Genomic DNA, 72089 nt, shown 5'->3' with positions numbered 1-72089 from the left:
ATTTTATACTGTACACCAAATAAAGTCCACATTATCCATATAGTTGATAAACACAGCATTTGAAACAAGTCATCAACTAAAAATCCAGAATCCATCCATGTAATTAACGAGACAAAGTTCACTAATTCGTCAAGTTAAATTCCAGCATCCATCCAGGTAATTGACAGAAAATATATATTTAATTCTTCAATTAATTCCAAGCCAACATCCAATTAGATTGATAACTAGGTTCTGTCAATCTAATGCCAAACCTTAATCCAAGTAATTTCAGTGTAATGCTTAATATTACAACAATTAAAATTCCAAGCTTAAATCCATGCATTGCAGAAAGGAATTTAGCATTTCAACCAACAATATCTGTAATACCCCAAAATTCAAAAGGATAGGTTTGGTACTTAATTAACTGTTTATTTTGCATTTTTAAATTGATTAAGTGTGTATTTGCATTAATTGTTAAATTATTTGATTTAAATGTGTTAGTTGGGTGTTTAAATTTCATTTATTTGCTTATTTGATTTATTTTATTTTAATTCAATTAATTGTGTATTTGTTTTTCTTTAATTGATTGTCTAAAGTTATTTTCTTGCATTAACTATTAAATTGTATTTCTCTTGTACATGCACGTATAAATTTAAAAACGTTAACCGACTTTGGTAGTGGATGGATTCTAGGGTTTTATGTTTGAACGTAGCCGACTTAGGGTTGGTGTAGGATTTAAATTATGGTTTCAATTAAAACCTATAAATATATAAGTATAGGTCTGCCAAGGGTTTTGGTTAACCCTATTCACGTAACAGAGTCCTACAGAGAGTTGTGAGAACAGAGAGAGAACAGAGAAATAAAGGTTAGGGTTGGCTTAGAGTCAAGGGCTGAACCAAGGAGGAGGTGTTGATGCACGCTCGTGGATTGAATTAGGAGCAATGAAGGTCAGTAAAAACAACTAAGGTCGCCGGAGTTGCTAGAGACGGAGGTTTAAAGGTTTCTGAACTGAAATCAGAGGCAAGTCTTGTTCTAGCTCTTTCCCTTTAACTCGTGTTCTGTGCATGCCTAGGTAGACTCCAGGGCTTTAATGGATGCTAAAACAAGTCTTTATTGCATGTTTGAAATATTTTTAATTCCATTGAATTAAATTGATATGCGAATTTCTGTAATCTCTGTTAACTGGTTCATACCGTTGTTGTGTTTAAAGTATGTTTAATTGAGAACCTTGATGCATATTGATGTCTTAAAAATTAGTCTGGGACATTGATTGAATAATAGAACACGTAGTAAAAGATTTACAGAGGCCTGGGTAAACTGAAATAGCTTTGTTGGAATTAAACTGTATTATAAGTTCTTTCAATTCGGTTAATTGATGCATGCTTCGTTTAAATTTAAACTTTGTTTAATTGATGTCTTTGATGCATGTCAATGCTTTATAACTGTTGTAGGACACTAATTAAACCTTAGAGCAAGTATTAAAACAAATACAGAGGTCGTGGAACACGCCGGAGTCGAGGAAAACGAAGCAGAGACGGGGAGACGGCTCTTAGGGGTGAGAGAAACGGCTCCAAAGGAGGGAGCCGCCTCCCACAATGCAAGAGCCGGCTCCCACATGTAGAGAGCCGGCTCCCAAGGCCTTAGAGCCGGCTCCCAAGGGTGGGGAGCCGGCTCCCATATTTTGGAGAAGGCTCTAAATTTTTCTGAGCCTTCTCTTCCTCTGAAACACACAGTTATGTATTTTTAGGGTCTGTTTGGTCGGTGCAGGGTATTTCTACTTGGTTTAAACTATTTTAAATCATGTGTAAGAATGTTGTAAACCTATAAAAACAATAGTGAAACATCAATTCATAATTTGATTAAGGAATGGAGTGGGGTGAACTTGGGGAAAAACCTGTAGATTGTGTACTGTTATGGTTAAGAAATTTATTACTGTAAATTGGAGATTGTTTTTATTTATGATTTAAAGTTGTGAATCATATTTAGATGGAGTTATAAGTATAGTGATTTACCTGAAATTACCTATGCTTTGTTTGGATTAAAAATTGATATATGTTTGCTATTTAACTGCATCAATTTATGGACAAGTTGGAGAATGTAAATGCTTAGATTATTTTAGCAGTTTACATTATTGGAATGTTATTTTTAGGCCCTATATTTAATGCCTAATACTGATATATATGTATTAATTTATATTGATGCATAGTGTGGAGTATAATTGATGAATTGCTTAATACTGTTTAATCAATTTTATTATGTGGAGGTATGTATATGCACCGGTATGGGACAGTGGCATATTAGGGATGGATTAGTTCAAACACTAAGTCCTACCTATTTTGAAATAAGATGGATTAACTGTAAAATGTTAAGTCCTACTTATATGTATGTATATGCACCGGTATGGGACGGTGGTATATTGGGGATGGATTAGTTCAAACACTAAGTCCTACCTATTTTGAAATAAGATGGATTAACTGTAAAATGTTAAGTCCTACTTATATGTATGTATATGCACCGGTATGGGACGGTGGTATATTAGGGATGGATTAGTTCAAACACTAAATCCTACCTATTTTGAAATAAGATGGATTAACTGTAAAATGTTAAGTCCTACTTATAAGTTGGTGTCAGGTCAATAAACCTTTTGAATGACACACCTTGAACGGACTTTATATATTTATGTTATGGTGCCATGGTATGAGCTTGAGTCTCAGGATCATGGTTAGGGTGCGTATATCGCCTAGGATGGATAACTGGACGGTGGTTTCTGTTCCCTGGTAGGTCTAGATACACATGACCACAGTATGTGCGATTTGCATGGTATCTCTACTCAGGCTGAGACGTACCACTTGGACTAGTGAGCGTCCTATAGTGTGTAATTATATATATATGGACTACTCTAGATATTGTTGAGCTATCTAGGATGTATCTGCGTATCGGGTTTCTGATTGGATCGTAGTAGAATAGGACTTGCATGTGGGCCTGACCCACTCCTTTATTTTTTTCAGGTGTTGTCAGTTCCAGGGCTAGGGCTTGGACGTGCAGAGCAGATACAGACACTCACTCCTCCGATAATGTAGGATTTCATTTTATATTCTAGATTAGGATTTTGTCTTCAGCTGATTATTTCAGTTTGGATTTTAGGGGTCCACTAGATGGATTCCCGAGTTGTATCTATTTTGGAGATTTGGATTTTTATTAATCTTTATCATTTGAAGGATTTTAAATTTAGTATTATTTCCAGCTTTAATATTTATTTCGCAAATCTATTTTGTAATCTGTGTTCGTTTATGTATTAATTGTTTGGTATCCCTCGGATCTGTGCTCGGACTTGATCACTCGTGGCTCTAGAATCGAGGGGTATCACAATATCCAATTATGTACAGACCAAAATTATTAATTAAATAATCCTAGTGTACAACCAAAACAAGATTTAAAAATATAAACATATTCTGTTAAATTGCTAAAATTAAATTAGGCAATTGAACTCCTTCCATCCATTAACCACCTGTACCGTGGTACACTTTCCTACGGTTAAATCCATGAGTACTAAGACCTTAATTTATTAAAAGTGGCTCTAATACATCATGATATAATGTTTGGAATCCATGTTCCAACCCTTTTTGGTTGCTAGACACAGTTTGCACAATTACATCCTTTCGGCCCGTTAAGTTCGTAACCTGCCTCCGGCTTGCTTTAGATTTTCCTATGGTTTACAACATTAGTATATAGATAGATTAATGCATCCTAGGCCCTTAATACTCCATGAATTAAGGTTTAAAACCATCACAGTAACCCAAACACAATTGAAAACAACCCAGTTTGAACCAACAGTGCGTAATTAAACTTCTGTAATGCACAAAACCATAGAGCCTTCTTTAAAAAAAATTAGAGAAGGCTCTAAGCTACCTAGAGATGTCTCCAACTAAGGGAGAGCCTTCTCTAAGTTTTCAAGAGCCTTCTCTAAGTGGATTGAGCCTTCTCTAAGTTTTCAAGAGCCTTCTCTAAGTTTTTTAAGCTTCTGTAACACACGCTGTAACACCACAGAGCCTGCTCTAAAATCCTAGACCAGGCTCAAATTAGCCTAGAGGAGCCGGCTCTCTCCATGGGAGAGCCGGCTCTCTCTCTTTTGAGAGCCTCGGTTTGTTTCTTCGTCGTTTCCGACGATCTGCTCCATCTCCGACCCTTTCCTACCCCTCTGTTGCTTCTTAAACCTGGTCTTAAGAGTCCTAGAAACATCCAATAACATCCCTATGACTTGTTCACAATAGTTTAATTCAATTACAGTGATTAAAGTCGTTACCGATTTAACATGCTTTTAACGCAGACTAAAACATAGAGATACAAGAACTATAACAGAACAATTCCATGCGTACAGATATTTGAATTGGCATATAACAAGCATGTAAACTTTAATTAGTGATCCATTAAAACCCTAGAGACAGTCTAAGGATGCACAAAACACAGGCAACGGGAGAAAGAAATGAAAGAACTTGCCTTAACCATCTCTGAATTTTCCGATGAACTCTCCGACGACTGTTCCACCTCTGTTGCTCTTGGTTTTATCCACGAGCCAACCACTGCTCCTCCTCCTCCTTGGTTCAACCCTAGCCTAAGGCAAAACCCTAGACTTCCTCCCTTTATCTCTCTCTGTAATTCTCCCGATAACTCTCTGTTTTCTCTCTGTACGTGTATAGGTTCTTAACCCTTTTTGAAGACATACTACAGTATATATATAGGCACTAATCAAAACCCTAATCCACCATGGAAAACCTAATTGAGGCCCAGTTTAGTCGGCTTGAGGTAGTAAAAGACTAAACCAGAAATAACATTACAATTTAAATGCACTAATAATTTAAACCTAACTAACTTATTTTACTAAACTCACAAAACATTTAAACAATTACAAATGTATTTAATTCAATTACAGAAAAATAAATAAACACATAAATCATTTAAAATCACTTAACAAATAAATTTAATTCATAAACATTTAAATTCACCCAACACTTAATTTAATGCACAAAAACACCTAGCCACGTAAATACCAAAAACAAATAAAATAAAAAATGAAAACAATAAAATAAATATTAAAATTCCAATTATAACCCTTTTAAAACTAGGGGTATTACAGTGAAAGCACTTCTCTCAAGCCATCCAGGTATAAAAATGATTCATTTTACATCTTTATAGTTCATTTTACAATTAGTTGTCATTTTACATCTTTCTTGTTCATTTTACAATTAGTTGTCATTGGCTTGAGATTTTATTTATTAGTCAAATAAGATCAAAAGAACGTATATACTTAATTATCTACAATTGTAGATTATTCATTAATTTTAGATGGACAAACAACAAAATGAGATACTACATTTTTTTTTTTTTGGTTATTAATATATCATTTTGCATTTTACAATATTAGATAGACAAACAACAAAATGAGATACTGCATTTCCATTTTATGTGGGTACAAAGACGACGTCAAATTGCAACTCTAGTCATTCTCCTTGCCGTGTATTGGTTTATGCGTCGAAAACGTAGAAACTATATAGATAAACCTATTACATAATCAGGGATTGAAAGACAAATAACACAGTATAAACTAATGAACGAGCTTAGGGTAAGTGAGAAATGTCGTAACATTACTCGTATGGGACCAGAAGTTTTCAAAATTTCTGTGAGATACTTATAAGAGATGGTGGTCTTCGACCCACAAAACGTGCAAGTGTTGAAAAACAAGTTGCCAAATTTCTTCACATTATATTACACAATGTGAGGAATCGGACAATGTCATTTTTCTTTTGTCACTCTGGTGAAACCATAAGCCGTCATTTTCATAGTGTGTTAAAGGCAGTAATCTCATTGGAAGGACAGTTCCTCAAGCAACCTAGTGGATTGGACGTCCCCTAGAAATACTCAATAATGATAGGTTTTATCCATATTTCAATGTAAGCGTGATTAGTACTTAACTCAATACTTCAATTTTTCTTTTTTCATAAACTATTAAATGAAATTTTTTATATAATGATTTTATCTCAGAATTGCATTGGGGCAATTGATGGAACACACATTCGTGTGAAAGTATCCAACGAAGATACCCAGATATCATGGTAGGAAGAATTATCCAACAGTAAATGTGTTAACAGCTTGTTCATTTGACATGAAATTTACCTATGTTTTACCTGGATGGGAGGGTACCGCTTCAGATTCAAGAGTTATGACTAGTGCACTAAAAAGAAAAGGAGATAAATTAATACTTGTTGAAGGTAATTTTTGTTAACATTAACTAAAATATTTAAGATTTTTTATTTTTATTTTTTTATATATGAAGCCAATATTAATTACTATTATTCTTAATAGGAAAATTTTATCTTGCTGACGCCGGGTACCCATTAAAGGCTGGACTTATCACGCTTTATAGAGGTGTGCGCTACCATTTAAAAGATTATGCCTCACGTCGACCAGAGAATCCTAGAGAGTTATTCAACCTTCGACATGCATCACTACGCAATGTTATTAAGAGAATTTTTGGTGTGTTGAGGAAACGATTTCCTATCATAGGAAGCAGTACTGAACCAACATATGATGGTAAAACTCAAGTTGATATCATTTTAGCTTGTTGCATCATACACAACTATTTAATGGGCATGGATCTGGATGAAAGCTTTATTAATGAAGTAGATCAAGAGCTATTAAATGAAACTCCAAATGAAAAGCGTGGTTAAATGGAGAGAAGTGAAGATCATAGTTTGGGGGAATACTTGAGAGATTCAATAGCTTCCCATATGTGGCATGACTATGTAGCTAATCATGTGTGATACTTGAAATGTTTACTTGGTTACAATAACTTAAAACTTATTTGCTTTTGTTTGATTTTTCTGTAACTTCTTTTATGTTAGAGTGCTTGATTTGGAGATGTAGAATGCTAATTATAGTTTGTTATAAACTCCTACCTTGCATACAGTTTTTGTTTACCTTTAATTAAATGATTTATCATTTTGTTCATTTCTTTGTATTGTACTTGTTTTTATGTAGATATAAGAATGAGTAATCAATCAAACATAAGTGGTGGGTCGAAGAGAGATAGATGTGTCTGGACTGCACAAATGGATGATATTTTTGTTTATGCTTTGCATAATCAATTTGTGAAGGGGAATATGATTGATGGCACATTTACAACAAAGCTTATAGTGAGATTGTTCACGAATTGAAAGAAAGACTAAGTATCAATATCAATAAAGATAAAGTAAAGAATCGATTGAAAACAATCAAGAAAATATTTATGAGTGTTTTGACTTATTCAAAATTGGTTTGAGTGGGTTTGCTCGGAGTGAAGCAACAAAAATGTGGTATGCTGCACTTGAAGTTTGGGCTTCTTTAATTGAGGTTAGTTTTTTAATTGAGATTATTTATTTAATTATTTTTTCTTTTAAGAGATACATTTATTATGCCTTTGTTTCAGCTTAAAATAATGATAATGTATTTTTTTTATGTTTCGCCAACAGTTAAATCCAACAGCTAAGAAATGGAAGACTACTCCAATTTCCAACTATGATAAGTTGCTGGATTTATTTGGTAAGGATAGGGCAACTGGGTCTAATGCAGCAACTGCTAAGTAGAGGATTAATGATTGGGCAACAAAAGGAAAAGAGAAGAGTAATGAAAAGGAGTCAAGTCCTAATGATGATCTGAGGGAGACCATTGATGGTATTGATCACATGGTGTCACGGAATAAAGTAAGTTTGGATAATACATTTTTTATGGATCATGAGTTTGAAAATATGAATATGATGTCTCTTGAAACATCTTCAAGTGCACCTTCCCATTCCACTTCTTCAAAAGGAAAAAGAAAAAGGAATTATTCGACTTTTGATGGAGATAATGAAATAATTGAAACTGTGAGAGGTGTGGTTGAAGCTCTTAAAGAGGGAAATGATCTTCATAAAATATTCAACAATCTTTATGAGAAGTTTAACCATATTTATGAGAAGTGCAACCAAAAGGGAAAATATGAAGAAGAAATCTTTAAGATTTTGGCGGAAATTGGACTAGAGGGGCATGCAATTGTTAAGGCCTTCATTTTTCTGACTAAGCATGACAATCCTGATAGAATGACACAATTTTTTGGTTGCCCACCTGTGCTTCTCAAGACACTCCTAGAGGAACTGATGTCCAATGATTCTTGACGTTGATATTTTGACAATGTCTTTTAAGTTGGTAATATTTTGGAACAATTAGTAGAACTTTGTATTATGTCTAAGTTTAGTTACGTATTTATTTATTTAATTTTGTTATGGAGCTTTTGGTATTTAAACTCTATGATTTAACCAATGGTTGATGTTGTTAGTGTTTGTTGTAGGTGTGTTGCTTGTTGTTAGCTTCTTCTTTTTTTTCTTTTTTTTTGGTTATGGAGCTTGTAAGATGGTAGACCACAATATTCTTGACATTAAATTTGATGATGTTTCAACAGTGTTATTTCTTAATGTATTTGACTGTGGCATATCAATATGACATAAGGTTGATTTACTGGATGCTATGCTTAGAAGTGTATATGTAATGTGTTAACTAAGCAGGAGCTGTGTTTGTTTGTATTACAATACATATTGGCATTTGGTTCCATTAGATATCTTTATTTGCACTAGTTAGATTAGCAAATAAAATACAGAAGTCCAAGAGGAAATCACTTGCTCATGGGGGGCTTTCACGAGGGCTCCATGAAGGTGCTAAGGTGATTGAAAAGCATGCCGCACAGCTTTGTGTGTTAGCTGAGGACTACAACCAACCAGATTATGTTAAACTTGTCATAACACTTTCTGCTGATCATAATGTCAGCTTGATATCCGTACCTAATTCTAAAACTCTTGGCGAGTGGGCTGGTTTGTGTAAGATTGATTCTGAAGGGAAAACAAGGAAGGTGGTTGGTTGTTCCTATGTTGTTGTTGAGGATTACAGGGCAGAAACTAGGGGTCTTCACATAGATCATGAGTATGTGAAATCCCATTAAGCTTACAGCTGAGAATGAGGATCTTTTTCATTGAGGGGTTTTTTCTTTAGTTAGTTTTGAGCAGTTTTTATCTCATTTTCTTGAGATATTATACAAAGGTGTATGGGAACACTTTTTATTTATCATCATGTCTTCTTATTTGAATCATGAGGAGTATTTGTCTTATCAATAATAATAATAATAATAATAATACAGAAGTCTAAGAGAAACAAAATTTGGAGAAAAAGAGAGAGAGAACGTGTTGCAGAAATGCTTGCATAGGTGGTGCTTACATTTTCAACTTGTCTTTATTTTGAATCTTTTGTTTGTGGATATAGATTTGGGCCCCTTAATCTAAATTAAACCCACTATTTAATGAAACTTTAGGATCTAGAATTAGATTATTAGAATGTTAGTGACATTCTTGACCAATTTACAAAAGAATAATACAATAATTTGATTATTATCCCTTTTTTTTTTCTTTTGTTTTACCCAAACAAAATTTATTTGTTTATTTTTATCTCTCCTATCCGTCCAAACCTGAATATAAATTATAATTATCATTTTTTTTTCTTCATTTTCTTTTCTTTTCTCTTCTAATCCTTTATTTTATTTTATTTTTTTTTTTCTGTCCTTTGTTTCCAAACGAAGCCGTAGTGTTTATTGAAATTTGAACTCAGCATTCTTCCCTTTCTCTCACTAACTTGGTTCTCTGATTCTATTTTCTGTACAATTCTTTACGTTTTTGGTCTTTATGTATTTGAAATCGTTCGACTCTCTATCTTCGAGTAAATTCGCAGTGGTTTATATTGAACTCAGTACTCTTCCCATTCTCTCACTATCTTGGTTATTTTCTGTTCAAGTCGTGACGTTCTTGGTCTTCGTGTATTTGCAATCGTTCGACTCGTGATCTTCGATCAGGTAAATTTGGATATTTCTCTCTCATTGTTTTTTTTTTTATTTCTATGATTTTCAACATTCAAAACTCTCTGTCTACCGTTATACGGACTTAATATATGTAATTTCATGCTAGTCTCTCTCTCTAACTGTTCAGATTCGATTGTGAATTAATGATTTGTGTAAACTATGAATTAATACGTGTGATGAGTCGAATTAATGATTTCCTTACTCATTCTTATTCGACTTCATATAATATAGGGCATTCTGATTTGTATGCTGAATGATGATATATATATATATATATATCCATTTCTATATATATTTTTTCTGTTCATTTTTAGGTTAAAGATTCTCAGATTAGCAAATATGATCTAACTCACTACTCTTCCCTTTCTCTCACTAACTTGGTTCTCTGATTCTATTTTCTGTTCAACTCTTGACGTTCTTGGTCTTTGAGTATTTGCAATCGTTCAACTCTCGATCTTCGAACAGGTAAATTTCAATGTTTCTCTCTCTAATTGTTTTTTTTTTTTTTTTTTGCTAAGTGTTTGTCTACCAAACAATGTGATTTCTATGATTTTCAACATTCAAAACTCTGTGTCTACCGATATACGGATTAATATATGTAATTTCATGCTAGTCTCTCTCTCTAACCGTTCAGATTCGATTCTGATGATTGTTTAAACTATGATTCGATTCTGAATTAATGATTTGTTTAAACTATGAATTAATATGTGTGATGAGTCGAATTAATGATTTCTTGAAACTATGTGATTTCCTTACTCGTTCTTATTTGCCTTCATATAATATAGGGCATTCTGATGTGTATGCTGAATGATTATATATATATAACAATATCCATTTCTATATATTTTTTTCTATTCATTTTTAGGTTAAAGATTCTCAGATTACGACTTATTTGATTTTGGTTAAAAAATTCATATAATGCAGGACCATCCTAATGTATTTTTGTGTACAGAATTAACATTGCACACTATATCATGGCTAGTTATCTTTGATCTTTTTTATTATTTTTTAATATATATATATATTTTGTTTCCAGCTTTCCAATGTCTCTCTCTCTAATAACATAAAAATGAATAATTTTTCTTTCTTCTCTTTCCAACTCTTCTGCACTCTCTGCAATTTATCCTAAAAAGATAAAACATTATAATTCTTCAATTAATCTATTTTTTATGAGTCAATAATTTTTATTTTTCTGTTTTTATTGAATTAGTCATTTCACACTATAATTTGACTATAATGCATTGCTAGTGATGGAGTGTTATGTCTTGGATCTTTTTTATTATTTTTTAATATATATATTTTGTTTTCAGCTTTTCTTTTGTAGGAATATGAATACTTTTCCTGTGAAGGTCCATGTTCCATTGTCTGGAGTACATATTGTTAGTATTGGATCAGCGGACACAGTATTGGATCTGAGAAACAGAGTTCAAGAGCTAACATGGGTAGGCCTTCAAAATGAGAGTGTTTTTCGAAGGTTTGTTACTTGAAAACCATCAGTATGCCATGTACTACAGTTTATATCCATATAGCCGGGTTGATATCGGCAACCAACAACCACCTGCACCTCTCCCAGTTCATATCGGCAACCAACAACCACCTGCACCTCTCCCAGTTCATATCGCCAACCAACAACCACCTGCACCTCTCCCAGTTCATATCGCCAACCAACAACCACCTGCACCTCTCCCAGTTCATAACGCCAACCAACAACCACCTGCACCTCTCCCAGTTCATATCGCCAACCAACAACCACCACCCGCAGCTCTCTCAGTAGTATCTCAGATAGAACATCCAGTACCTGAAGATTTCCTAGAGGAGTTTTTGTTTCACTCTCCTGCTCATGACTTTCTTGAGCATGTCATGGAACATAATTCCCAGCCTCTCCCAACGCCTTCCTCCATCCCTCCTAATTCATATTTACCTCTTAACCTGCCAAGGATCAGCAGTTCCTCAGGATTTGGGAGTGGCGAGACAATGATCAGCAGTTCCTCAGTTTTTTGGAGTGGCCAGACAATGATCAGCATTTCCTCAGGATTTGGGAGTGGCCAGTCAATGATCAGCAGTTCCTCAATTTTTGGGAGTAGCCAGACAATGATCAGCAGTTCCTCAGTTAAGATCAGCAGTTCCTCGGGATTGGTCGGTGTGGGGAACTTTAATACGCAGTCTTCCCTCCCTCAAATTATCACAACAGAATGGGGGGGTGCCAATATTTCTCTTTACCAGCCTTCACGGATATCACAATTGAGGGATTTTGGGATGCCGCAACCAAACATTGTGTAAGATATTATATTTCTTGATGGTATAAGCTTTCAAGGCTTATGGAATATATTTTTGAATTACCTAAAAAAAGTATCCATATTTTGCAGGAACAGTCGTCCTCCGGATTGGAGGGGTGTTGAAAACTTTAATGTGCAGGCTTCCCTCCCACATGAAGCTCTCAATGCATCTCATTGCCGGACTTCACGGATGCCAACGGGGGATGTTGTGATGCCGCAGCCAAACATTATGTAAGATATTATATTTCTAGATGGTATAAGTTTTCAAGGCTTATGAGATATATTTTTGAATTATCTAAAAAAAATTATCCATGGGAACAATCATCCTCCAGATTGGAGGGTGTTGGCAACTTCAATGTGCAGGCTTCCCTCCCATGGGAAGCTTTCAATGCGTCTCATTCCCGGCCTTCACGGACACCACAGCCAGCGGGGGATTTTGGGATGCCGCAGCCATACTTTATTTAAGATATTATATTTCTAGATGGTATAAGCTTTCATGGCTTATGAGATATTTTTTTGAATTATCTAAAAAAATTATCCGAATATGCAGGCACAATCATCCTCTGAATTGGAGGGGTGTTGGTAACTTTAATGTGCAGGCTTCCCTCCCACGGGAAGCTTCCAATGTGTCTCATTACCGGCCTTCAAGGACACCAGAGCCAACGGGGGATCTTGGGATGCCACAGCCAAACTTTGTGTAAGATTTTGTTTTTTCTAGATGTTATATGTGACAACCCGAAATTTTAGTTAGCCTTTAATCATGATTGATTGGCTTCATTTGAGAGATACGGGGTGCATTCATAATTTTGTAGAGATGCGGTGCACAATATATATATATATATATATATATATATTAAGGTGATAATTGTACAAGAAATAAACTAAGGGACATATATTGTGCATTGCCCAGCAGATATATTAAATAGATTGCCTTGTGCCCACACGACACCTAAATATTTGGTCTCCAAAATGAGTTAGATGTGCAATATAAATATATATTTTATAGGGTGAAGTGCAATAAACTCCCTTCAACTATGGTCTTATGAGCAAATAACCTACTTGAAGTACTAAAGTAGTAGTTTACCCCCTGAACTTATGGATTTGGTGGCAATTTACCCAGTCCGGCCACCGGCATATCATTTTTGACCGTTAAATTACACATGCCTGTCATGTTATACTATATTTTAATTAAACTAAGGAATGAACTAATGAACATATAGTGTGCATTTCCCAGCAGATATATTAAATAGATTACCTTGTGTCCACACAACACCTAAATATTTGGTCTCCAAAATGAGTTAGATGTGAAATATAAATATATATCTTATATTTAGAACTTTAGATAGGTGGGGGTTTGTGTACAGCAAATATGCTATGTGTGGGTGTCTAAAGCTACACGTGTGTGAGAGCCAAACAATGGGATCAGGCTGGTTGATGAAGCAGCCCATGAACCGCCTAAAGAGGGTATGTAGAGCAGGGGAAGAAAAAGAAGAAAATAGAGGGCTTCAAGGGAAACCAGAGGAAGAGAAGAGTTGTACCCTTGAGTCTAGAGAGAGAAAGAGGAAGGAAAACAAAAAAAAAAAAAAAAAAAAAAAAGTAAAACCATGGAAGGGCTGAGGGCATGTCTTCACAACCACTTCTTCAATTGATTGTTTGGAAGGGAGTTGCTGATATTTACATTTGAAGACTACCTTAATTTTGTAGATAAAGTGTTTGATGAATTGTTCCTTACAATTTCCTTGCTATTTATTTATTTATTTATTTTTTATGTAATTAAGAATTAAGTTGTATCAATTATATATTTAATCATGTTTATTCAGCATTTTGGTGATTTTGTTAACAGTGTTCAAAGAATAGATGATTTATTTGCACCCCCAGAATGGGTTGTTACAGAATGGTATCAGAGCATAGGAATTAGATCCTTTGGGAGGTGTATTGGCGATATGATATGAAGTATATTCAAGAAGAAACTAGATGACTTCCTTAAGTAGAACAAATTCTATACTCGTAGGATTACATAAGGAAATTGAAAATTATTTTTGAAGTTAGGAATGCAATAGAAATTGCACGTTTAAACTTTCTGTTGGATTGGGGTGTTGGAAAGAGTTGCATGATTAATTGATTTGAGGAATCTTAGGCATGTTAAATTGAAATAAATTCTCAAAGAACAAAAGTTAGAACTTATAGATTGTGTGTGGTATTGTTTAGGACTCTGATCAATAAAGAAAACAAGTGCCATTGGATTTTAGATCAGACGCTATAAAATAAATTAGCATTATGTCTATTATTTTGCATCTCCAAAATTTTAAAGTGGAATTAAAGGTTTGAATGTTGAATCAGTTCACTGCATATGTTTCTATTTTAGATGAAATGTCAGTAAAGAAGTCATGATTGGTTCATTAGAGTGATTTGGATAGTGCTCTTTTTGTTTCTGTGGGTTGTTTCAATTTGTAATTGGAGCTTAGGAATAAAGAAATGTGGGATCTCTATGCATATGTAGTTATTGGATTAAAACTGTGTACAAAAGAAAAGATTCTTCAACTACATGAAGGACTTCTAGAGATTGAAGTGGGATGCTATCTTGGCTTTTTGCAGACCAGCTGGCATTAATTATGCTATTAATGTTGATATTTTTGCCCCACTATAGGTATTAGAGAGATGAATTCTTTGGGGATTTCTTAATTGCACAGTAAATGGGAATTGTTAATGTGACCAGAGCTAGTGGCTCTCAAATCATTTGGCTTGTCTGGTTGAGATGAATTATGGATTTGTCATCCAATTTAAGCATGGATATCAGTTGGGTTTCCTGATTAGCAAATTAAGAGGCTGACTTCTTAGCTAAAGAGGTGTGATAACTTCTTGTGAGGTTATTTATTTATATAGTTTTACCTGCCTTGAGTGTGATAAATATAAGCCATGGTGGTTTCTTTCTATATATTAATATGCGGTAAGTGGAAATTGTTTGTATTGCATAATGTTGTTTTGATTTTCATTAGTGTGGCAAGAAAAATTTAAATAATTAAATGTTGAAATTGAGGTTATCCTGTCATGTTCTAAACTCACCATTTCTCATGCTTAATTGGCTTCAAGAAAAATTTAAATAATTAAATGCTGAAATTGAGGTTATTCTGTCATGTTCTAAACTCACCATTTCTCATGCTTAATTGGCTTCAAGAAAAATTTAAATAATTAAATGCTGAAATTGAGGTTATTCTGTCATGTTCTAAAGTCACCATTTCTCATGCTTAATTGGCTTCATTTGAGAGATACGGGGTGCTTCATAATTTGTAGAGATGTGATGCACAATATATATATTATGGCCCAGCAGATATATTAAATAGATTACCTTGTGTCCGCACAACACCTAAATATTTGGTCTAAAAAATGAGTTAGATGTGCAATTTATAAATATATATTTTGTATTTGGAACTTTAGATAGGTGGGGGTTTGTGTACGGCAAATATGCTATGTGTGGGTGTCTAAAGCTAGACACATGTGTGAGAGCCAAACAATAGGATCAGGCTGGCTGATGAAGCAGCCCATGAACTGCCTAAAGAGGGTATGTAGCAGGGTAGAAAAAGAAGAAAAGAGAGGGCTTCAAGGGAAACCAGAGGAAGAGAGGAGTTGTACCCTTGAGTCTAGAGAGACAGAGAGGAAGGAAAACAAGAAAAAAGATAAAACCATGGAAGGGCTGAGGGCATGTCTTCACCACCACTTCTTCAATTGATTGTTTGGCAGGGAGTTGCTGATATTTACATTTGAAGACTACCTTAATTTTGTAGATAAATTGTTTGATGAATCGTTCCTTACAATTTCCTTGCTATTTTTTTATGTAATTAGGAATTAAGTTGTATCAATTATATATTTAATCATGTTTATTGAGCATTTTGGTGATTTTGTTAACAGTGTTCAAAGAATATGATTTATTTGCACCCCGGTATAAGCTTCCAAGGCTTATGAGATATAGTTTTGAATTATCTGAAAAAAGTATCCTTATTTGCAGGAACAACGACATTTTTTCTGAAACCAACGAGGTGTTTCACATCATCGTTTCTTATAGAAATGGCTTCATATTGAATGGTGGACCATTCAGGTCGTTGGTTTTTCCTAGAAATCGTGCATTTATGGAGGTATTGTTCTTTGTTGAAAAGACAGATATAAAAGAAATTTGATAGATTCAAAATTTAACAGATTGAAATTTTATTTTGCAGAGCATCAATTCTAATGCAACTCCAAGAGAGCTGAAGCGTAATCCCAGGAGTATAATTCATACAAGGCACTACCCAAATGACTGGGAATTCATTGTGAGTTTGATTACATCAAAGGGGGAAGCCTATACATACTTGAACTCAATGATACATGAAACTTATATTTTCTTACTTGTGTTTCAGGAGGAACCTGCTAGTAGCATTGTACCAGTCCAACCAATCCAAGGAGTTGAGAGTCTACCATTCCAACCAGTCCAAGGAGTCGGGAGTGTACCATTCCAAGGAGTTGGGAGGACAGCCGGCTGGAAGAGGGAGAGAACCACTGAGGATGCTTTGTCAGAAGCCAATGTCAATCGTATTGCTCCAGAAGCTCCAATAGTTTGTCTTAATGACGGACCACCTGCCGCCTTACTTCGAATCAGATTGGATGATGGAAGGTCTTTGATTGGACGGTTCAACCAACTGCACACCATTGCTGATATCCGAAGTTTCATTGACGGTGCTACTACTGGCGAATCCACGCATTATCATCTAGAGACAGGCTTTCCGAGGCGGCAGCTAGACAATTTAGAAGAAACCATTGAGGATGCTGGTCTGGCAAACTCTATACTTTTTCAGACCTTCCGTAATCAAACCTCTTAGCTTAGATTACTATTTTCCAAAAATTTACTTTGGTATATGGTATATGCGGCAATGCTTTTGTATTTTTCTTTAATCAAAACTTCTTGTAGTGAATTTTTATTTTTTCATGTTAAAGAAGAAGAAAAAAAAAGAGTCACTTTTTAGCACCGCTGCTATCTAGGGAAAGAGGTACTACTTGTATGTGGCTGATATTATTCCCATGGTAGTTCTTTTTCTGTATTGAAGTGTATTATAGTTATAGACTTGTGTGTCTGTAGCATGGTTCAAGATTGTATGGAAGTCAATTGCCTTACCTAGACACAAACTGATCCTGTGGATTGCAATCCATTCTAAGCTTGCCACACTTGATAGCAACCAGGACTCTCCTAGGATTGTGATGTGCCGTCTGGCTCTTGCATCTTGTGTATACGAGATATGGCAAGAAAGAAATAGTAGGATTTTTAGGAACTCACCTGCCTCGCCAATGAGGGTCTTGAAATCAATTGTTTGACAGCTTCAAGGAATCCTCAAGTTAAGAATCTTGCTGATGAATGGTCCTCAGTTTCAATTGCTCGTCGCCCACCACTGATGCCTCCGGACTGAAATCCAGGTGTGGAGGGGAGGGCCATGTCTACAAGTCTGCTCTCTCCTTCACCCTCGCTGTGGATTCTAGGCGGACAACCACCTCTACGCTATCACTGCCGTTATAAATGGTAATCCGTTGTGTTCTTGGGATGGGCTGGGTTAGGGCCTTTATTTTTGGTAATCTTGCTGATGAATGGTCCTCAGTTGAAGATTACTAACTTATGTTTTATGCTTTTCGTTGAGGTTAATTGCAAACTCAGCAAGAATTGCTGCTTAATTAATTAATTGGCCAACACTACTACAACGTAATTAGCCAAACTCTAAAATTATCAAGAATAATCAATGATCATAATTTTTTTTTTTTTTTTTCCCGGTAAATATCAATGAACATAAAATTGATAGTTAAAAGAAATAATTTTAATTTTTTTTTAAATGAACTTTTTAATAGGAATTTAATTATTGTAGTATTTTTAAAGTCCTAAATCGGTCTCAAAATCAAGACTATCTTTTCTGTTATAAATTTGTATTTTTAAAGTCCTAAATCGTGTGATTTTAATGTAAATTTTGTACTCATATGAATTTTCTGTTCACGTGAAACCTTATGTATGAAGGGTCTTGCATTTAAAAATTCGATTAAAGGTTGTCAAAATTTTAGAAATCTCAGGATTGACCTGCATGTTTAATTATTTAAATATAAGATGGAACTGAAATTAGATAGAAACTTGGTATTTTTAATTATAGTATAGATATATATAGATAGAACCTAGTTGATATAGAATTGTTTGAAAAATTGTTAGGAGTCCAATACAACTAAAATGATTTGAAGCACGTTTTGAAAAAGAGAAGTGATAGATCTTCCGATTTCAATTGCCGACTATATAGATTATCGGAAATTTTTTAATACAATTAAATTATTTGAAACACTATATAGATTTAATAATATAAGTATAGATAGAAAAGAAGTTAAAAAAATACAGTAACTTCGTGTACGTATATGAAGTTGAGAAATACAGTAGGGCTATGTTTGGTTTAAAATTGGATTGGTGTGATTCATTTCGTGGTATTACAATCCTTGATTCATATGTTATGTCATGCTTTAAGCATGATTCGGACTCGATTGAGAACAAAAGGGAAAGAAAGTGAAGGAAGAGAGAGGGAAGGGTTTAATTTGAAGAGGAGTGAGAGTGAGGCTGCGGGCAGAAGAAGAGAGAGAAAGTTATGCACAGAGGAGAGGAAAGAGAGAGAGAGAGAGTAGTGCAGAACAAGTACGTCGGATTTTTTTGGGATAAAACTATTCGACCATTTTATCATTTTCTCTGTATTATTATTCATGCCCAAAGGATTCAAACTATCAAATTGTAACAATAGAAAGAGCTTGGAAAGAGAAATCAACCAAATTTTCACCTTCCTCTTTTTTTCTTTTTCTTTTTTTTTTTTCACAATGTTTTCTTTGTCTTTCCTCTTTTCATTTATTCTCCCTTTAAATGCTAGAACTAATAGGAAAAAATTGGAATGAAAGTTAATTTTTCTTGGAAAGTTATGATTATTATTATTATTATTATTTTATGGGAAGGAAATAAATAAATTGAATAAAATGATCATTTTACATAACTTCTATTTATACTTATTAATTTATTCTACTGAAATGGGGTTATTATCGTCATTTTAAATCTCTAGAAGATTATTTGCACCAAATCAAAATAGTATATGGATGTTTTACAATTATTTTGTACTATATTCATAGTAGAAGGAATTTTTTTTTTTTTTTTTATTGGCAGTTTACCCTATATATATTTGTTCAGTTCGATTTCAAAAGGTACTAGGTTTTTTTTGAGATAAAATAAAAAAACTCAGATTTCAAAGCAAGCCATATCATGTGTTGAGTGAGTTTTATTTTTGATATTTTTCACAATAATCATAATCTTATACGCTATTTTGTATTTTGTTTTAACACTTGAAGAAGAAGAAAAAAAAAAAAAACAAAAGTTTTATTTCATAGTAGAGATTTTAGGGTGACAAAGATTTACGATCCTTGTTACAAAGACTTACGATCCGATATGAAAGTGATGTTAAATGGACACAAAAAATAAGGGAAATGATATTCTCTTGAAGTATAAAAATAAGTCAAATTAAATTCTTTACACACATTTAATTAGATGTCTTAAAATTAGAATTGAAAAAAGTTTTTTCAAATTGTTTCGATTCCAATTTTAAGATAACTAATTCCATATTTGATATTGGATTCAAATTTTAACATACTAATTCCATACCCGATCACATCATCAACCGCAACTACATCCAAGTCCATAACAAAGTTTTTATTGGTTCACACTTTCACACCCAATTCCATTGCAGGCCTGTTAGAACCTAAAGTTTAGAGTGGTCCACAATTCAACGAATCATTGACAAAGAATAACGACAAAAGATACCATTCATAACCTTCGCCATTATATAACACTACATATATATGGGTCAAGTACAGAAAATAAATTTACATTGTCCACACGTATATACGTACAAGACTCTTAGAAAACCATAATGGTGGTGTTATATATATATATGATTCAAAAGTCACGTTCAATTTTTCTTAAAGTCTCAGTAGTGTCATATGGCATGATCATAGATCATTACTTCCAATTACTCTCTTTATTCAAGAAATGATCATAGCATCAAAGACAAAGAGAGAGCCCATTGTTCTATTGGCGGGCCGATACTCGGGTCAATGTTCCATTTTCATGTGAGTGCTTGAATGGCGATTCCCTAGGCCATACCTTCAAGTACATAACCCAGGTTGGTGACACATATGAGAAGGTTGCTATGGTGAAAGCGTATTTGGTAATATTTGTTGCAATTTCAAACCGTTTTTCAAAAAAGAGGCCAAAATATGAAACAAAAAATTCGTACTTCTGGCAAAATCACCGTTCAAAAACAAAAAAAAAAAAACACTAAAATATCGTTACTTCTACTTCGTGTGGTTGCCGCACGAACCCTACATCTATGGATATAATTAAGGCACTTAAATAATGGGATCTTTATATAAAGTTTTTTCAACTGAAAATTCCAAACCTCATCTCAAAACATTTTGAACAAATAATAATGCCAAGTCCATGTTTCAGCACGGGACATATCAATGCTTCTCATGATGTCCGATGCTATGTCGAGGTAATCTGCTGCTTATAAAATAGCGAATGGTTGGTATCCTAATATGACTTCAATCTTTAATCTCTCTATTAACACCTTTTCTTATCGTATCCACTGCCCCTGATCGAGTTTGCTCGGGCTTGCAGCCATTAAATTAAGGAAGATGAAGTGACATCAGATCAGGAGGTAAAAGGAGAATAATGCTGTATAATGGTTTTTCATGAGATTGTACAGGTAAAATGGGTTTGAATCAAGTAAATTTCAACCTAAACTGTTGTCCCAAGTTCACTTGGAAGCAGCCTGAAAGAGTGAACTCTAATAGCAGCTTGAAAATAGGAATTATTTCTCTGCTTTTATGTAGGGACGTTTCAAGGGGCACATTGTACGCTAAATACATATAAATTAGTGTTTATAGAGTGTATATATATAGAGATTGATACTTTTGGAATGAGCTAAATTAATAAATTACATATATATAATATAATGAAACAATTAAAAAAAAAAAAAAAGGAAATATATATATATATATATATATATATATATATATATATATATATATATATACAAGGAAAGGAGAAATTTTCAAGGGATATTTTTACACATTTTCAAAAAATATATACATATTATAGGAAAAAATATATATAAAATAAGGGAAGGAAAAAAATCCAGGATGCCCCCCGTCCCTATACTAGCTCCATCCCTGTCCATATGCTATTATACGGTGGGTTGGCTTTGTTTTAATGCAATGGTAATTTGATCGAAGTACAGTTACATACTATGCCACAGCTTTCGGTAATATATATATATATATATATATATATATATATGAATAATTTCAGGTTGGGGATCAGGTTCTACTTAAAGTGTCTCCTATGAAAGGTGTAATGCGTTTTGGGAAGAAAGGGAAGTTATCACCACGGTTTGTGGGTCCATTTATGATTACCGATCGCGTTGGAGCTGTAGCTTATCGGTTGGCACTTCCAGATCATTTGGATCGAGTGCACAATGTGTTTCATGTTTCCATGTTGCGAAAATTTCTGCGAGATGTAGATCGGTATCAACATATCGATGTGGGAGAGATTGAGTTGCAGCCGGATGCAACATATGTGGAGCCACCGTATCACATTATTGACCGTAAGGATCATGTTCTTCGCAATAAAGTCATATCGTTAGTACGTGTCCAGTGGAATCACCATAATGAGGCTGAGTCTACTTGGGAACAAGAGGATGTTATTCGCTCACAGTTTCCAGATATAGTGGAAGAAGGTAAGGGCGAATTTCGAGGACGGAATTCCTTTTATTAGGGGGAAAGAATGTAATACCCCTAATTTAAAAAGGATAGTCTCGGTATTATTTTAATAGGTTTAATTGCATTTAATTATTTAGTTGTTTTCTTGGCTAATTGTTTACTTGTTTAATTGATTTAATTATTTGTTCAAATTGAATTGAATGTGATTTAATTGTTTTATTTTTATTTTTATTTTATTTATATATTTTTAAGGAATTGGATATGGATAGTAGTAATTGACCAATCAATTGGGCTCCATGAACTACTTGGATAAGGGGTTTAATGGGTACGGATGATTACCCATGTATATGTATATTTAATAAATAAATAAATATATATATATATGTAAGGAAAGTCCCTTTAATAATAATCTGATATATATTTATATATTATATATAAAAGGGGTACACATAGATTATACGTAACATATATTTAGTTACCTTTTTAGTATTTAAATTTTATTTTATTTTATTTTTATTTCATTTTAGTTTGTCTTGGAATGGGAAAAGGATTAGGGTTATTTTAGTTGCCTATAAATATATAACTATAGAGTTGTGAAAGAGGTTAGAAAATATATGACGTACTATATTTTAGCGAGAGAGAGAAGGAAGAGGAAGGAAGAGAAAAAGGAAGAAGGAGGCTAGGGTTTTTTTATCAAATCCCTAAAGGCAAGTTCTAATTCTTCTTTTCTCCTTTGGTTCGTACTCTATACATGCTAGATTAATTATAGGTTCTTTAAATAAGTTAATTGAATCAAATTTCATTGATTAATTTGACAATTTAAATTCATATTTTAATAATGGAATTTAATTCTTCTCTTTCACCGAATTTAACACTGTTGATGGCCTTGTGTTTTAATTTAATTTATTTACTAGCATGAATCAATCTGGATACATTGATTTATTGTCTGCAAAAGTGCGCTGAATGAGGCCAATATTTTGCATGAATCAGTTGGTACACTATAAGCATTTGAAATCAAATTGTGAATTTGTTACCTTTATGAATGCACGCCAAACGAGGCGAATGCTTGCGTAACCAGTTTGTATACTATAAGTATATGAAATCAAATTTTAATTTGTTTATTGCATATACACGCTGACCGAGGAAGACAAAAAAAAAAAAAAAAAATACACAAACAAACAATGGCTTAAGGACAATCAGTATAAGTAGAATTGGTTTTCTTTTTGTTCATATAGTATGCACGTCCAACGAGGAAGTAGAAAATCAATGGATTTAATGGGACTAAATTGATTATTTAGATTGTTCTTTAAATTATTTTATATACAGTGTTGTTCTGTTTTGATTTCATAGTATTATCTGATAGTATTATTTTGTTCATTAAATATTTTTGATATTAATCTATTTAATGTTAGAATAAAGAAAAATTATTAATTAATATTTGTTAGTTTTGATTGATCGATTTGAATTAAATTTTTATTCAATTTAATTAGATTCATTAAGAATTGGAATGCATGATTTAAGTTTACATGCTAAGTATGGAATTTAATTAATGTTAAAAGGATAAATTAATTAAATATTGTTGGATTAAATTATTTTGATCAATTGTTTAGATTTAAATTAATTTAATCAGAACATGGAGATGTACAATTTAGTTGATATGCATGTTAATTTCTTGTGTTGTAAATTAAATTATACTATTTGGAATTGATATTTTTACTCAAGTAAATGCAAAGAATGTGTTTATGATTTATATCATATTTTTTGGATTATTAGATGTAAATATTATTTACATTATTCTTGGATTGGAAACTTTTATTTAGCTATTTTATGGATTAATGAACCATTATGGGATGGGGGCATATTAGGGACGGATTAACTTACTAGTTAAGTCCTACCTATTTTTAATAAGGGAACGGATTAACCACAGTGTTAAGTCCTACTTATTCGTGTCAGGTCAACGGAATAGTTGGATGACATAGTATTGAAATAATAATTGGATAGTTTATTTTTGATGGTTGGATAGGACGGATTTTAGATATATAATTATACACCATGATATGAGCTTGAGTCTCAGGATCAGTGGTTAGGGTGCGTATATTGCCAGGGATGTGTAGTTAGATATAATGTAGTTGTGTACCCTGGTAGGTCTAGGTACTCATACCCACTATATGTGCGTTTTGCATGTTACCTACTATTCAGGTTGAGATAGCTCTATAGTCTAGTGAGGTTCTTTTAGTGTGTATATATCTACATATGGACTATTTAGTTATTGTTGAATTAATTAGGATGTGTACGTGTATCGGGTCTCTGTTTGGGATGTAATAGATTAAAACTTGTTCGTGGGCCTGACCCACCATTATTTTTCAGGTGTTCGTCAGTTCCAGTCTTAGAGATTTTTCGTGCCGAGTAGAGACAGTCATTCACTCTTCCAACTCTACGTAGGACTCGTTTTTATTAGTTACCTATTATTTTTATTTCGGTTCAGTTATTTCAGTTAGGATATTATTAGGGGTCCACAGGATGGATTCCCGAGTTGTAGTTTAATTAATTACTAGTATCCGAAGATTGGAGGATTTTATTATTGGATTTTTAATTATTATTTATTTGAGGATTTTAAAATAGGGATTTATTATTTAGTTTCCTTCAGCTTATTATTTATTTATTATTTATTATTCTTTTTGTATTCAAATGCTTGTTTAAATATTAATTGTTTGATATCCCTTGTATTCTGTAATCGGACTTGATCACCAGTGGCTCTAGAATTGAGGGGTATCACAGTTGGTATCAGAGCTCTCCAGGTTCAAGTGTCTCTAGGGATCTATCGTTTTAAGACTTCCGCGTAGCGTATTTTTTTATTTAGAGCCTAAGATTAGGATTCGTTGTATTCTTTGCGGTTCGGTTAAATCGTACTAATGTCTGTTTTTCTATGTTAACAGAATGGTTAACGCTAGAAGAAGACAGGACAATCAGAGAAACAGGCAACGAAGGGAGGCGGCCCGTAGGCAGCGTTAGGAGGATGAGGGTCAGTTCTATGAGGAGCATGAGGAAGTTCAGCAGACTCGAGATCAAGGAGGAGATCCAGAATTTCCTTCTCATATCAATGACCTTATTGCTCGGGCTATAGAAGCAAGGGTAAACGCTGCACTTCAGAATCAGCCTCAAGTACAGTCGGCACCGTTACCAGCACCGGTGGTTCAGACTGATACTTGGGAGAAGGCCAGGAGTTCTTTCACAAAGGGGAGTCCACCTGAGTTCACAGGCTCCACCGATGCGAGAGCAGCTCATCAGTGGAAACAGGACATCGAGCGACATCTTCGTTTGGTTCATTGCACGGAGATTCAGAAGCAGATGCTTGCTACCTTCAAGCTAGTTGGGGATGCACTACAGTGGTGGGAGTCAGTTACCACCATAGAGGAGAGGATGGCTTTGACTTATAATGAGTTCAGTGCACGTTTTGATGAAAAGTATTTCCCTTATGCAATCAGGGCAGCCATGAAGACTGAGTTTCTTAATCTGCAGCAGGGGAACATGACAGTAGCGGAGTATGAGCAGCAGTTCACACGCTTGTCTCTCTTTGCACCGGAGGAGGTGGATACAGAGGAGAAGAAGCGCAACAGTTTCGTCAAGGGACTGATATGGTCTATCAAGAGAGCTATTACGGGTAGTCCAGCCTATACTACCTATGCTTAGGTGGTAGACGCCGCTCTACAGCAGTATCAGTTGACCATGGATTTCAGACAGGCTAAGGGTGAGAAGCGGGGTGATAGAGACTCTGCTAATCAGTCAGCTGATAAAGGGAATGGGAACGGACACCGATAGAATGACAAGGGCAAGTTCCAAGGACAGCAGCCTTGGAAAAAGCACAAGGGTGGTTCAGATGCTCCCAGGGATGTGGCACCTGTTCAGCGACAGCAGAATGGGGGACCACAGGTAGGACAGGGTCAGCCACAGGCTAACCGATAAAGGAGGCCATTTAGTACTTTCCAGGGTAGTTGTTATACTTGTGGAGAGTATGGTCACCCTTCCAGGCAGTGTCCTACAGTAAGACAGGGACAGAGACAGGGACAACATGTGTAGCAGGGGCAGATGGCACCAGTGCCTTTACCAGCTCCACAGGTTCCACGGATTTAGGGACAGACATATCCGGCTTTACCAGCACCACCGCAGCCTCAGGGACAGACACCGCAGCAGTTGCACTATGGCAGGGTGTACAACCCCATGCCACAGGATGTTCGGGCACCTCAGGCTGTTGAGGGTAAGTTTCCTATTCATGGTTTACTTGGATGTGTTTTATTTGATACGGGTGCTACACACTCATTTGTAGCTAGGTCATTTGTTGCTTTGTCTGGGATGATGACTGGGGTATGCAGTAGACCACATGGAATTTCTACACCGTTAGGCAATACAACCATTCTTCATGAGAGTGATGGGCCTGTGACACTAGATATTGGTAGACTCAGATTTCTAGCCAATCTTTTGGCTTTGGACATGCACACTTATGATGTGATACTTGATACTTGGGATGGATTGGTTATCGCATTACCATGCCCAAGTTGATTATTATGATAGGTCAGTTGTTTTCACCATACCTGGGTAGGACATGTACGTCGTCGCTATGCCGCGTTCTAAGGGGGTCACTAACACCTATTTGTTTCATATGGAAGAGGAAATGGAGGAGGGGACTACTGTATTATTGGATAACATACCAATTGTACAAGATTACCCGGATGTATTTCAGGAGATTCCAGGGTTGCCGCCTAGTCGCGAGATCGACTTTGTGATAGACTTAGCTCCAGGCACTACGCCTATTGCTAGGGCACCATATAGGATGGCACCAGTGGAGATGCGCGAGCTGAGGGATCAGATTCAGCAGCTACTCAGCCAGGGTTTCATTCGCAGGAGTACTTCACCCTAGGGAGCACCGGTTTTATTTGTGAAAAAGAATGATGGTTCATTCCGCTTGTGTATAGATTATAGGGAGCTGAGCAAGGTTACTATTTGTAACAAGTATCCTTTGCCCAGGATTGATGACTTGTTTGATCAGTTGAAGGGAGCTACTTATTTCTCTAAGATTGATCTACAGTCTGGATATCATCAACTTCGGGTTCGGGAGCAGGATGTCCCGAGGACAGCGTTTCTCACTAGATATGGATCTTATGAGTTTCGGGTGATGCCATTCGGGTTGACTAATACACCAGCGGTTTTCATGGATTTAATGAACAGAGTCTTCAGAGCTTACTTGGATCAATTTGTCATTATCTTCATAGATGACATTTTGATTTACTCGAGGTCAGAGGACGATCATGCTAGACATCTTCGGATAGTCTTACAGACATTTCGTGAGCATCAGTTATATGCCAAGTTTGAGAAATGTGAATTTTGGCAGCGGGAAGTGAAATTTCTGGGTCACTTGGTGTTAGAAAGGGGAATAGCGGTGGATCCAGCCAATGTTTCAGCGGTGGTTGAGTGGGGACAGCCTACATCACCTACCGAGATTTGGAGTTTTCTCGGTTTAGCAGGATGTTACAGGAGGTTCATCCAGGGGTTTTCAAAAATAGCGGGACCACTCAATCATTTAACTAAAAAGGGTGTACAGTTCGTGTGGGATGAACATTGTCAGAAAGCTTTTGATGAGCTGAAGACTAAGTTGACTTCTGCACCAGTTTTGTCTACCCCACAGAGCGGGATAGAGTATCTTGTGTATACAGATGCTTCGTTGAAGGGTCTTGGATGTGTTTTGATGCAGGAGGAGCGACTGATTTCGTATGGATCTCGGAAGCTTAAGCCTCACGAGCTTAATTATCCAACGCATGATTTGGAGTTAGCAGCTGTGGTTTTTGCCTTACGTATTTGGAGGCATTATCTGTTCGGTGAGTCCTTTAGATTATTCAGCGATCACAAGAGTCTGCAGTATTTATTCACTCAACGGGAGCTGAATATGAGACAGCGCAGGTGGTTAGAGTTTGTGAAAAACTATCATTTTTCTATACAGTATCATCCAGGGAAAGCGAATGTGGTGGCGGATGTACTCAGTCGTCGACCTGTTGGTAGTCTTTCAGCTCTATTCACTACTGAGTGGAATGCGTTGAAGAGGGTGGATGAATTGTCGGATGTTTTTCTGGCTTGCATGGTAGTTACACCTTCTATCATTCACAAAGTTTTGAAGGCACAACTCACGGATCAGCAGTGAATTGATAAAGTTGCAGAGATAGCTTCCGGAGAGGTTCCATTCTACTATGTTGGGACTGATGGAGGTTTGAGGTATAAGGGACGGTTAGTGGTACCTTTTGCTGATGAGTTGAGGAAGGATGTGATGACTGCGACTCACCACTCTGAGTTTTCGGTTCATCTAGGAGGTGACAAAATGTATCAGGATATGAAGCGGCAGTTTTGGTGGGCAGGTATGAAGAGGGACATTGCTCTATTTGTCTCACGATGTAGTACTTGTCAGATGGTCAAGATTGATCATCGGAGGCCGCCAGGAGCTCTACAACCACTGCCAATACCGGAGTGGAAATGGGAGAGCATTTCTATGGATTTTGTGGAGGGATTACCTAATTCGTTCAAGAATCACAATTCCATTTGGGTCTTCGTTGATATGTTGACCAAATCAGCTCATTTCTTACCTATTCGCATTGATTACACTTCGGAACAGTTAGCGAGACTTTACATTACAGAGATTGTGAAGTTGTATGGCATTCTGTTATCTATTATATCGGATAGGGATTCAAGCTTTGTATCAAGGTTTTGGAAGAGTTTTCAGTAGGCTTTGGGTACAGAGTTGTATCTTAGCACTGTTTATCATCCTCAGACTGATGGACAGACCGAGAGGGTTAATCAGATAATGGAGGATATGCTTCGTTCTTGTGTCCTTGACTTTAAGGGCCATTGGGAGGAGTATTTGCCACTTGTGGAGTTCGCATATAACAATAGTTTTCAGAAGACTATTGGTATGGCACCGTTTGAGGCATTATATGGACGACCATGTAGATCTCCTGTTTGTTGGATGGAGGTTGGCGAGAGCCGATTTTTGGGTCCTGAGTTCATTAAGGATACTTCTGAGAAGATTGCTCTTATTAGGGATTGCATGCGCACTGCCTAGAATAGGCAGAAGAGTTATGCGGATCGTCGTACTCGTGCTTTGGAGTTTCAGGTTGGGGATCAGGTTCTACTCAAAGTGTCTCCTATGAAAGGTGTAATGCGCTTTGGGAAGAAAAGGAAGTTATCACCACGGTTTGTGGGTCCATTTATGATTACCGATCGCGTTGGAGTTGTAGCTTATCGGTTGGCACTTCCAGATCATTTGGATCGAGTGCACAATATGTTTCATGTTTCCATGTTGCGAAAATTTCTGCGAGATGTAGATCGGTATCAGCATATCGATGTTGGAGAGATTGAGTTGCAGCCGGATGCAACATATGTGGAGCCACCGTGTCACATTATTGACCGTAAGGATCATGTTCTTCGCAATAAAGTCATATCGTTAGTACGTGTCCAGTGGAATCACCATAATGAGGTTGAGTCTACTTGGGAACAAGAGGATGTTATTCGCTCACAGTTTCCAGATATAGTGGAAGAAGGTAAGGGCAAATTCCGAGGACGGAATTCCTTTTATTAGGGGGGAAGAATGTAATACCCCTAATTTAAAAAGGATAGTCTCGGTATTATTTTAATAGGTTTAATTGCATTTAATTATTTAGTTGTTTTCTTGGCTAATTGTTTACTTGTTTAATTGATTTAATTATTTGTTCAAATTGAATTGAATGTGATTTAATTGTTTTATTTTTATTTTTATTTTATTTATATATAAGGAATTGGATATGGATAGTAGTAATTGACCAATCAATTGGGCTCCATGGACTACTTGGATAAGGGGTTTAATGGGTACGGATGATTACCCATGTATATGTATATTTAATATATATATATATATATATATATATATATATATATATATATATATATGTAAGAAAAGTCCCTTTAATAATAATCTGATATATATTTATATATTATATATAAAAGGGGTACACATAGATTATACGTAACATATATTTAGTTACCTTTTTAGTATTTAAATTTTATTTTATTTTATTTTTATTTCATTTTAGTTTGTCTTGGAATGGGAAAAGGATTAGGGTTATTTTAGTTGCCTATAAATATATAACTATAGAGTTGTGAAAGAGGTTAGAAAATATATCACGTACTATATTTTAGAGAGAGAGAGAAGGAAGAGGAAGGAAGAGAAAAAGGAAGAAGGAGGCTAGGGTTTTTTATCAAATCCCTAAAGGCAAGTTCTAATTCTTCTCTTCTCCTTTGGTTCGTACTCTATACATGCTAGATTAATTATAGGTTCTTTAAATAAGTTAATTGAATCAAATTTCATTGATTAATTTGACAATTTAAATTCATATTTTTATAATGGAATTTAATTCTTCTCTTTCACCGAATTTAACACTGTTGATGGCCTTGTGTTTTAATTTAATTTATTTACTAGCATGAATCAATCTGGATACATTGATTTATTGTCTGCAAAAGTGCGCAGAACGAGGCCAATATTTTGCATGAATCAGTTGGTACACTATAAGCATTTGAAATCAAATTGTGAATTTGTTACCTTTATGAATGCACGCCAAACGAGGCGAATGCTTGCGTAACCAGTTTGTATACTATAAGTATATGAAATCAAATTTTAATTTGTTTCTTGCATATACACGCTGACCGAGGAAGACAAAAAAAAAATACACAAACAAACAATGGCTTAAGGACAATCAGTATAATTAGAATTAGTTTTCTTTTTGTTCATATAGTATGCACGTCCAACGAGGAAGTAGATAATCAATGGATTTAATGGGACTAAATTGATTAGTTAGATTGTTCTTTAAATTGTTTTATATACAGTGTTGTTCTGTTTTGATTTTATAGTATTATTTGATAGTATTATTTTGTTCATTAAATATTTTTGATATTAATCTATTTGTTAGAATAAAAAAAAAATTTATTAATTAATATTTGTTAGTTTTGATTGATCGATTTGAATTAAATTTTTATTCAATTTAATTAGATTCATTAAGAATTGGAATGCATGATTTAAGTTTACATGCTAAGTATGGAATTTAATTAATGTTAAAAGGATAAATTAATTAAATATTGTTGGATTAAATTATTTTGATCAATTGTTTAGATTTAAATTAATTTAATCAGAACATGGAGATGTACAATTTAGTTGATATGCATGTTAATTTCTTGTGTTATAAATTAAATTATACTATTTGGAATTGATATTTTTACTCAAGTAAATGCAAAGAATGTGTTTATGATTTATATCATATTTTTTGGATTATTAGATGTAAATATTATTTACATTATTCTTGGATTGGAAACTTTTATTTGGCTATTTTATGGATTAATGCACCATTATGGGATGGGGGCATATTAGGGACGGATTAACTTACTAGTTAAGTCCTACCTATTTTTAATAAGGGAACGGATTAACTACAGTGTTAAGTCCTATTTATTCGTGTCAGGTCAACGGAATAGTTGGATGACATAGTATTGAAATAATAATTGGATAGTTTATTTTTGATGGTTGGATAGGACGGATTTTAAATATATAATTATACAATATGATATGAGCTTGAGTCTCAGGATCAGTGGTTAGGGTGCGTATATTGCCAGGGATGTGTAGCTAGATATAGCGTAGTTGTGTACCCTGGTAGGTCTAGGTACTCATGCCCACTATATGTGCGTTTTGCATGTTGCCTACTATTCAGGTTAAGACAACTCTATAGTCTAGTGAGGTTCCTTTAGTGTGTATATATCTACATATGGACTATTTAGTTATTGTTGAATTAATTAGGATGTGTACGTGTATCGGGTCTCTGTTTGGGATGTAGTAGATTAGAACTTGTTCGTGGGCCTGACCCACCATTATTTTTCAGGTGTTCGTCAGTTCCAGTATTAGAGATTTTTCGTGCCGAGCAGAAACAGTCATTCATTCTTCCGACTCTACGTAGGACTCGTCTTTATTAGTTACTTATTATTTTTTATTTCGGTTCAGTTATTTCAGTTAGGGGTCCACAGGATGGATTCTCGAGTTGTAGTTTAATTAATTACTAGTATCTGAAGATTGGAGGATTTTATTATTGGATTTTTAATTATTATTTATTTGAGGATTTTAAAATAGGAATTTATTATTTAGTTTCCTTCAGCTTATTATTTATTTATTCTTTATTATTCTTTTTGTATTCAAATGGTTGTTTAAATATTAATTGTTTGATATCCCTCGTATTCTGTGCTCGGACTTGATCACCCGTGGCTCTAGAACTGAGGGGTATCACACTCACCTTCAATCCAGTTCTCTGCGCCTCCTGCTGGGTAATGAAGTTGTGTGTGGCGTTCATGTCCACCAGCGCTTGCACGGTCTTGCCACCAACCTATGCATCCACGTAGTGCACCTTAGCTACCTTTTTTCCTTGCCTTTCTTTTTGGTGTCATGTGCCATGTTACTCAACATCTGCATGCCCCCATGCACCTATCCTTGTCGCTGTTTGATGACGAGTCGTCCTCCTTGCCCTTACCTTTGCCTTCATTAGAAGGACACTCATAGTTTTCTTATTGGGGTAGTCTATAATACCCCGTAATTTTATGGATTAGTTAAATGGGATTACTATGTTTTTAAATTTGGTTAAGGTTAATTAGTTATGTGTTGACTTGTGTGAATTTTGTGTTAATTATGTATTATTTATTTTTTGGGTTTTTAATATTTGGGTTGGATTGCATGCTGTCGGTCCATGGGGTTTCATGGGTAAGCTGAGATTTCGAATTGGGCTTTGATGAGCTTATTTTAGTAAGCCTTAGTATTACGTTATATTTTGTTAGCCTTAGTACTACGATTAAATTATAATCAGACTATACGTATAGAGAGAGATAGAGAACGAGACAGAACAGTGACAGAAACCCTAGGTTTTATACGTTCTGGTTTGTGGAGGTGGTTCGTGGAGGAGAAACCAGCTAGAGGCTTGAGGATTTGTGGTGCTGCCTAATCTCATAAGGCAAGTACCTTATCTTCCCTTCCAATTTGGATTTATAAGTGTTTCACCTCTGAAACGATATGTATGTACACACACACACTCACACTCACACTCACACGATTATGTACTGTTCAAACTAGGATTTGATTCTGAAAATTATATATTAAACCTTGAAATCCTTGTTAATCTGAATTGCATGAACCAATATTAATTAGGTTACCATTCTTCTGGTTTGAATATTCTGCTTGAAACTGGTTTATGTGCTTGTATTGTTGGTTCGCATGCGTTATATTGTTATGCAAATTTGAGATGAAATTTCCAGTTTCTTATTCGTAATGATTAAATAGTTTCTTTTTCAGTTTCTGGAATTTCGTATTATATACGTGGATGGTTTAAACCTCGTTGCATTAAACGACCACTGTAATTAGAGATAAATTTCGGTACTCTAAATCCGACTATTTTCCCGAAAAGTTGAGTTTTGGCATAGCGATTTTAGGGTGTTTTCTGGTCTTTGGGGGGCCGCCCCCCAGGACCCCAGGCTCGACATGCATAATTCTACACCAAAATTAATAATGGGAAAGGGTCATTAATTCCATATTATATGTGCTAAATGATAATTATTATATTGTGAATGTGGAATGTGTTATGGAAACACTGTGGGCTGACTATTAATGCAGTCTCACAAGTAATTATTGGCATGGTTGATTAACTAAGGCGTGGTTGAGTTACCTATTTTCGTATGCGTATAATTGCTGAGCACATATTTTTGGGTATTGGGTCAGGGATTGTATTTGTTATTGTATTCGTTTTATTTCATATGATAGGTTTATCGGTACTCTGTTGGGCTATAGTAAAGAAGATTTGTTCGTGGAATTAACCCATTTTTTGTTGATATTTCAGGTCCTAGACAGTTCGGGTTGACTAGTTGAGGACTCAACACTCCATAGCTTGTTGTGGTCATCCATTCTTTTCAGTTATTTCAGTGTAGGGTTTTTTTAGTACCCTTTCTAGACTTTTATGATTTATGGATAGTATTTTATGGTTTTGGATTTATGAGTCATTGTTTTACGTGATTCCAAATGTGATTTATAGATTTAAGAATATATTTATTGATAGTTATTACTTCCGCCATTAATATTTCTTTCTTTATAGCATATTGTATTATGTGCTTGCTTATTATAAGGTGTGGATGTCTCATATTTTTTGTGTATAAGCCGGACCAACTTATATATGCAAATTAGGGAGTGTCACGCAGTCCCACATGCGCTACCCGTCGCACAAGTAGCACTTCAACTCTCTGTTACCCTTGTCGGGAGTATTTTAGTAAAAGTAACCCCTTTGATTAGTTGAGGAGAATTTCTAACCAAAAAAAAATTTAAGAAATGATTTATTGCAAAATGTTACAAGTCAAAGGGGATTGCATGCTACACTTATGTAGAGTATACATATCTTAAATATTCTTGTTACCCTTTGATGGGTGACGTGTGTATAGATCTTAGTCATTTATTGTAAGACTTTTTGCTTTGGCGTAAGCTCGCATGGTTTTGTTATTGGATTTTACTATAAAAAGCCTCATACCATTTAGAGATAGCACTAGTACATATAAGCATTTCATCTATACTTTACCCAAGCGATATGAGATTGTACAACTTATAGCTCGCTCAATGTGGTAACTCGCAAAATGTCTCTCTCGCACCCACCCACATAGGTCGCTTCATGGAGCCTTGAGAGTATTGCAATAGTAGGTGTGATCTAACTCTTAACATTATGATCTTGACTAGGAATTGTCTATGCTATATATAATCCCAACCTAATGGAGGTACTTCCAAGAATAATGGACTATTTTGAGTGAGAGCATGTTTGTGACATCTCAGGGAGAGGTTTGTTGAGATTTATATGCGTTGACGTTTTGGGCAAAATTGTAAACGCTGAATATTTACACGGATTGAGGCGGATCTAAAAATCAGTGTAGGGCATGTGGAGATGGATCCTCTGTCACCAAATTTGCAATAAATCAATGAACCCCTTTATTTCTAGATGTAGGACTTGAGTCCACACTCATTCATCAATGAAGTAGAGGGGACCCTATATCAGCATTCTTGTGTTTCTGAAAACAATAACTTTTTTTAGTGCATTTCTGTTAAGAGTTGCAATATAAGCACCAGAACAAATTTCTTGTAAACTAGAGAGTTCATTTAAGAAGTATTTGAATAATGAACTTTGGTTGCTATTAGAAGGATGTTAGTGCAGAAACATAGAAATCAATTATCGAAATTCAATAAGAAGTCGTTCTTGGTGGGATTTGCTGCTTTGCTTCCTTCATGTTCTTTTCTACAACTCAATTGGTAAACTTTCTAATCAAGCATATTAAAACAAGTAAATGAACTTCAATATAAATGTCATACTACAACCGAAAATATGAAATAGAGATGATCATTTCATACATATTTCGAAATATATATATATATATATATATATATATATATATATATATATATATATATTAGCAGACGTTTGTGATGCGGCAATAAAATAAGATCAATTTTGCTGCTCCTACTCCCAAACAAACTCAATCAATTCCATTATTTATTTAATGTTTAAACTAAATAAAGTATAATAATCTTGTTTCTAACTGCATGACACAATGTGGTGCGACAATATCAAGTAAATGCAAAATAAAATCAATATTACTACTAATCCTCCCAATCAATTCCAAAAATATCCGTCTAATCAAATTCCAAAAGGGGCCATCCCAACCAATTACGCCACCTAGGGGCAATGCATGGACACAGACACGGTAAACGGGTACGGTAAAAAAAATAAGACATGGACACGGCAAAGATACGACAATAAAATAATAATATAATTTTTATTATATATAAAAAATATTCACTTTTACTTAATTTCTTATATATATTAATAAATATAATTCATTTAAATTAGGCCAATCATTTTTTTTTTTTCAAAAACATAAAGTCAATAGCACATATTCTATTAAAAAAAAAAAAAAAAAACAAATATATATGATACCATGTTACACTGGTTTGGCTTCCTTCTCAACTTCTTCCTGTTTGGCTCTCTTCATCTTCTTCCTTCACTACTTTAGGCAAAAGAGGCACAGTGAAACAACTCAGTCTCAAGATGAGAATGTCATACCTCGATATATGGGAATCAGATCAGTGCATGTTCGATTAGTGTTCGGCCGTGTCCAATCAGTGTCTGGTAGCATCGAATATATTAAAAAATGCAAGATACGGTTAGAGCATGTAAAACACGTGCCCAAGCCTAGGACACACGTGTCCGACACTGGTACATAGACCCTTAGAGCCATGTCGGTATTTCATAGATGATGACATTTTAGTAGTGAAGAATTGTTTGAATCTTCCAAAGTGATGTGGATTGTTGTGATCCGACGATTTTAGAATGGTGAAAAGATTGCAGTTATTTGTAGAGACAAATAATATATTATTTGTAACCAACAAAGTATAGGAATGAGAGCCTTACAAACTAACAAGACAAGGTTATGAATAATCTCTTACAACAATATAAAAAAGTTGTAATTGTCACTACCAATCAGATAGTCAAATAAAAACTTGTTTACACAGAACATTAGATAAAATAAATAATAACAAACTACCCAATAAATTAGAAGCTACCACCAAGAAGATTTGGTTGAACTGCATTGGATGTAAAAGTAGCACTCAATAATAGAAATTAAACAAGATTTGGTTGAACTGCATTGGATGTGAAAGGAGCACTCAAAAATAGAAATTTGGCAAATAATTGTGAGATACGAGATTTAATAAATTATGTTGAACTTTCAAACCCAGTTATACAACTTATCTTTAAGTAGGCACACATACAAGTTAAGCATGAACAGAATAGGTAAATAATCACTAAAATTATTACTCTGGGATTATTTATTTATTTAATTAACTAAAGAACCACTAATTCAACGGTTTCAGGTAATATTGTTTTTAGCTGCGTGGCACACTCTCTAGCCTCTTCTATCTTCCTGGCTCTTTTCGGTGGATCTTTATAATCTAACACAGGACGAGGATCAATAATTATCTTCTCTAGTGATGCGGCAACCTCAAGTATGTGCAAAACAAGATCAACTTCGCCGCTGCTACTCCCATCATAACCAACCAATTCCACCACCTTAAGGCATTGATGATGGCATTTAGTCACCTCTTTTTCGGCATTTACTTCTGCAATTTGATCACCCCCTCTTACCTGCCAGCACCACAGGAGACGGCATTATTTGTAGACAAGGTTAAGAGTATAGCGAACTTTTAAACCAATACAGATTTGTAATTTTTAGTACCTGTCTATTTGAACTTAGAATCATCTACATAAAGGAAGATAGTCAGATAAATACTTGTTTACACACGAAGATTAGATAAAATAACTACATGCATTTGGTTAACATGAAAAATTTTCAAGAAAATTGTGGAAAAATATAGTTTTGTTAGTTTGAATAGTATGAAAGTGAAAAGAAAATGATCATACTTACCAAACCTATCCTTGTAATTTCAAATACTAGAAAAATAAATGAATTTATGTTGGATAAATCTTTCCTTATACCCAAACAATAATATAACTGTTCATATCCATTTTTAAATTGTTCGTATTTGAAAAAAGGTTTCCTAATATTTTTCTTATGCGGAAATCATTAATGGTTTAACTTTATTCTTAATATGACTCTCATTACAACTTACAAGTGGCAATGAAGAAGATGATATAGCATACCAAAATTTAAAGTGCGCGTCTTTTGAATTTTTTACAATAAAATATGAAGATTCACTATTTCATTGCCATTTACAATGAACCAATGTACATTTTTTTTTTTTTTTTTGGTATACATCTGCGAAAAAACAATATGTTGTAAATGAAGTTTTTTAGAGCATGGGCATGGATCACAAATTTAAGTGGTGGTTAGACTTACGACACTGCCTATGACTTTCACCTAATGTCAAATGTTCGCCTTTAGACCATTGATCAGAAAACATCAAAATACACATCAGTGTCTCAATACATCTTCCTGTTCTACACTTCTAATCTTGTCATCAATACATCTTTCTGTTCTGCACTTCTAATCTTGTCATCAGTACATCTTCCTGTGCTAGAGTTCTAATATTGTCAGGAAACTGGTTCTCATAAACCTCCTTTAATCTAGTATTCATAGCCAAAGCACCCAACTCGTGATCTACATAAACTACATTATAGCACAATTGAACAAATATTTTGAGGCTTGTTCAAAATTGTTAAGACTGAAAGATGGAGAAACAACTAGTAAGGACATAATAGGAAACTAAAATATAAAACACAAATTTTGCGGGAAACTAAAATTTTCAACCACTTGCGGGAATCCTAATTTCTTATAAATTTTCCTTTTATCCTATCCAAACTCCAAAAAATTAAATCTTTTCCATTTCTTTCCTTTCCTGCTTCTTCTTTCAAACCAAACGGACCCATTGTGATTCAAGTGCTCATCCATTACCCGCAATGACGCGGGATCGAGTCCCGAAATCAGCCTACCTAGAAATAGGAGCAAGGCTGCTTACCATCCACCTCTTTCAGGCCTTGCTAGATGTAGGAGCCTTGTGTATGGGGAACGAATATAGATTTATATTTTTTCAGTGGTGATTCAAGTAATGCCATCGGGTAATGCAACAAACTATTGTCATAAAAAGCAATGTCACAAACAAATTTTTTCAGTTACACAATGATCATCAATTCTGGATATAACGTCAGGAATCATCCATATAAGAAATCCACAAAGAAACACTACCACAATTTGGTTATTTTCAGTATCCCTACAGAAACTGTCCCCAGTTGCTTGAACTGGTATTGGAAGCTACAAAACACTATCAATAGCCACTCCCAGAGAGTAATCATAGATTAGAAGCTGAGGGTGTTTATAAAAAAATAAAGATTCCTTACCATGACAGAAGCCTGATTCTTATCAAATCACTCATTCTAATTCAATCACTATTCAATGTCAACCATGAAAATAAAATTCACTTCATGAAAATGGGAGGATTCAAGTGAACAATTCTCCATACAAATTTACTTCTAGCAGTACAAGGAGATTGAACATGCTTAAGAACATCACAAAATTTAAACAATCAAGTTAATTCCTCAAGGAATGACCACGAAGTGAATCGTGCATGAATTATCCTGATGTCCTTAGGTTAACAAATTTTTTTTTTTTTTTTCGCTAAGTAATATTTCATTAAAAGCATTCAAAAAGGGAGCACGCCCAAGAGAAAATGTACAAAACAATAAACACTATGCCAAAAGAGTCCCCTATACCCTCAAACCATCCACAGAGGCTACAAAATCCAATACAATCCCTCCCATTAACCCAACTAAAAAAGAACAAAGAATGGACAGTTTTAATACCAAAATAGAAGATTCCTTCCATATTTCTTTCTACACCACAAGCCCACAAAACACAAAGCGGAATCACTCTCCGTGCATCCCAGGCTAGAGACCCGACTATACCACCAGTCAAAACCTCGAGCATGCTCAATGTGGAACATGGCAAGACCCAACTAACTAAAAAGGGAAACAAATATGTCCACACATCCCTAGCCACCGCATAATGTAAGAGAAGATCATCAATCAACTATCCATCCCTCTTGCACATGCAGCACTAATTTACCAAGATTTCACACCCTCTTTCTTGTCAGTTGTAAAAATCCTACCAAAAACAACCGTCCATCCAAAAAAAGCAACCTTGAGGGAACTTTTGGTACGCCAAACTGCCCTCCTTGGAATAATGGACCCTCGAGTATTTGGAAGCCTCCAGTAACAGAGGACACCTCGTACTGACCTTCCATGGATTCCTCCCAAACCCATACATCAACCCCCCTTATATATACTACCCTTTAATGGTACAACAATGCCAAGAACTCAACAATGTCTTCCATCTCCCAATCCTGAAGAGATCTCACAAATGACATATCCCAAAGCATCCTTCCGCTATCAAGGCGATAACAAACAGCTATGAAGACATGACCATCTAGAGATATCCTAAATAACCTCTAGAAAACCCTTGCTATTGGCCTATCCCGACCCCCGCACCAATCAAACCAAAACCTGATCTGCCTCTAGACCTTTCCCTGAACCAGGTATGATTGAAAAATTCAATTCCACCCTCCCCTAATCCAAGAAAAAGGTTACAAACACAAGGGGATAATGTTTGCCGCCTTACCAATGCAATAAGTGGCCAAACTTCAACTTCATAGCAATATTTCACTCTCTTCCAATAATATACAATGATATCCAAACTAATAATGAGTCCCCATTTAAAGGTTTTATCATAGTAAAAACGTTACAGAACTACTTACCTAAAAAATAAAAATAACAAAAGGTCATACAATTGTTTAAACCCCGCGCTAAAAGTAACAGAACAGAAATACGGTAGCTCGGAGCCATTATCCTTTGTGCAATGGAAGGCCAAGCTGTTAGCACCTGACCACTGTTTTAAGGCTAAGAATAACCACTCTATTTATTAATATGAAAGGTTAGATTTGCATCCACTATGCCTTTCTAACACCTTACATTGGTGGCTACGCAATTAGCCTTTTTCATTATAAAATTGTAAAACCATTGCAACTTTACAAGCAAGAAGATAAAACAATATTTACTTACATAATCCATAAACTTATACAAGTTCCATTTTATTTAAGTACAAATAGCACATGCATACAGAAATTTTGCTTCTTGAAAGGCCCAATTTGTCAAACAAATGACCATCCAAATGTTACATTATAAAATTTGATAAAGCAAGAGTAAGATGGGAATCCCATGTTCATTTTTATCATAAAATTCTAATTGTAAGTTAGCTCACTACAATTTATCAATTTAAGCACTTTATACTTTTAAGCATTAGGTACAAATTCCCTTTTATTTAGGCTGGTAATAACGTATTGACATGATTTACATTCTAGTAACATATTGTAAGACTTCGACTTTTTTCGTCTGTAATCACATATTAATCACATGAAAAAACATAGCAGGTAAGGTTAAACAAGATAAGAGTGGCTAGGATCAATAGATCTTTTTATAAATTTATGTTTGTGCCCTGATGATATGTATTTCTTCTCTCTTTCTTTTCCTTAATTTCATTTTTCATAATTGAGGACACTATAAGATATGCCTCTTTCAAATTCTTATATTTCTCAGCCTCTTATCCCATTCCATTCTATCTGTCTACTTTTCCCCAACACTTGACGAATAGCTGTAGTAAATTCAGAAGGCCTCCATGAAAGATTTTACTTAGGTTGCTTAAATCATATAAAGCACAAACCTACAAAGTTCTCAAAATTAAGGGTGCATTTGGAATGGCATTTTTTTTTCATAATTGAATGGCAATTTTTAGGAATGCATTACATTCAATTGTTTTCTTCTTCATCTTCAACTTGTTCTTTAAATTTAATTTGGGTCAATTTTAAATATTTTTTTCAGTAACAAATCAAGTGCGATGTGTTTCCTCTTTTATCTTGTAGATTGGAATTTACTTGCAGCGGCGAGAGAGATAGGGTGATGGAATTTAATGACATTATCATCTTTCTGAAGTTGGAAGATTTCCCTACTCATAATGGTGATTGGTCATGGACAACTTAGTTTACCTAATCGTTTTACTCACTGATACAGTTGTGTGCCATCTTACTAACAGTAGTCCTTCGTTATACACTCACTATTTGATGCGGCGCGGACTCAATGACACCGTTTTCACCTCCTCAGCCTCTTCAACAAAGACCCTATATTCTATCATATATGTACCTGTTTGCTTTCACCTCGCCCTCTCTTGTTCTTATCACTCTACATTTAAGTCAATTTAAAATCATAGAAGTAATTAAAAAAATTAAAAATAAATCAATAATAATACTTCCATCAGAAAACAAACCTTAAATTACAAAGAAAGGATACTTACCTCAACAGTATACGTAGCCAATTTAGGAGACGCCTTAATCACAGAAACTAAACTGAGAAGGCTGTCACCTGCATCTCCCAGGACAAACAATTCCACTTCCTTGAGATTACCCAGCTCCCGAAAATACTTGGGAAACCAATGGAAAACCTAAACCAAAAGCAACCACAAGTTGATCATGATGTTTACGACAACCACAACCAAAAAAGAAAAAAAGAAAGAAAAGAAAAGCTTACAATCGCGCAATGATGGTGTATTGTAACCTCAGGAAACACTTATAACTTGAGCTTTTCTATTTGAGCAATATAGTTGGAATGCTTGCAAGATCCAAAAACAAAGGATGAACAAAAATCTCCCCCAACAGATAGCTCAGAGAGAAGAGGGACGTTTTTAAAAGGCACACTTATATCTCGTCCAAAGTAGGTGAATGAAAAGATTTATTGCAGAAATTACAAGATTTTCCAAAGAGTGACACCGAGAGATCTCTAAGCACTTCAATTTGAGAGATGGGCCAGCAATTTTTAGATTCACTAGAGATGTTGATCCCACAATGCATAATTGTTCAAGAAACAGACAAATGGATAGCAAATTCTCAAGCACCTCCTCCATGATATTAACACCAACCAAACAAAGGATGGTTAGGGAGCAAAACCATCTGTGAAACCAATAGTCCGTGAACATGATGACTGTTTGAAGTCCTATTTATGAATTTGAAGCTTTCCAGGCTTGGAAAATCGTAAAATTTAAGCCACGGACCGGGTAACATGCCAGCCAACACATCCAATTCAAACCTTTGAACGCCCTTTTCTATTGCAAACTTAATCCAATCGTTGATATCGCGAGGGTAGTGCCCATGGAAACAAAAAGAAATCCTCATTTCATCTATAAAGGTGCCAAGATGCAATTCCAAGACTTTATTCACCGAACTAAAATACTTAGTAGGGTCTTCAAAATGAGAAGTACTGCTCAACCAACTCCTACACTTAGTAGGTTCTTCATGTGAAGTACCATCTGCTGAAGGAGCTCGCAATGTCTTTGAATCGAACTTGAAACTAGCAGTTATATATCTCCATAAATATCTCCATCTGCATGAGAGAACACTAGTACATGCAGCTTCCTTAAGTGTCAAAAGAGACAGGATGGCAATGAGGATGTCGTCTGGCAATCCACTAATTCCATTCTCCATATGCTCTTTTCTCTGAACATCCAAATAATTGTAAAGACAAGAAAAATAAACCATCATTAACAATAATAATTGAAACCACTACTTTACTAAAAAATTTAATGATCACCATATATAGAAAACATCACAATTGGAGAAGAATGAGTATTTATTCATGAAGAAAAAATAAATAAATAAATAAATAAATAAGGCTCAGTTTGTTTAGATGTAAAATATTTTTTTAATTTTTGGTGTTTGGTTGTTGTAAAATATTTAGGAAGAAAAAAATATTAAAACCTAACAAATATAACTTATTGGGAAATTATTTTACATGCCTCACTCAACCTTTGCCGAACACAAGAAAATAAAATATAAAATAAAATTTATTTTCTAAGGAAGATATTTTACTAGCCTAAATAAGTACTACTTTGTCAAAAATTTAATAACCACCACATAATCCTCATTAACAATAACCAAAAGAACATCGTGACAGTTTCAGGTTGTTCATGTAAGCAGTGAATTTTCTTTTGGTATGTAAGACAAACACCCATTGTTAGGACTCAAACCTCAATTTCCCATACTGGAGGAGGAGTTGATACAGTGGAGTTAATAACTTGATAGTTATGAATAAAATCTGAACTACAAAAAGAAAAAGAAAAAAATAAAATAAAAAAAGATTTTAACTTTTTTTTCCCGACAACAGTTAATTTCTGCTGTCATTGGAATAGAACTCACCTTCTGTTGCTTAAAAGAAGAGGTACACCGTGCTCTCTTCCTCATTTTAATGCTATAGTTGTTGATGCCATTCCTTTTTTGATATTCCACTGAAAGATGATTTAGGTTACTACAAATACAGCAAAACCAACAACACAATCACAAAAATAACAGATATTATAAAACCATGAAAATAAGTGCAAGAAATTTACAGCAAACAAATACTACAAATTATCAAGCCCCATCAAAATTGGGGCCACAATTTCACAATTTAGATAACTATATGCTTGCTAGGATCATTCAGAGAACTCCCCTTATTTCCTTTTGCCTACAAAAAAAAAAAAAAATTCAGAAGTTGTAAAATCTGCAAATTGTAACACGGACATATATATTGTAACATGGGCAGCGATTTATATGGGGGAGAGAGAGGAGGTATCTCGCTACTAACTTAAGGAGATTGAGCACATCGGACTGGGAAAAAAGGAGACTGAGAACATCGGACTGGGAAATTTATGAAAGAATATTTAAAATCGCTGCGCCATGTATGTCAATATAAATATATTGGTTTTACCCGTCTGATTTGACTTGGGCTTTGAGATTGGGCCATTGAGCTACGTTACATAGGTCCAGCCCAGTAACTCTAGGGTCCATCCAATTTGCAGTCAAAAAAAATAAATTAAACAAATAAACAAAAAAGAAAGGGGCTTACTAATACCGTTAATTGAAAGGTCAAACCAAAGTCAAAAAAAATTTCAGAAAATTTCAGAGACTTTAACGGAAAAAAAATTTAAAGGCCGTAACAACAGGAATATATTGATATGTAAATTTTTAAAAAGTAAGACATGAGGTGTGGAGTCAAGATTTTGAGATTGGGGTCAAAATTATATGCAACATTACCTGATTAGAAATTTTGAAATATATATATATATTATGTTAACAAAAATATTTTACTATTCATTATATTCATAAAAAAAATATTTGTTTAAACTTTTGCCAATTTATTTAAGTAATAAAAAAAGTAGTTATTTAAAAAAAAAATTTATCAAACTTTAAATACAAATAAGATTTATGCCAAAATTATATAAACTTTCAATTAAACCATTAGATTTTAATTTATAAAAAAATAAGAAATTCATGTAATAGTTGCACAAATTAATAATCATTACACAATATATCAGTAAAAAAGCAAGCAACAATAAATCAATTTTGACCATTGGCAAGTAAAAGAAAAAAAAAAAAAAAAAGTGATAAATAAACATTGTTACTAGTACTTTTTCAAAACAAAATTATACTATAGTATTAATATTGAAAAATACAGATATTGAATCTGGAAAGAATGCTATGTATTCTTATAAACTAAAAATCAATACAACAGTATACCAAGTAAAATTTTGAGAAATTCAACTATTCTAGAGATTAAGAAAATCGTAACTAATTAGTCTAATCCAATCTAAATTTTAAAAAAGCTACACAAAAATACATATATACATACAAAATTTATATAGAGAGAAACAAAAAAACAAAACTTTGAGATTAACCTGTATTGCAATATGCATAAAAATTATCTACATCTATGAGAAAGAAGTGATTCCTTAGGTCAAATCATGCATGTGTGCAATGAAATAAGGAATTTTTTTTTTTTTTTTTCGAAAGTTACATTTGAAATAAGAGATTGTAAGAATATAATATTTCTTTGTGTGTGAAACTTGTCGTTCTATACTCTCTTTATCTTAGTAGAAAAAGGGCAAACAAATTCAAGTAGGGAAAAAGACAAAATAATAATAATAATAATAATAATGTGATGATAAAAAAATACATGCAAAAAATACTCTTAAAATTTTTCAAAAAAAACCAAAAAAAAAAAAAAAAGGTCAAAAGCGTGATGAAAAGCATTACTAAATTTAAGTGTACATTGTTTTCACAGTTTGACGAAGTTCATAGTCAGCCTGATCCTAGAGAAGATCTAAGCAAATTGGTTGACCCCAGGCTTGGTGATAACTATCCCATTGACTCAGTCCAAAAGGTGGAAACAGATCCCAGTGAATTTAAGTTTTATAAAAGCGATCTTAATTCTAATAAATCAAGCTGTGTTTTGATTACAGATGGCTCAGATAGCCAAACCTTGCACACACGAAAATCCTCAACTGAGGCCAAGTATGAGATCAATTGTGGTTACACTAACGATGCTTTCATCCACTATTGAGGATTGAGATTAGACTTGTCGGTGGATCGGATTCTGATTTAAAATTGATCCGAGTATGATTATCTGAATATAGATTGGAAAATAAATGGGATAATTTCACTTACCTCACCTAAAGTTAGACCTAATTACAGGCGGTACTCCTTACGTTTCAAAAATTATACTGACCTCCCTCCAAACTGACCGGCATTTTATTTCGGCCATTGACCATGTTAAATGACTAAAATACCTTCTAATATTTTATTAATATCACATAAAGAATATATTTTTTTGAAATTATCATATTGTCCCTAATATTTTATTAATATCACATTAAATTATTTTATTATTATTATTATTTTTTTCTTCCCAAAAGTAAAGTATATTAAATTATTTTGCAACTGCAATCTTGATTTTGTGTAGGGTTTCAAAACTCATTAGTTTAAGAATGAGGCTCGCTGCTCAGAAAGTTGGGGGAGTTTCAAAGGGTGGTTGCCCCTCTCTGTCAAATGGATGATCCCTGAACTATATATCAATCAAAGGTTGCGACGGAGACAGGGTCATCGCTTTGAAACGCCCTAGAAGACATGCCGGGATCGGACTTCTTCTCCATATGGGATTTCATGGCGGAGCCCCGCGACTTCGCCGGCGTGTATTACGATGGAGACAGGGTCATCGCTTTGAATCTCGGTGACCCGAGGGCCGGTTCGCCTGGTCTGACCGAACGCCTCAATCCTGCAATCGAAAAACTCTCCGTTCTCGCCGAGTTCACCTTTGTTCCGGGTCGGATCATTGGCGCTTGGCCTGAAACTTTATCTTAGTTGAATGACCTACTGTTTCTCGCCGTCAGCAGGAATTTCATCTCCGGTAGGATTCCGGCAACTCTAGATCAGCTTCGTGCTCTACGAACCCTCGATCTCAGTTACAATCAAATCAATGGAAGTATTCCTCAGTCGGTCCAAGGTCTACCGGCGTTGTCAAACGTCATTCTCGGTCACAATCGTCTCTCCGGTTCGGCCCCGACGTTCGCGTCACAAACCCTAACCCGCCTGGACCTCAAGCACAACGCACTCTCCGGTTCTCTATCACCCACTTCACTCCCTCCTTCACTACAGTACCTTTCATTGTCTTGGAACCAATTAATTAGACCCGTGGATCGGCTCTTAACCAGTTGAAGTATCTCTACCTGAGCCTGAACCCGGTAACATTCCCTTTCATTGTCTTGGAAGAGATGAAGATGAGTTCACGGGTATTTGTTTTTTTTTTTTTTCCCTGGGTATATAGGTTATTTTAATACAAAATTAAGGGTTAAAATGTCTTTGCAAATATAATAATGACAAATGTGATATTACATAGTTAAAAATAACTGATATCATCAAAAATCATCATTAACCGGCGTTGACTTTCACCGGAGGGGGCTAAGTGTTACAACGGAGCAAACCTGGAGGGGGGACAGTGTAATTTTTGAAACGTAAGGGGTACTGCTTGTAATTACATCTAACATCAGGGGAAGTAAGTAAAATTATCCCTAAATAAATTAATTCGGTAATGATCATAATCTGATAATATGTTACTTTAACAAATCGGATATTGACTATGGGTAATCCGATCTGATACTGATTCGATCTGATTCAAATTATATATATATATATATATATATATATATATATATATATATATATATATATAAAATTATATTGTTGCGTTACAATTTACTATCTATGAATGTTATATATATTAGTTATTTACTATTAAATTAACATATATTAATTATTATATTCATTTGATTGCATAGTTATATTATTCACCATCATATATATTAGCAATTCTATAATCCATCTGTATCTAAATCCAATCATATTCGAATCCGAGTTAAATTGAATATGAATTGAAACATTCAATTTGATAACTCAGATAAGTGATCGGAATTCGATATTCCGTTAGCTTAACAAATCGAATATGAATTTGATTGATTCGAATTCGATCCGTTGACCGGCCTGATTGGGATGTTGGCTCCTTCTATGAAACACGGTTAAGTTATCCTAATGCCGGGAAGGTAGAGGGAGGTTCGTCATGAATTAGTGATGCCTTGACAAAGGATCCTGGTATGTCATTTGAAGGTGTACTTATGTTGTTGTTCATACGAGGCCTTTTGTTACATAATGGAAATTTGTTTTTGTTCTTAATTAGTTTGGTTATAAATACCATTTCAGAGCTTGTGTAATTCTGGCATATTTCCCACTTTTAATCCAACAATTAAATGTGGTGCAGAGAAAGAAGAAATGAACCAAACAAAGAAAGGGAAAAGAGGCTAAGTGAGGAATGAAAATTAGTATTAGATTCAGCTTTTTCATAATCTTAAAAAGAGTTGCAGCATCAGAATTTACCATTCAAATCCTAGAGTTCCAATTTTATATAAAGAAAATGAGGTTTAAATTCGAAGAAAATTATGTATGATTTTAACCTATTGTGCCACGGATCAACCACAGAAAGATGGTTTTATATAAAGTCATTTCAGCATTTCCAGATGGTCCAACAAATAAACTCGCACATAGTTCCACCAGAATGCAAGCACAGAAAGTAATAGTATCCCAGAGTAATATCTCATAATCAAATTCAACATATATTTTTATAGGGGTACTTACACTCAACTCCCAGGGGTAATTGCAGGTGATTCCCCTCACGTTTAAAAAATTACATCATTCTCCCTCAAGGTTTGTTCCGTTGTCACACTTAGCCCTCTCCGATAAAGGTCAACGTCAGTCAATGGCCACTTATGATGACATCATCCAGTGAAAAACTACATTTACCCTTACTATAGTTGAAAAGACATTTGCATCCTTACTTTTTTATTTAAATTTCAATATAATAAAAATAAAAATAAATTTAAAAAAATGATGAAGAAGAGTATTAAAACATCCAAATTCAATGCCTCCTATATCCTATTTCTGTAGAGCATCTTCTCTCAATCTACTCTCTCTATAACCTCTTTACCAGATTTATCAATGTACAATCTCCATCATAATTGATTACATATACATTTAATTGATTACAATTACAATATCGACAACAGTCATTATCCATAAAATGCAATAGCAGACCTTCACCACTGAACAACCACTATGCAACTCCATCAACGATATAGTTGTCCATGAAAAGTCAGTATTTAATTCTCACCTTACTGTCATTTGAAGTAAATTGCAAAGTGACTGACAATCTGTGACCGCAATATCAAGGTTATAACATGATTGAATCAGTTAAATTAGAATCACCAAAACCAGTACAACACACAAACCTCGCAAGCATGGATTCGAATTCAGAACTCAAAGATTGGGGATTAAGAAAAAAAAATGTCAACCGTCATCGCAGTTGTTTTCTCCGCTGCCGGCTTGCAAAGGAGATTCAGAAAATCATCGCATCCCTATCACAATTTATTTTTCTCTTTATAAATTTGTATTAGCCACCTCTTACAGTAACAGTTACATACACATCTATGTCTCTATATAATATATATATATAAATCATCGCACCGATTGATTCAATCAGAACAATCTGTCGAGCCAAACCCACACAGAGAGCATCACTCTCCCCAAACTCTCCATCGCCTCAAGAACCGCCTCTCCAGTCGCTTCGACGAGTCCACCGAGCTCATCGATCTCCGAAAAGAGAGAGAAATCAAGCCGAAGCGCCACCTTACTTGCTGGAACCTGATCTGGCATGGATTCGTCTCCATCGTCGGCACTGTCATCTTCCCCTCACCTAAAAAGAAGCTCACAGTGCTGCCGGACCCTCCATCGTGCTCTCGTACGCCGCATCTGGCATCTCTGCACTGCTATCCTATTATGTTATCCCTATTTAGGATAAAAGAGTAATTTACTACCACATTATCATTAGTATTATAATATGGAGGGTATATTAGTATATTCACATAAATTTCTAACACAACTCGCCGGCGGTCACATTAGAGGAAGATTAGTGTAATTTTTGAAACTTAAAAAGTACCATCTGTAATTACGCCTAACCTCAAGGGCGATAAGTAAAATTATTTATTATCGTCTGTAATAAATAAATGGAATACATTTAATGAAATCAACGTCATGTAGTCTCGTAATAATAAATTTGACAAAAATATTGATGTGATCTACGTCACTATTATTGTAGGCACAAAAATTGGGTTTAGTGTATTTTTTTTTATAGTGAGTATCACACCCTTTAACACCCTTAAAGTTTTAATTTGATACAAATAGGTCTTTCTTGACACATAAAAATTATAATTTGATTAAATTGTCCTTATATACACATTTTACATATTATTTAAAATGTATGATTTTTTGAAATGGCAAAAATGGTTATTTAGTACATAAGGGGGTGTGAATGTGATACGCACTGTAAACATATTATAGGAGTATTTTAGCACTTAATAAACTATTGTTGTGAATCTTTTCATCTTAGATTTAATTGAGAAAATAGTTTTATCGCGATTTGAATAATACGATGACGGTAAGTGATTGAACACTCATTTGAATATACTGTACATTAATTTGACAATTGTGACAACATATGTGACAACATATTTTTTTATTTTTTATTTTTTTAAGAGAGATAATATATGTTAGCATAAATATATAGAGCTAAAAAAAACATTTAATATACTATTAGCATAAATATATAGAGCTAAAAAATACATTCCAAAAGGTGAGAGAAAATTCTTAAATTTGGATTGAATCTAGTTAATGTACACGTAACAACTCTATATTATAAGATTATTATAATACACGTTTCTTGAACGTTTCTAAAAATTAGAAAGGCAAAACGTATATTATAACGTAAAGATAAAGGAGCTTTTATGTGATTCTTAGAACCGGATCCACTTCGGTGTTCTTTGCCATCGGTAAACTTAATTCAGCCTTAGACCTTTGAAAGCTAGAACCTAAGGTGTAGAGTGTGGTTCACAATTCAACGAATCTTTAAGAATAAAAGATACCATTCATAACCTCCACCATTATATAACACTACACTCTCTATCTACACAAGCCTCTTTAGAAAACAATAATATACATTATATATATATATATATATATATATATATAACAACGCCATTATATAATGGTTTTGTTTCTACTCTAATATAATGGTAGTGTTAATATATACTATATATATGTGTGTGTGAGTGTGTATGGGTAAAGTGCAGAAAACAAATGTACTGTACATATCACATTCTTTACGTACAAAAAAAATACCTTTAAAGTTTTAATTTTGTACAAATAAGTTCAGACAAATTTAAACCTTAAGTTAACTAAATTACTCTTATTGAACTATTTTATAAAATATATAAAAATAAATAATTTTGTAAAATAACCGAAAATGACATTATTGGAAGACGTCCCTCACATGCAAAAAAACACTCCTGAAGTTTTAATTTTTTTATAAATAGGTCTCTCTGACAAATTTAAACTCTAAATTGACTAAATTACCCTTACTGAACCATTTTAAAAAATGTATAAAAAAAAATAATTTTATAAAATGACCAAAAATGACACTATTGGAGGACACTGGCAACGGATAAGTAAAGATAAAAATAGAAAATAAAAATATAAGCATAAAAGAAAAGTAAAGATAAAAATAGAAAATAAAAACCGAAAATAAAGTACAAACTAAAGAAAACAAATCTGTTCTAAACTCCGAAAACCAGTGCACACTAATATTGAGATTTTTTTTTTTTTTTTTTTTTTTTTAACAGTGTAGGTACGAAAAATAAAATAAAATAATTTAATAGAAAACTGTAAATCGAAATCTCAAAAAATTCAAATTCTTGTTTTATAAATTCTCAAAGTTTTTTTTTTTTTTTTTTTTAAAAAAAAAAAAAATGAAAAAGAAGAAGGTAATGTGCATATAACACCCTTGTAATATGATATTAGTAGCATATATACCCAATTGGGCATTTTCAAAAGAATAAAAGGGCAAAACAAATATTATAACACTAATTTATGTCAGATTTCTGATTGAGGGGTATTTTTGCACAATGTGAAAATATTAAAGGTGTTTTTTACACACTTTTTCAAATAGATAACACTATTTTAGAGCCCTTCCTTCATGTTCTTTTCTACAAATCAATTGGTAAACTTTCTAATTAAACATTAATACACGATTAAATGAGCTAATCGTTGAAAGTAGAGATGATCATTACATACAAATATCGGGCAAATTAAAATAATTTCCATAAAAATTCAAAGCCATAGAAGCTTAACTTTACTTTCAATTGTAATCCTGCTATAATTAATAAGTAAATATAATCACCAAAAATTTTTACTCTCCCCCAGAAGACATGGTAATGGATGATGCTGCAACGAAATAAGATCAATTTTGCTGCCACTACTTCCAACAAATGTAACAAATCCAATCAATTTCATTATTTTTTAAAAAAATTAATAAAAAAATAGTGCAACAATATCAAGTAATGCAAAACAAGATCAATTTCGCTACTCAACCAATTTCACCACCTGGGTAAGGTGATGTAGAGTGTTGTAATTAGTAGATTTTAGAAGTTTCACCCAACAATTTTACTATGCTTACTCTCAACAAACCCAACCAATTCCAGGTGGGGTGATTTTTCAAGTCTTTCAAAGTGACGTAGAGCATAGTTAGTAAAATTCGGTACCCCAAAAAAAAAAAAAAAAAAAAAAAAAATACGGATTCGGAAACGTAGAAGTGTAATCGTTCTATACAGAATGGTGATATTAAAACTTAAATGGATAAAAATTGTATGTACATTAAAATTTATAAATAATATAGATGAAGAGTATCATTTGTAACCAACAAATTATAGGGGAGAGACTAATACCAACAGATTATAGGGGAGAGACTAACATGACAAGCTTAAGAATATAACCCACCCTTGCAACAATATAAATAAGGTTGTAATTTTCACTACCCATCTATTATCACGGCCAAATAAAAATCTGTTTACATATAAGATTAGAAATAAATAATACTAGTAACAAATAACATTTTATATTAAAAGCTACCACCAATAACATTTGGCCGGTTGAACTTCATTCCCAATTTATGAAAAACTTTCCAAACCCAACTATACAAATTAGCTTTCACTTAGCAGCTAGCACATATATAAAGTTAACATGAACAGAATAGATAAATAATCACTATAATTGTTACAATGGAATTATTAATTTATTTAACTAAAGAACTTTAGACAACAGATTAGATAAAATAAATAATACCTCCAATAAGATTTGGTTCGTTGAACATCATTCCCAATTTATGGTAAACTTTACAAACCCAATTATAAAACTTGTCATTAGCACATATATGTAAAGTTAACATGAACAGAATAGGTAAATAATCACTACAATTGTTACACTGGGAGTACTTATTTAACTAAAGGAACCACTAATTCAATGGTTTTGGGTAATATTGTTTTTATCTGCCAGGCACGCTCTCTGACATCTTCTATCAACTTGGCTCTTATAGGTGGAACTTCTTTATATTCTAAAAAAGGAAAAGGATGAATAATTATTTTCTCTAGTGATGCCGCAACCACTAGTATGTGGAGAACAAGCTCAACTTCGCTGCAGCTACGCCCACCAAAATCAACCAATTCTACCACCTTAAGGCATTGATGATGACATTTGGTCGCCTCTTTTTCAGCATTTATAGCTGCAATTTGATCAGCCCGTCTTACCTGCCAGCACCACAGGAGATGACATTATTAGCAGACAAGGTTAACAGTATAAAAAACTTTTAAACCAATAAAGATTTGTAATTTTTGGTACCCGTTTATCATTCGCACTCAGCATCAACTGCCATGGAGGAAGATAAGTCAGATTAAAACTTGTTTACACAAGATTGGATAAAATAAATAATAAAACACTTACCATAACTTGTTTTCAACATGCATTTCGTTAAGATGAAAATTTTTCAAGAAAATTGTGGGAAAGTATTGTTTTGACAGTTTGAATAACATGAAAGTGAAAAGAAAATGATCATACTTACCAAACCTATCCTTGTGATTTCAAATACTAGAAAAATAAATGAATTTGTGTTACATCAATCTTCCCCATATCCAAACAACAATAAAGGTTTCCTAATATTTTTCTCATGCGGAACTCATTAATGGTTTAACTTTATTCTTAATTCAACTAACATTACAACTTACAAGTTCCAAAAATTAAAGTGCGTCTTTTCAATTTTTACAATAACATATAATTTTCAACTGTTACATTGAATGAACCGGCGTTTTTTTTTTTTTTTTTGGGTAAAATAACACTATATACATCTGCAATATATATTAAAAAATAAAAATAAATACAAACTTGTTGTAAATAAAGTTTTTTAGAGCATGGGCATGGATCACAAATTTAAGAGTGGTGGGTAGAATTATGACATTGCCGATGAGTTTCCCCTAATGTCAAATGTTTGCCTTTAGACCATCGATCAGGAAACACCAAAATACACATCAGTGTCTTAATACATCTCCCTGTTCTACACTTCTAATCTTGTCATCAATACATTTTCCTGTGCTAGACTTCTAATCTTGCCAGGAAACTCGTTCTCATAAACACCTCCTCTAATCTACCATTCATAGCCAAGGCACCCAACTTGTGAGCCACATAAACTACTTTATTAGCACAATTGAACAACGGCGTGTTCAGCATTGTTAAGGCTGAGAGATGCAGAAACAACAGGTAATGCCATAATAGGAAACTAAACTATAGAACACAAATTTTGTGAGAAACTAAAATTTTCATTTTTATGCTGGAAATGTTTTGGAAAAAATCAACCACTTGTAGGAATCCTAATTTTTTATAAATTTTCCTTTTTATCCTATCCAAACTCAAAAAAATTAAATCTCTTCCATTTTTTTCCTTTCCTACTTCTTTCAAACCAAACATACCCACTGTGATTCAAGTGCTCATCTGTTACCTGCAATGACACAGGCTTGAGTCCCGAAATCAGCCTACCTAGAAATAGGAGTAAGGCTGCTTACCATCTAACTCTTTCAGGCCAAGCTAGATGTAGGAGCCTTGTGAATGGGGAACGAATATATATATATATATATATATATATATATATATATATATATATATATATATTATATATTTCAGTGGTGATTCAAGTAGGGCATCATCAAATGAACCGAGGACTTGGCTCATTAAGAGCTCGGCTCGGGCTCGTTCGTTTAGCTAACGAGCCGAGCTTGAGCACAAATTCTGAGCTCGTTTAATAAACGAGCTGAGCCTAAACATTGTTAGGCTCGGCTCGTTAGGCTCATGAACAGGCTCGTTTATCAGTAATTTATAATGTTTTGATCCAACCCAATAAATTTGATCCATTAAACAACATAAGCCCAGATGTATAATACATTCCTAATATCTTATTATCTAAATGAAAAACCCAAAGACAAAATGGCCCATATTTCATTAGTCCCAACTGACCTACCCATTAATGTTGACACATAACAAACCCTAATCTTATACGTATCATTATCTGCAATGATGCGCAGCACATCCCCATTTTGCCTCTCTTATCTTTCATTCTTCTTCAGTATTTCGTATTCTTTTGGGACAACAAAGGACGAATCATGAAATTAATTGCAAAAAATGAACGATGCACAGCTGTTAATGATATCAAACAATCTCAACCTCAAGGTATGCCGTATGCATATACATATAACTATACATCTATAACTCAACACACAATTTGTTCGTGTTATGTATATACACTCATCTATTGTGTATTATATATGTGTATATCTATGCGCAAACAAGTCCCAATTGAGCCAAGCCGAGCCTGACCTCGCCCATATTCTGACGAGTCGAGCTTGAGCTTGGCTAGGTCAAGCTTGCCCGAGCCCGAGCACCTCTCAGATTGTAGAAAGCCGAGCTTGAGCATGACAAAGCTCGGCTCGACTCGGTTCATTTGCAGCCCTAGATTCAAGTAATGCCACCAGGTTATGCAACAAACTCTTGTCATCAAAAGCAATGTCACAAAGCAACTCAGTTACATAATGGTCATTAATACTGGATATAACATCAGGAACCATCCATATAAGAAAATCACAAAGAAACATCACCACAATTTGGTTATTTTCGATATCCCTGCAGAAACTGTCCCCTGTTGCTTTAACTGGCATTAGAAGCTACAAAACACTCTAATAATAATCACTCCCAGAGCATAAGTGTAGATTAGAAGCTGAGGTGGTTTATAAAAATATTAAAATTCCTTAACATGCCAGAAGCCTGACTCTTGTCAAATCACTCATTCTAATTCAATATCTATTCAATGTCAGTTATGAAAACAAAATTCACTTCATGCTAAGGGGAGGATTAAAGTGAACAATTCTCCATACAAATTTACTTCTAGCAGTACCAGGAGATTGAGCGTGCTTCAGAACATCACAAAATTTAAACAATCGAGTTAATTCCTCAAGGAATGACCACGAACTGAATCGTCCATGAAGTTTTTTGGAATAGCACAAAGAGAATTTATCTTGATGTCCTTGGGTTAACAATTTTTTTTATTTTTTATTTGTTAAATAATATTTCATTAAAAGCATTCAAAAGGAGAGCGCGCCCAAGAGAACATGTACAAAACAATAAACTCTATGCCAAAAGAATCCCCTATACACTCAAACTATCCACAAAGGCTAGAAAATCCAATACAATCCCTCCCATTAACCCAAACTAAAAAAGAACAAAGAATGGACAGTTCTAATACCCAAATAGAAGATTCCTTCCCTATTTCGTTCTACACACAAGCCCCACCAAATACAAAGTGGAATCACTCTACATGCATCCCAAGCTAGCAACCCGACTATACAACCATTCAAAACCTCGAGCATCCTCCACGTGGAACCTGGCAAGACCCAACAAACTAAAAAGGGAAACAAACATGTCCACACATCCCTAGCCAACGCATAATGTAAGAAAAAGAACATCAATCAAACTATTAATCCCTCTTTGCACATGCATCACCAATTTACCAAGATTTGAATCCTCTTTCTTGTCGATTGTAAAAATCCTCCTAAAAACAACCGTCAATCCAAAAAAAGCAACCTCGAGGCAACTTTTGGTATGCCAAACTGCCCTCCTAGGAATGGTGGACCTCGAGCATTTGGAAGCCTCCAGTTAAAAGAGGACACTTCGTACTGACCTTCCCTGGATTCCTCCCAAACCCATACATCAGCCCCCTTAACTACCACCCTCTGATGGTAAGACGCCGCCAAGAACTCAACCATGTCTTCCATTTCCCAATCCTGAAGAGATCTCACAGACGACAAATCACAAGTCATCCTTCTGCCATCAAGGCGATAACAAACAGCTATGAAGACATGACGATCTAGAGATATCCTAAAAAACCTCTGAAAAACACTTGCGATTCACCAATCCCCACACCATGGATCAATGTTGTTAAAGGCGTGCCTAGGCTCGAGGCTCAGGTTTAGCGCCTGTTGTCATCCCAGGCTCATTTATATTTACCAAGCACGTGCCTCGGTTGCGCCTCGTCATGTATGTGAGGTGCGCCTTTCTTAAGCCAAAAAGAATGCTTTTGGAACTTAATAAACAAAAAAGAAAGCCCAAGCATACAATAGAAAGAACTTTTGTTCAAAAGAATAAACAAATAAGAAAGCCCAATAGTAAAGTGTTAACCGAACAGCGATAGAATGAGATTGTGAGATGAAAATTAAGCCCTAGTTGAAGAGATGAACGAGGAAGTCACATCAGTTCTTTCTTTCTTTTTTTCTCCTCCACTCTTCTTATCTTTGTTTACATCTCTCTCTTCGTCTAGTTCTCATCTCACTCTGCCTTTTTTATTTTTTGGCTATGTTTTTCCCTTCTTTTTTTTTTTCTTGTTAACAATTTTTTTTTGTTAACAGATTTATTTCTTTTTGTACTTTTTTTACCATTCAAAAAAACACATTTTGCATTGCCTTCCAAGAAAACAAATTTGTACTCTGTTTTATGATTGTTGGATGCTTGTATAGTTGATGGATTTACTTTTTTATATTTAATATTAATTTTTAGAATATTGATATGACTTATGAGATATGAATGTTATTATGATAGTTTAAATTTTTAATTGTGCGCCTCACTTCACTCGGGCGTGCACCTCGCCCCTAGGCTCCAAAGGACCTCTAGCGCCTTAGGCCTTTAATAACACTGCCGTGGATCAAACCAAAACCTAATCTGCCTCCTAGAGATCTCTCTCTGAACCAGGTATGATTGGAAAATTCAATTCCACCCTCCCCCAATCCAAGAAAAAGGTTAAAACCACAAGGGGCTAATGTTTGCCGCCTTACCGATGCAATTAGTGGCCAAACTTCAACTTCATAGCAAATTTCACTCTCTTCTACAGGTTTTATAATAGTAAAAACGTTACACAACTACTTACCTAAAAAATAAAAAATAAAAAAGGTTATACAATTGTTCAGACCCACACGCTAAAACTAATAGAATGGAAATACAGTAGCTCAGAGACATTATCCTTTGTGGAATGGAAGGCCAAGCTGTTAGCACGTAACCGCTGTTTTAAGGCTAAGAATAACCACTTTATTTATTAATGTGAAAGGTTGCTTTTCCAACACCTTAATTGATGGCTAAGCAATTAGCCTTTTTCATTATAAAACGGTAAAACCATTTCAACTTTACAAGCAAGAAGATAAAACAATATTTATCTACATGATACATGAACTTATATGAGTTCCATTTTATTTAAGTACAAATAGCACATGCATACAGAAAGTTTGCTTCCACCAAGGTCCAATTTGTCAAATAAATGACCATGCACAAATGTTAAATTAGCGTATAAATGATGAAGTAAAAGTAATGCGGGAATCCCATGTTCATATTTATGATAAAATTCTAATTGTAAGTTAGCTCACTATAATTTATCAATTTAAGCACTTTATACTTTTAAGCATTAGGTACAAATTCCTTTTTATTTAGGCTGGTAATAACATATTGACATTATTTACATTCTAGTAACATATTGTAAGACTTCGACTTTTTCTCATCTGTAATCACATGAAAAAACATAGCAGCTAAGGTTAAACAAGATAAGAGTTGCTAGGTTCAATAAATCTTTTTATAAATTTATGTTTGTGACCTGATGATATACATTTCTTCTCTCTCTTTTTTTTCCCCTTAATTTCCTTTTCATAATTGAAGACAATATAAGATATTTGCCTCTCTTTCAAATTCTTATATTTCTCAGCCTCTTATCCCATTCCATTCTATCTGTCTACTTTTCCCAAACACTTGACGCAAAGCTGTGGTAAATTCAGAAGGCCTCCATGAAAGATTTTGCTTAAGGTTACTCAAATCGTATAAAGCACAAACCCACCAAGTACTCAAAATTAAGGGTTTAATTGTTATCTTCTTCATCTTCAAATTGTTCTTTAAATTTAATTGGGGTAAGGAAAAAAAAAAAATATTCAGTAAGAAATCAAGTTCGATATGTTTCCTCTTTTAGCTTGTAAATTGGAATTTATTTACAGAGGCAAGTGTGGCAGGGTGACATTATCATCTTTCTGAAGTTCAAAGATTTGCCTACTTGTAATGGTGATTGGTCATGGACAACTTATTTTGCGTAATCGTCTTACTCACTGATACGCTTGTGTGCGTCTTACTAACAGTAGTCCTTCGTAATACACTCACTATTTGATGCGGCACGGAGTCAATGACACCGTTTTCACCTCCTCAGCCTCTTCAACAAAGATCTTATATTCTATCATATGTGTACCTGTCTGCTTTCACCTCTCCCTCTCTTGTTCTTATCTCTCTACATTTAAGTCAATTTAAAATCATACAAGTATTTAAAATAAATCAATAATAATAATTTCATCAGAAACCAAACCTTAAATTACAAAGAAAGGATACTTACCTCAACAGTAAACTTGGACAATTTAGGAGCCGCCTTAATCACAGAAGTTAAACTGAGAAGGCTGTCATTTTCATTTCCCATGACAAACAATTCCACTTCCTTGAGATTAACTAGCGCACGAAAATACTTGGGAAACCGATGGAAGTCCTAACCAAAAGCAACCACAAGCTGATCATGATGTTTACGACAACCACAACCAAAAAAGAAAATAAAAGCATAAAATCACGTGTTGATTGTGTATTCTAACCTCAACAAACACTTGTAACTTGAGCTTTTCTATTTGAGCAATATAGCTGGAATGCTTGTAAGATTCAAAAACAAAGGATGAACAGAAACGTCCCCCGATAGATAGCTCAGAGAGAAGAGGGACGTTTTTAAAAGGCACACTTATATCCCGTCCAAAGTAGGTGAATGAAACAAGATTAATTGCAGAAATTTCAGGTTTTTCCAAAGAGTGACATTGAGATAACTCTAAGTGCTTCAATTTGAGAGATGGGCCAGCAACTTTTAGATTCACTAGAGACGTTGATCCCACAATGCATAATTGTTCAAGAAACACACAGATGGATAGGAAATGCTCAAGCACCTCATCCATGATATTAACACCAACCAAACGAAGGGTGGTTAGGGAGCAAAAACCATCTGTGAAACCCATAGTCCGTGACACATGATGACTGTTTGAAGTCATATTAATGAATTTGAAGCTTTCCAGGCTTGGAAAGTTGTAAAATTTAAGCCAGGGAAAGGGTAACCTGCCAGCCATCACATCCAATTCAAACCTTTGAACACCCTTTTCCATTGCAAACTTAATCCAGTCATCGATATCGCTGGGGAAGCTCTTATGGAAACAAAAAGAAATCCTCATTTCATCTATAAAGGTGCCAAGATGCAATTCCAAGACCTTATTCACCCAACTAACATACTTAGTAGGCTCTTCAAAAGGAGGAGTTTGGTCCACCCAACACACATACTTAGTAGGCTCTTCAAGTGAAGTACCATCTGCTGAAGGAGCTCGCAATGTCTTTGAATCAAAGTTGAAACTACCAGTTAAATATCTCCATAAATATCTCCATCTGTGTGAGAGAACACTAGTACGTGCAGCTTCCTTAAGTGTCAAAAGAGACAAGATGGCAATGATGATGTCGTCTGGCAATCCACTAATTCCATTCTTCATATGCTCTTTTCTCTGAACATCCAAATAATTGTAAACACAAGAAAAAGAAATCATCGTCAACAAGGGTAAAGTGCAAAAAAAAAAACAAAAACCCTTGAACTATTGCCCTCTTTTGCAAATTACCCCCACCCCCCCCCCCCCCAAAAAAAAAAAAAATTGCTTCAATTAAGGACAAATTCATCACAAAAGACTATTTTCCCCTTTCTCATTAAATTCATCATTTCTTATTAATTTATTTTTATTATCTTTTCTCTTATATAAATATTAGTTATACCATTTACCTTCATTTTATACAATATATTATTTGTGATACAATATAGTCATGAAAAATCAATTAATTACTTAAATAAATAAAAAATGCAATGCAATATATTCATGAAAAGTTAAAAAATTACTTGAATTGTTTTAAAATTTTCTACTTAAGATTTTTATTTAAACAAAGAATTTAAAAAATTAAAAGTAAATTTATGCAAATTTAATGGAGAATATGCATAGAATTAGTATGAATTTTTTTCATAATTTATTTCAAAAAGAAAAATAGATTAAATGCAATTCAATAAGAAAATGCATTATGGTCATTTAAAGAAAAATAGTCTAGGCATTGGAACATTTTGCAACAAAATGTGATAGTTCAAGGGGTATTATGCACAAAATATACTTCAAGGGGAGTTATATGCAAATTCGGAAATAGTTCAGGGGTTTTTTGCACATTACACAAAAATTATTGAAACCATTACTTTACTAAAAATTTAAGGATCACCATAGAATCATCACGATTGGCAAAAAACAAACAAGCAAAATTTCTCATACATTTGGAGAAGAATGCGTATTTATTCTTGAAAAAAAGAACATTTTTTTTAAAGTAAAAATAAATAAATAGGTACTACTTTGTCAAAAATTTAATAATGACCACATTAACAATAACCAAAACAGTTTCAAGTTGTTCGTGTAAGCAGTGAAGACAAACACCCAGTGTTAGGACTCAAACTTCAATTTCCCATATGGGAAGAAGAGTTGATACCAGCGGAATAACAAAATTGATAGTTATGAATAAAATCTGAAAAAAAAAAAAAAAAAAATTAGCTTTTCCTTTTTTGCAGTCATTGGAATAGAACTCACCGTCTGTTGCTTGAAAGAAGAGGAACAGTGTCCTATGTTCCTCATTTTAATGATATAGTTGATGCCGTTCCTTATTCAATATTCCACTGAAGATAACTTATGTTACTACAAATACTGCAAAACCAACAACACAATCACAAACATGACAGAAATTAAAAAACCATGAAAATAAGGGAAGAGATTTTACATCAAAGGAAGATTACAAATTATCAAGCCCCATCAAAATTCGGGCCACAACTTCACAATTTAGCTTGCTAGGATCATTCAGAGATCTCCCCTTATTTGCTTTTGCCAACAAAAAGAATAAAATAAAAGTAATTCAGAAGTTCAAAAAATCAGAAAATTGTAACTCGGACATATATATTGTTATTATATATAAATATATACATGTCTATATATAAATACATGGGCAGATATTTATATGGGAAGAGAGAGAGAACGTTCTCGCTACTAACTTAAAACCAAAGGAGATTGATAACATCAGCAACTGGAAAACAAGGAGAAACCCAGACTGAGAAACTTATAGTTGGTATGATGTGCCTAGGTTAGGTGGGTAAATCAGCCTAGACCACCATGTGTGTCATGTATAATGCAGAGTATAGACTGGTCTATTAACCTACACCAGACTAGGCGGTAACTACAATTAGATAAGGATGCCATGGTTGCAGTATTAATGTTTTCAGAGAGATATTTTTGTAGTTTGACAGAGATATTTTGTGGGGTAAATAGTTGCTAAGTTCCTTAGTTGTTAAGAAATTTTGAAAGCCTATCAATAAGCATATATGTGATTCATATAATCACTTTTATTCAGATTAATATTGGGAATATATTGAAACTCGAGACGAGGACTTCCCTTTCTTCTGCTCTCCTTTCTTCTTGTTATTACCCCTCAATCAATCTAGCCTATCAGTTCATTTGGTTTGTAAACCAATATCGATCCAATCCGAATCGGATAAGCACACTAAGCTATCTGATCCTGCGGCTTACCTATTCAATACATATTCGATAATCACTTCCTCGGATGTCCGATCCTGTTAGGGATACCCTTTAGCAATTTATACAAACAAACACAAAAAATTGATACAATCAATTATCTCACTATTACTACTCAGAAATTAAACACCAAATCGAAACATGATAAGATCTATGTAACTAACGTTCATCCAGCTATTGAAAATATGTTTAATATCTTCCATATAAAGGCATATAAAGGCAAAACAAAGGGGATCAAATCTAGGTTAAAAAAAGAGAGATTGAAATGGGCTCTGTAACAAAGAACTAAAATCACCATAAACAGAGAAAAAGACAGGAAATAAGGGGAGAAAAAATCTGAAAAAACTTTAGCAAGATTGAAAATTTAGGGCTTGTAATAATGAAAAGAGAAGCAAAAATAGAAGCAAAAAGGAGAAAGAGTAACTAACCTGAAATACTCCGCAAGGCTGGCTCCCCTTTCCCCTTCGTGCCGTCGATCGATTACTCTCCCTTCACCTTCGTTTCTCTCAACTCTGGAAGCTCGATCCAGACTCTTCTGAAGTTTTCTTCTTGCGTCCTTATAAGAGAGATTGTTATAGTATCTTAGGTGAGAAAAACGTATTTAACATGGTATGTAACATTGTGAATTTGTGATTAGTTTTTTTTGTTTTTACCTTGATTACATCGGCACAGATATGATGCTGATATATACGGAGTATTTTAATATACTTTTCTTTCCTCTCTTATTTCTTTTCTTTCCTCCCTCCTTCATTTACAAAAATTCGTAAATATATTTTTTTACCCACCATATTTACTATGGTCTGTACACTGTTCTTGTTTTTCTCACCTAAGATACATTGTTCAAATATACTTTTCTTTCCTTTCTTATTTCTTGTTCCCTCCCTCCTTCATTCCTCAAGTGAAATAGTACAAACATTTGCTCCATTTTTGTGAATGAATAGTTACCATGGTAGGTAAAAATATATATTTACTTTATATAGAATTTTTGTATATATGTGTGTATACACTGTTCAAATATACTCTTCTTTCCTCCCTTATTTCTTGTTCCCTCCCTCCTTCATTTCAGCAACATATTTGAAATAAAATTGAAATCCCGCCACCCAGCTCCCCTTCTTCTCTCCCAAAATATCAATCAACCCAGTTTAGAATTTGATTTATTTCCAAATAGATTTTGATTTCTTTCCAAATAAAAGCAGGAAGCAAGCTTTATTTCGAAATAGAATAAGCGATTCTATTTCTAAATTGAAGGTCAGATCAGACTTCTCCAATCGAAGCAAGAGTATGATTTCTTTGTTTATGCCATTCTTATGGAAATAAGAGGATTTCCTTAAAAATAAAATCTAAAAATTATGCATGTATCCCAAATTATCCTTATTTGCTACATCACAACAATTTCCCAATTACATCACAACAATTTCCCAACATTTACTTAAAATATATCCCAACGTATTTGTAAAGTGGTGCATCACAACATTTTTCTAAAGTACATCTCAACATTTTTATACAAACATCACCAACTTATTTATAAAGTGCATTCCAACATTTTCCTAAGGTGAATCACAACATTTTCCTAAGGTGCATCCCAACATTTTAGTTGTTGGTGTACCATTTAAAATGGTAATATTTCCTTCTTCTTCTTCGCCTCAGACCGCCGTTCTTCACTTCTTCTTCTTCGCTAGTGCATCCCAACATTTCCAATGGTGAATCTCAACATTTTTCCTAAAATACATCCTAACTTATTATAACTATTCCAACCTAGCCTCAGACCTTCTTTCCTTCTTCTTCGTTTTCCCTTCCCTTCTTCTTCATCTTCGTTTATTTGAAATTCAAACCCTAACTCTCATACCTTCTTTCTTCCCTTCTTCTTTACCTCAAACCTTCCTTTTTCCCTTCTTCTTCTTCGCTCTTCACTTCTTCTTCTTCGCTTCAGACCGCCGTTGATACTGTTTCCTTTTTCCCTTTTAGAGAGAGAAAGGAAGATAATCTTTAGAGAAAGAAAATGTATTTTAAAAATAATATTTAAAGTTTATGTATATACGAAATACAATAGTTATTAGGGTGGTAAAAATTAATTACCTAATTTTTTTAAGGGTCGTGTACACAGACCTCCTCTATGGTTTGCCTTAATTACAGGCGGTACCCTTCCTGTTCTGAAAATTACGCGGGCCTCCCCTACTTTTTAAAATATCTTATACGGACCTCCCTTCTGTTACGGTCAACGCCAGTCAACGACGAAAAATGATGACATCAGCTACTATTTTTCATGAAATACCGAAAATACCCTTGTCCCTACCAATTGATATATATATGATATTATATATATATATATATTTCAGCTAGCAGCATGATCTTTGTGCAGAAACAAACCTGAAAGAAGAAACACAATTTGGTCGAAAGTTGACCGAAGCTTGAGGTATAAAGGAAGGCACCGTATGCGAGTTTGTTATATTTGGGTTGTTGTTATCTGTGATGACAACTTAGCGAGGGGAATGAGTAGATTACAGATAGAGAAGAGATAAAGGTATAAAGAGAAAGTGTAATACCCCTAGTTTTCAAAAGGATCAAATGGGAATTTAATTTTAAAATTTTGATTTTTATTTCATTTTTATTTAATTATATGACTTAGTTGTTTAAATTCATTATTTTATTTGGTGAAATTATTTTATGTGTATTTGCTTAAATTGCTTAATTATTATTTATGTGTTTAATTTAATTGTTGAATTGAAATTGTTTAATTTAATTATTTGATTAGTTTGTAGTTTTAACTGTAATTGTTTTATTTGTGAGTTAATTTAATAATCTGATTAATTTGTGGTTTAAATGAATTATTTGTTTTATTTGGTTGTATATAGTGTAGGTTTAGGGTTTTCTTTTAGGAGGATTAGTTAGCCGTCATATAACTAGTCGTGGAATTAGGATTAGGGTTGTAACAAAGCCTATATATATATAACATTATATGTCAGCAAGGGTTTTTGTGAGACACGTACTTTACTCACGTTTTTGTGAGACACTTTATTCATGTATTAGAAAACAGAGAAACAGAGTGGTGAGGGAAAACATGAAGGGAACTGGGAAAGGGCTTTGGATATGGATTTAAGTTCATGTCAATGAGGAAGGAAGAGGTTGATGGAGAGATAGAACTGGAGCAGTGATTAGAGGAAGGAACAGTCTTGGAGAAATTCTGAAATTTAGAGACAGTGATGAAGGTTTCAAACCGGAATCGTAAGGCAAGTTTCATTCTATTCCTTTCCTGTAAACTTATGTTCTGTGCATTCTTTTTAGTCTCTCGGGATTAATTTAAACTATTAAAACATGGTGGATGATGCATATTATACCAGACAGTATTTTGTTTTCGTTTAAAAGATCTGAAATTGGTTCTTGCATAAAACTGTGTTGAATATGGTTTTAAACCTCTGTAAATTAGTTCGTAAGGGAATTCAAGGAGTTTCTAGGATGGTTTGGACTATAATTTAACACTGAAAACTTTAAAACATAATGTGGATACATGTTTCAGACTTTAAACTGTTCGTATGCTTAGTTAAACTGAAGTTGGTTTTGCTTGCATAAATTGTTGTGTATTGTTTAGCTTTTTGTTAATCGATTCACACTGGAATAGGAGGAGTCTCTAGGGATCTAAGAACTTTAATTGAACCCTAAAAATCTTAGAAAGGTCTAGAATAGGACACTGGACTTCGCCGGAAGCACAGACAGTAATTGCATGAGCAGAGGTGAAGCAGAGGAGTAGAGAAGGCTCAAAGTGGGAGAGAGAAGGCTCTAGATTTGTGGGAGCCGTCTCCCCCTTCAAAGAGCCGGCTCCAAGGGGTAGAGAGCCAGCTCTAAGTGGCAAAAAGCCTGTTCTTTGATTTTAGAGCAGGCTCCCTTGGTTGGGTTGTGTTTGGATGTGGTCTGGACACTGTTTGGGCACCGTTTGGGATTTTAAATGGTTTTAGGGACTGGAATGGGAATTCTAAAAGTAATTACAATGGATTTTAATCCCTCTAATGGTATAATTTGGTTCCTAGGGCAATTGGAAGAAACATGGCAAGAATAAGCAACTTTGTACGCTCTAACGGATAGGACGGATTAAATTGCTAAATCTTGTTTTAAAAATTTAACGGATTATAGCATGGACTTTAAACATTATACCATGCTATATTAGAGCCACCCGTAATAAACTTAGGTCTTAGTACTCATGGATTTAACCGTAAGGAAGTATACAACGGTTTAGGTGGTTAACGGATGGAAGGAGTTTAATTGCCTAATTTAATTTTAGCAATTGAACGGAATATGTATATATTTATAAATCTTATTTTGGTTGCACGCTAGGATCATTTAATTAACAAGTTTGGTCTATGCATAACTTGGACGTTAATGGTTGAAATTCTAAATTCTTTTCTGGACTGCATGGATTTAAGCTTGGAATCTTAATTGCTGTAATGTTAAGCAATACACTGAAATTATTGGACTTTGGTTTAGACTTAAATTGCTGAACTAATACTTAAGTTCTGTCGATCTAATTGGATGTTGGCCTGGAATTAATTGCAGAATTAATTATATATTTTCTATCAAATTATCTGGATGGATGCTGGACTTTAATTTGATAAACTGTTAAACTTTGTCTCGTTAGTTACGTGGATGGATTTTGGATTGCTAGTTGATTAACTGTTTAAATTCTGTATATCAACTATTTGGATTACATGGATTTGATTTGATGAACTGCTTAAAATGTTGTATCATTTACGGATCATTTGCATGATATGCACCGGTATAGGACGGTGGCATACGGAGGGACGGATTAGATCAAAACGCTAATCCCTACCCATTCATACATAAGGAATAGATTAACTAAAACAGTTGAATCCTACATGGATGCATGTCCTGTCAACTAAGACGGTTGAACGACATAACGGATGTTTACTTTACTTTTCAGTATAAAAAATGAATTTATATATATACTTATGGGACCGTGGTGCGACCTTGAATCTCCTGATCACGGTTAGGGTGTGTATATCGCATGAAAGGATAACTGGACCTAATGACGTTCCCTGGTAAGTCTGGGTATGCATGATGACACTATGGAATTTTGCGTGTTATCTTCTACTCATGTGTGATGACTATATGTTAGTGAGTATCCTATAGTGTGTGTATATATATATGGACTATTTTTAGATATTACCGAGCTATCTAGGATGTATCTGTGTATCAGGTTTATGTACGGATTGTAGTAGATTGGAACTTGCATGTGGGCCTGATCCACTTCTATTTTTCAGGTACTCGCCAGTACCAGGCTTAGAGTTTGATCGTGTTGATGCAGATACAGACACTCACTTTTCCAGTTACATAGGATTTCTTTTCTATTTTGGTTTTGGATTTTAATTCTGTAAATTTATTTAAAGATTTGGGATTACGGGTCCACGAGGTAGATTCCTGAGTTGCACGAAATTAAATTATATTAGTTTATTATTTAAGGTTTGAGGATTTTCTTTTAGTTTTCTTTCTGCGCATTATTATTTTAATCTTAATTCAGTTTTTATTCCTGCTTGTTTACATATTGATTGTTTGGTATTCGTCGGATCTGTGCTCGGACTTGATCACCCGTGGCTCTAGAATCGAGGGGTTTCGCAGAAAGTGAGAGCCACATTCCATGACACTAGTCAGAGTTGCTGATTTGCTCTTCCTCACCGGTGGCTTGACCAGAATCCCCTTGCCGGCGTTCAAGTCAACCTCGTCTACTGCAAAATCGGCCTGATCTGGCACGACCTTCGCAAATTCAATTTCGCCAGTAATTGCTTCGAGAAAGCCACTGATCTCACCTCAAACATCGAGATCAACGCCATATCCTATCACAAAGAGTGAAAACTTTTCTTGGATCTGAATATAGTGAGATTGAGAACGGCTTGGGAGATATCGGACCAAAATTTAGCAATTAGAGCAAAAACTTCACTAAATAGGCATGATAGATTTTCATTCCTCTCTACCATTTGCTCAAATACGCAATTCCCATGCTCACAACCAGTTAGAGCAAAAAAATCCACTCCTGTCTTTCTCCACCTCACTTTCATACATAAATCATAATGGTTACCCTGGATTGAATTTCATGGATGAGAATTTGGTGCCAAATCAAGGTCCTTGTAACTATTTTTAGCCACCTGTTGATGAGCGCTGAAAAGTGCATATTTAAACCCTTAAGCTTGGACATTCTAGTATCTTTATCTATCTTACTTTACCATTTTAGATTTATTTCGTATTATTTCCATTTTCAGGCACTTATCCCAAAAATAAGCTAACTCAGCCAAATAAGAGCAGAAATGAAGCAATTCTGGGATAAATCAAAGAAAGGAGCCAAATGGAAGCAAAAGGAAAAAAAAAAGAGTGGAAATCAACATCTTCGATCGATCACTCATTGCCTGCTATGGATATTTCTTTTTCATTTTTCACAATTGATGAGCATTGGGAAAATTGAGATGGGGTTAGTGTTAAGTGGGCCACTCTCACTAGATATAAAGTCTCAAAAAGAAAGAAGAGAGATGAACCGGGTAAATAAAACTCACCAATCAAAGAAAGAAAGTGAGATCCTTGTTTCATCTATATTCTATTATATAGTTATGAAAGTCTATTTTCATTCTAAAATGGCTATTCATTAGTCCCCATAATGTGTATGCGTGTATATATATCTATATATATATATGTATCTTCTCAGTCTTCCCTTCCCTCGGCAACCGCCAAGGTAAAGAAAAAGGGTCAAGCCCTTTTTAGTCATTTCATAAAATATATATTCTATATATATATATATATATTATAAAATGTGTTGCTAAGGGTATTTTAGTCCAATTTTTATAAATAGGATCTATTTGCACCAATGTCATAGTTTATGGGTGTTTTTTGCACGGGAGAGATGCAGTATGCACTATGCACTATAAGCAAACTATAAGGATATTTTTTGCACTTTATTTATTTTTATTTTTTTATTATTATTTTTTTTAATGAATAAGAAAATATTCGGATAAAAAAAATTTGGGATTCTCCACTTCGTCCCGCTTGTTATTATCAAATGTTCTCAAATTAACGATCTGATATCATGCGTTTAATGTTTCAAATGGGCTGTTCAATGGAGATTTTGCGAAGTTCTAGTACATGGAAGGAGATTGTTGGTAAATTTCACAGTTTCTGTCAACCAAGACTTTCAAGAGCATATTTCTTTCTTATTGCAGTAATTTCACTCATTGGTTGTCTCAGTTGGCCGTACAAAAAAGACCTCCATTCACAGGTGACTTGAATAGTTTTGGAAGAGATTGTTTAGGCTTATCGTAACTTTTTACATTCAATAATAGTATTATTCGGACCAAGGTTTGCCTAGGAAAAAAACATAAAAAAAGGTTAATATTTCAAACATAATAATTGAACAATTATGTTAACTTGTTACATATATTTGGAGTTTAATGTAATGGGTTCTTGATTATAGTTTCATTCCATCTCTATGCAACTATGCATAATGTGAAAGATAGAGATCAGTAGAAGGATAAAAAAAAAATTAGTAGTTGTAAAAAAAAAAAAAAAGAAAAAAAAAAAGAAAAAAAAAAGAAGAGGGCAAAATAGTCTTTTCAATTTATCAATTAATGAAGTTCGAGTCCCACCTCCCTATTCATATATATATATATATATATATATATATATATATATATATATGTTATGTGTTTACACACATAAACGTATAAATGAATCGCTTATATATTGTGAGGCTTATTACTTTTCGTTCAATTCGAAGTTCATAAATCATATGATATTGTTTTGTCTGCGTAAGTGCAAAATTTCGCTCAACCGATAATGGCTGAGAAAAATAAAGCAACTCACTCAAAAACAATAAAAATAAATAAGAACAATGTGTAGAGAAGTGTGGAATTGCTTGATCCTTTATTGGAGGTCTTAGCCTCTATTTATATACAAAAGATTACAAAATTATGGTAGGACTCGCGTTGCTTGTCCTCCAATTCTTTCTATATAACCATACTTTTCTAATAGAGTTCTTTCCATTGAAGAATTTTCCATACATAGAATTTGCCTTGTACAGAACTTCCTATCCGAATTTTCCTTCTACGGTAAATTCTTCAAATGGTAGGATTTGTGCATTCTTGGGCTGAATATATTTTGATCCGGCTGGGCTTGGGTAACAGGCCGGATGTTAAATACTCATATCTGGGCTAACGGCAAGATGGGCTGATGGCTTCTTGAGTCGGCCTTGACGGAATGGTCTTGGGCTGTAAATACCCTCAACTTGGGCTTGAGCATGATGGGCCTTATATGTCCTTGGCCTGTAGATATGGGTAGTGGTGACGTGTGCGTTTTTTATTGGAGGGAGTTTTTTTCCCTCCACACTTTGCCCCAAATTTCATTTTTAATTGAGTGACGGCTCCTATTAAAGAAGGAATTGAAACCGGTTTTCACTTTGCTTCAGAAACGGTTCGTGGCCTTTCGTTATTACTTCCATCGCACAAGATTTTGCAAGAGTTACATTTGCCCTTGCTGCACTTCTGCGTCCTTCATTTCATCGCTTCCTTCGCTTTGTCAGGTTAGTCTCGCATCTTTCTCTTCAATCTTTCATTATGAGTACTTCATCTACTCCCGAACGTGTAGACCTTGGGGATTCTGAATCCACGCCTTCATCTTCCCCCATTCGCATTAGGGCTCCCCCTCCTAGGGTTTCTACAGATCGCCCTTCGTTGAATCCATCAGGTACTTCCCTTCTTCCAACCGAAACATCTACCTCAGGCTCTGACTACGTTCTTACCCATGAAGAGAAGAAAACAATCATCTCTATTCGCCGCATCAAATTCTCTATTGCTTCGGTAATGGAAGAATTTGATGTTCCTGAAGGAGTAGACATCGCAGAATATCCCGAGGGTGCCGAT

The 72089-nt window shown here is 34.3% G+C and overlaps 1 protein-coding gene and 1 pseudogene across 2 annotated transcripts; one reads left to right on the top strand and one right to left on the bottom strand.

The window, feature by feature from the left end:
* Window positions 1–46576: 46576 nt before the first annotated feature.
* Window positions 46577–47459, top strand: LOC132278447 (protein TOO MANY MOUTHS-like; annotated as a pseudogene).
* Window positions 47460–53216: 5757 nt separating this feature from the next.
* Window positions 53217–63783, bottom strand: LOC132308581 (F-box/FBD/LRR-repeat protein At1g13570-like). Of its 2 annotated transcripts, XM_059806711.1 has the most exons (7): window positions 63612–63783; window positions 62378–62475; window positions 62191–62304; window positions 60145–61083; window positions 59898–60044; window positions 53789–53815; window positions 53217–53697 (listed from the first exon to the last, which is right to left on the bottom strand). In XM_059806711.1, the coding sequence occupies exons 3-7, from the start codon at window positions 62233–62235 to the stop codon at window positions 53386–53388; spliced, it is 1470 nt and encodes a 489-aa protein (XP_059662694.1). In that variant the 5' UTR covers window positions 62236–62304; window positions 62378–62475; window positions 63612–63783; the 3' UTR covers window positions 53217–53385. The 2 variants fall into 2 exon arrangements, with proteins under 2 accessions (XP_059662694.1, XP_059662686.1); XM_059806703.1 differs by lacking the exon at window positions 62378–62475.
* Window positions 63784–72089: the final 8306 nt, after the last annotated feature.

This window comes from Cornus florida, unplaced genomic scaffold (assembly GCF_030987335.1).
Source record: "Cornus florida cultivar Cherokee Brave unplaced genomic scaffold, ASM3098733v1 CherokeeBrave_3.0.0_Hap2_Chr01, whole genome shotgun sequence".
Lineage (NCBI taxonomy): Eukaryota > Viridiplantae > Streptophyta > Magnoliopsida > Cornales > Cornaceae > Cornus > Cornus florida.
Note: the sequence above shows the minus strand (reverse complement) of the source record. Positions and strands in the feature narration are given on the sequence as shown.

Coding starts and splice junctions, on each gene's coding strand:
- LOC132308581 (XM_059806711.1), bottom strand. CDS start 62,235: ATGAGGAACATAGGACACTGTTCCTCTTCTTTCAAGCAACAGACG. Junction 60,045..60,144: donor AGTTACAAGTGTTTGTTGAG/GTTAGAATACAC, acceptor GCTTTTGGTTAG/GACTTCCATCGGTTTCCCAA. Junction 53,816..59,897: donor TGTCCAAGTTTACTGTTGAG/GTAAGTATCCTT, acceptor CCTCCATGGCAG/TTGATGCTGAGTGCGAATGA.